This window comes from Sphaeramia orbicularis, chromosome 12, assembly GCF_902148855.1.
Source record: "Sphaeramia orbicularis chromosome 12, fSphaOr1.1, whole genome shotgun sequence".
In the NCBI taxonomy this organism is placed as follows: domain Eukaryota; kingdom Metazoa; phylum Chordata; class Actinopteri; order Kurtiformes; family Apogonidae; genus Sphaeramia; species Sphaeramia orbicularis.
Genome location: NC_043968.1, coordinates 57,477,915 through 57,550,003, shown reverse-complemented (window position 1 = coordinate 57,550,003; position 72,089 = coordinate 57,477,915). Strand labels below are relative to the sequence as shown.

The 72,089-nt window shown below is 36.8% G+C and overlaps 2 protein-coding genes across 2 annotated transcripts; one reads left to right on the top strand and one right to left on the bottom strand.

Moving 5' to 3' along the window:
• Positions 1 to 18,896: 18,896 nt before the first annotated feature.
• Positions 18,897 to 48,149, bottom strand: ajm1 (apical junction component 1 homolog). Its single transcript, XM_030150695.1, has 2 exons — positions 48,045 to 48,149; positions 18,897 to 24,190 (listed from the first exon to the last, which is right to left on the bottom strand). Exon 2 carries the CDS (start codon positions 24,134 to 24,136, stop codon positions 20,858 to 20,860), a length of 3,279 nt encoding a protein of 1,092 aa, XP_030006555.1. The 5' UTR covers positions 24,137 to 24,190; positions 48,045 to 48,149; the 3' UTR covers positions 18,897 to 20,857.
• On the top strand, positions 48,072 to 71,100 carry LOC115430600 (major intrinsically disordered NOTCH2-binding receptor 1-like). Its single transcript, XM_030150697.1, is given in 5 exon segments — positions 48,072 to 48,152; positions 59,863 to 60,096; positions 66,850 to 67,024; positions 67,027 to 67,097; positions 70,359 to 71,100. Coding segments are annotated over 4 exon segments (594 nt in total). The 5' UTR covers positions 48,072 to 48,152; positions 59,863 to 59,949; the 3' UTR covers positions 70,560 to 71,100.
• The last annotated feature ends 989 nt before the right edge of the window (positions 71,101 to 72,089 follow it).

The following is a 72,089-nucleotide window of genomic DNA, read 5'->3' as shown; positions in this document are numbered from 1 at the left end:
AAACTTGAAATATTGTAGATAAATTATGTTTATATTTGGAAAAATCGACTAGGTTTACATAAAACTGAGAAAAAAAACCAAGCAAAACATATTCAAAGTAAGATTAGATATGGCTTTATTTTTCCCACAAGGGGATATGGTTTATTGCACGGTTCGGTTAAATCACTCCATTCATATAAACTGACATTTGCTTGAAAATTTAAGAAGGTCACTTCAGGACTATCTAGGCCTACCTTGAATTGAAAATTGAAAATCATTTCTCCCTCCATGCTTACTTTGTTTTCTTTCTTTACAGCCAAAAGCAATCAACGGGATTCTGCCGCAACCTCACCTTTCTCACTGGGCCGTGGACATCGTGGCCAGAGGACATGGCCGCCGTCTGACCCGGACCACCGGTGTGCAGCTGCTCCCTCCCCCCGTCCAGCAGAACACCCCATGGAGACGGTGCGTCTGCCTTAACCCCATTGCTGGGGAGAAGGTGGCCCCCGTCCCCCCAGAGGGAGGACGCCGCTTCCCTCTCACCATCACTGGGATGAAGGTGGCCCCCGTCCCCCCAGAGGGAGGACACAGCTTCCTTCCCCCCATCGCTGGGGTGAAGGCAGCCCCCGTCCCCCCGGAGGCAGGGCGCAGCTGCCGTATTAAGACTCCTGTCTCCTGGCAGAAACGATGCGGCTGCCTGGACCCCAATGCTGGGGCTCAGGCAGCCCTTGTCACCCCACAGGGAGGGCGGCGCCGCCTGCCCCCCCTCTCTGTGGTGGATGTTGTTTTCCCGGAGACAGTGCGGCCCAGAAAGTGAGGGGCCACCTAGATGCAGCCCCCTGCCCTCCACCTCTGGCAGAGGGCAGGTGATTGCATTCTTGGCCCAGACTGGTCATGGGCCACGTCAGCGCCAGAGGCAGCGGCCCCCTACCCGCCGCCTCTGGCTCTCTGGTAGCCCATGACCATTCAGGCCAAACATGCAGCCCCCTGCCCTCCTCCTCTGGCAGAGGGCAGGTGACTGCGTTCTTGACCCAGACTGGTCATGGGCCACGTCAGAGCCAGAGGCGGCGGCCCCCTACCCGCCACCTCTGGCTCTCTGGTAGCCCATGACCATTCAGGCCCAAGATGGCCCCCCCCTGCCCTCCACCTCTAGCAGAGGGCAAGGGACTGTGTTCTTGACCCAGACTGGTCAGGGGCCACGTCAGAGCCAGAAGCGGCGGGAAGGGGGCCGCCGCCTCCGGCTCTCTGGTAGCCCACGACCATTCGGGCCATAGATGCAGTCCCCTGCCCTCCACCTCTAGCAGAGGGCAGGAGACTGCCTTCTTGGCCAGTCAGGGGCCATGTCAGAGCAAAGGTGGGGTTGTGGCAGATAACAGAAAAGGGAAAAAAAAATAAATAAATAAATTACAAAATAAAAAAATAATAAAAAAAGAACACAAAAAAACACAATAAAAGAAAAAAAAAATTAAAAAGAAAAAACAAAAAAGAAAAAAAATTTTTTTTTTTTTAATTTAAAAAAATACAAAAAAAAAAAAAAAAAAAAAAAAACCAAAAAAAAAAAACCAAACAAAACATTAAACATAAAACAAAAAATTAAAAAAAATAAAAATAAAAAAAAAATAAATAAAAAAAAATTAAATAAAAAAAAGCTCAAAAAAGTAAAAAATAAAAACCTAAAAAAAATTAAAAAAAAACATAAAAAACAAAAAAAAAAATTACACAAAAAACTACAAACAAAAATATTTAAAAAACTAAATTTAAAAAAAAAAAAAAGCAAAAAGAAAACAGAAAAAATTAAAAAATTAAAAAATGAAAAATGAAAATAAATAAATAAATAAATAAATAAAATGAACAAAAAAGTAAAAAAATAAACAAAAATAAAAAAAACCCGAAAAATAAAAAACAAAACAAAAAAAATACAAAAAAACAAAACATACAAATTTTACAAAAAAATTAAAAAACAAAAAACAAACAAAAAAACCTAAACAAGAAATTAAAAAAAAAAAATTATAAAAATAAAAAACAAACTGCTGTAATTAAAAATAAAGTTGTCCTCCAAAGAGAGGAGAAGCACAAAAAGTAAAAAAAGAGCAAAAAAAATTTTACAACCCCCCCCCCCCAAAAAAAAACAAAATACCAAAAAATAAAAAACAAACTAAAAAAAGAAAAAAATTTAACTGAAAAGTAAAGTACTCTAGAAAAGACCTCAATGAACAACTACAGGCCGATATCAAATCTTCCTTTTTTAGGTAAAATCATTGAAAAGGCTGTGTCCCAACAGCTGAATTACTTCTTAACAGTCAACAGCTGCTGTAACGTCTTTCAGTCAGGTTTTAGACCACATCACAGCACTGAGACAGCTCTGCTCAAAGTATTTAATGACATTCGCTTAAACACAGATCATGGCAGATCTTCAGTTTTAGTGTTACTGGACCTTAGTGCTGCATTCGACACAGTCGACCATGATATATTACTTGATCGACTGGAAAATTGGGTGGGACTATCTGGCACAGTTCTTGATTGGTTTGCATCCTACTTAAAGGGCAGGGATTAGTTTGTGTCAATAGGTAACTTTAAATCTGAGCAGACCAAAATTACATGTGGAGTCCCCCAAGGCTCCATCCTGGGGCCCCTTCTGTTCAACATCTACATGCTTCCACTGGCTCAGATCATAGAAAAAAAAAACAAAATAGATTACCATAACTATGCAGATGACACACAGCTCTACATTTCAATGTCCCCAGGTGACCATAGCCCCATACAAGCACTGGGTAAATGCATGGAGCAAATATCTGAATGGATGGGCCATAACTTTCTTCAGTTAAACAGAGAAAAAACTGAGGTAGTCATTTTTGGACCCAAGGAGGAGCGTCTTAAAATCAGCATGCAGCTCCAGTCACTTCAGTTAAAAACCTCAGACCAGGCCAGGAATTTGGGTGTTGTCATGGATTCAGACCTGAATTTTAAAAACCACATACAAACAATTACAAAGTCAGCTTACTATCACCTCAAGAACATTTCTAGGATTAAAGGACTGATGTCGCAGCAAGACCTTGAAAAACTTGTCCATGCCTTCATCTTTAGTCGAGTTGACTACTGTAACAGTATCTTCTGTGGTCTGCCTAAAAAGTCTATTCGACGACTGCAACTGATCCAGAATGCTGCTGCTCGAGTCCTCACTAAGACCAAGAGAGTGGACCACATCAGCCCAGTTCTGAGGTCTCTACACTTGCTCCCTGTCTCTCAGAGAATAGACTTCAAAATTCTCTTACTAGCATATAAAGCACAGAATGGTTTAGGCCCAAAATCCATCAGAGACCTTCTAGTCCAGTATGAACCATCCAGACCACTCAGGTCATCTGGTACAGGTCTGCTCTGTGTTCCCAAAGTCAGAACTAAACATGGAGAATCAGCGTTCAGTTTCTATGCTCCGTATATCTGGAACAAACTACCAGAAAATATCAGGTCTGCTGAGAGTCTGAGTTCTTTTAAGTCAAGGTTAAAGACTCACCTGTTCACTGCTGCCTTTGACTAAAAGGCTTTTGACTTTTTAAATTTTATATTGTCTTTTGAAACTCTGCACTGCAACTTTTACTTTAATGTGCGTGTGTTTTTATTTTTATTTTATTTTATTTTATTTTGATTTTATGTGTTGTTTTCTTACTTGCTGTTTTAATCACCTTTTATATGTTTCTTTATAATGTTTTAAATGTGTTTCTTTTTGTTTCTTTTATTTCAATGTCCTGTGTGAAGCACCTTGAATTGCCTTGTTTCTGAAATGTGCTATACAAATAAACTTGCCTTGCCTTGCCTTGAAAACAAAAAAAAAACAAACAAAACAAAACAAAAAAAATTTTTAAAACGCAAAAAAAATCAAATAAAATTAATAAAAAAACAACAACAACAACAACAAAAAAAAAACAGGGGAAAAAAAACCCAAAACAAAAAAATACAAAAAACAAAAAATACAAATTTTACAAAAAAATTTAAAAAAACAAAAAAGAAAAAAAAAAACAAATAACAAAAAATTAAAAAAAATTTAAAACAAAACAATAAAAAATTATAAAAATAAAAAACAAACTGCTGTAATTAAAAATAAAGTTGTCCTCTGAAGAGGAGGGGTGGTGGCGGGGAAAAGAAAAGCAAAAAAAGTAAAAAACAAAAAAAAATTTAAATTTTTTTTTTAAATTAAAAAAAAAATTAAAATAAAATTACCCAAAAAAATTTTAAAAAACAAAAACAAAAAAAAAACAAAAAATAAAAAATACAAAACAAAAAAATACAAAAAACAAAAAATACAAATTTTACAAAAAAATAAAAAAAAAAAAAGAAAAATAAAGCCAAAACAACTAAAAATTAAAACAAACAAACAAAAAAAAAAATATAAAAATAAAAAACAAACTGCTGTAATTAAAAAGAAAGTTGTCCTCCGAAGAGGGGGGGTAGTGGCAGGGAAAAGAAAAGCAAAAAAAGTAAATAAAGAACAACAAAAATTACAAAACCCCCCCAAAAAATATAAAAAAAAACCCCAAAAATAAAAACACAAACAAAAAAAATACAAACAAAAAACAAACAAAAAATTAAACAAAAAACAAAAAAATTTACAAAAATTTTACAAAAGCAAAAAATAAAAAACAAAAAATTAAAAAAATAAAAAATTAGATAAACAAAAAAATTAAAAAAAAACAAAAACAACAAAAAAAAACCTTGAGAAATAAAAAAAACAAAACAAAAAAATTAAAAAACAAAAAAGGAAAAAACAAAAAAGAAAAAAAATTAAAACAAAAAATTACAAAATTACAAAAACCAAACAACAAAAAATTTTAAAAAATTAAAAAAAACAAAAAATTTAAAAAACAAAAAATTATAAAAATGAAAAACAAACTGCTGTAATTAAAAATAAAGTTGTTGTGGTGGTGGCGGGGAAAAGAAAAGCAAAAAAAGTAAAAAAAAAAAAAAGAACAAAAAAAATTACAAAAAACCCAAAAAAAAATTAAAAAACAAAAAATTTAAAAATTAAAAAAATATATACATATAAAAAAAACACAAAAAAATTAATTAAAAAAGTCAAAAAAAGAAAAAATTGAAAAACCCAAAAATTAAAAAAAAATAAATAAAAATAAACAGAAAACAAAAATAAAAACAAAAAAATTAAAAAAAAAAAAATTAAAATTTAAAATAAAAAAATTAATAAAATTAAAAATAAAATCCAGCAAACACAACAATAAAAAACCCCCAAAATAAAAAAAACCCAAAACAAAAAAATACAAAAAACAAAAAATACATATTTTACAAAAAATTAATTTAAAAAACAAAAAGAAAAAACAGAAAAAGAAAAAAAATTAAACAAAAAAATCCAAACAACAAAACATTAACAAATTAAAATAAAACAAAAAATTGAAAAATTTTTTTTTTATACAAATATAAACAAACTGCTGTAATTAAAAATAAAGTAGTCCTCCGAAGAGGGGTGGTGGTGGTGGGGAAAAGAAAAGCAAAAAAAGTAAAAAAAGAACAAAAAAAAATTACGAAACAATCTACAACAAAATTTAGAAATAAAAAACAAACTGCTGTAATTAAAAATAAAGTTGTCCTCCGAAGAGGGGGGGTGGTGGTGGGGAAAAGAAAAGGAATATTTAAAAAAAAAAAAAAAAAAAAAGTAAAAAAAGAAAAATTTTACAAAAAAAAAAACAAAAAAAAAACAAAGAAGCTTTTTAAAAAATTGAGAAAATAAAAATTAAAAAAACCCAAACTTGTAATTAAAAATAAAGTTTTCCTCTGAAGAGGGGGGGTGGTGGCGTGTAAAAGAAAAAGAATTTATAAAAAAAAAGTAAAAAAAAAAAAAAAAAAAAAAAAAAAAAAAAACGAAAAATTTGATTTAAAAAAAACCCAAACAAACCCAAAAACATAAAAATGTAAAAAAAAAAAAAGAAAAGGAATAAAAAAAAATCACAAAAAAAAAAACAATTTCCAACCCCCCCCCCCAAAAAAAAAAAAATGTAGAAAATAAAAATAAAAAACAAACTGCTATAATTAAAAATAAAGATGTCCTCCGAAGAGGGGTGGTGGTGGCGGGGAAAAGAAAAGGAATAAAAAAAATATATATATAAAAAAAAAAGTAAAAAAAAAAAAAAAAGAAAAATTTTACAAAAAATAAAAACATAAAAAAAACTTTTAAAAAATTTAGAAAATAAAAATAAAAAACAAACTGCTGTAAAAAAAAAAATGAATAAAGTTAAAAAACAAAGATAAAAAAACTAAGAAAAATTTTTAGAAAGTAAAAAAACCAAACAAACTGCTGTAATTAAAAATAAAGTTGTCCTTCGATGAGGGGGTGTGGTGGCGGGTAAAAGAAAAGGAATTTTTAAAAAGCATTACAAAAAAAAATAATAATAATTACCCCCCCCCCCAAAAAAAAAATAAAAATGTAAAAAATAAAAATGAAAAACAGGTAAAAACAGGCGGGTAAAAGAAAAGGATTTATTTTTTTAAATTCCAAAAAAAAAAAAAAAAAATCCTAAAAAAACTAAGAAAAATTTTTAGAAAGTAAAAATAAAAAACAAACTGCTGTAATTAAAAATAAAGTTGTCCTCCGAAGAGGGGGGGTGGTGGTGGGTAAAAGAAAAGGAATTAGAAAAAAAAAGTAAAAAAAAAAGAAAAATTATACAAAAAACAAAAACATAAAAAAAAAAACTTTAAAAAAAATTTAGAAAATAAAAATGAAAAACAAACTGCTGTAATTAAAAACTTTTATTATTTATTATTTTTCTCAGTCTGAACTGGACTGGTGATTGGTTGTTGATGTTAATTCGAGCCAATCAGACTTTAGTGTGTTCTGAGCAGATCTGTAATAATGATGATCTCAATGGGTTTGAAATTCAAAATAAACTTTAACAAACAGAAGAAAAAAAAAATTGTCAGTACAGTATGTGCAATTAATAATTTGAATAAACAAATGAGTATACTGGCAGTGGAAGTGAAAAATAGATGTGCTTTTTCTGAGTGCAGGGTAATAAATTCCCCTGCACTCAAGAATAAAGATAGCAAAAGTTAGTTAATGTTCTACATTTTTTAAATCAAATTGCTCTCAAATAACAGTGCATTAGAAGAATATAAAATAGCTTCTGCAAACCCACCCAAGAAAAAAAAAATCTGCTGAATAAATATATACAATGTGCTCATACGAGTGCAAAGCAGTGAGGTGTGTTTGTTTAGGTATCTCTTTGTAAATGAGGACAGTATCGTATCACACCGAAATAGACTCCTGCATTAACCATAAAACCATGTACTGTATATGGTTTTGACATTTTTCTAGCCTGTTAAGAAAGGACATAAAGTAAACAAGAAAAAATAAAAATTTCAGCAACCTTTAAATATTTTAGGAGTGCTGGGAATCAATTTAGGGGTGTTTCAGCACCCCCAAAAATGGGCTAAAAACGCCCATGTTTTCAATGTATATAAGATGTTATATATATTGGTTTATGTACAGTTATACAACAGATTTATAAATGTTCCAGTATTAAAAACCTGTAAAGTGAATGTATTGTAACGTACAGACAGTGTTTGGAAGTAGATTTTGTTGCTCTGAGACAAATATTCCTGTTGTGTAAAGCCCATTCTATCATTACTTCTCACAATTTTACATTTTGACCCAAGACAGTATCTTGGAAACAACATCCAACCAACATTTTGACCTAATATTTCTGTATTAGTGACTTAAACTTGGTAAAGTTTCACTGTTTACATTGTGGAGGCTTTTTACCCGTAGACCGGTGTTCTTACTGAATCAGTGCAATGCTTTCTAAATCCTCCACTTGTTCCACAGTTATCAGATCATTTGCTGTTGCAGATTAGTCATATATAAATATAATTTCTATAAGACGCGTTGTCCTCAAAGAACTGGCTTCTCACCTCTTTTTCCGCTTCATAGAGTGCAAAGCAGACACTTGAGCAGCAGCAGTCCCAGTACAGTCTGCTGCAGAGCACGCCGACGACCTCCAGAAGATGCCAGAATCCCACAGGCAGCATGTCGCTCTGCAGCCTGTCAGTGCCAGCCATATTGTGTGAACATGTGCTGTTGTGCACCATAAGGCGCAGTGGGATGGCCTCCGTTTGCCCCCAGACATGAGCTCCACTGCCCCTGATCCACGCTCTTCAGATGTGATGCTTCGTCTGTGGAGGAACTGAGGAGCTGCCAAAGAGTTTACCTTTATGAACAAGAAGCTGGAGGAGACACGTTTAACTCATAGAGGCCTGGTGTACTTGTGTGTCAGTTCCCAAATGAATTTTTCTCTCTATTTAAGAATAGAATAGAATAGAATAGAATAGAATAGAATAGAATAGAATAGAATAGAATAGAATAGAATAGAATAGAATAGAATAGAAGGTGTCATTTCTTAAGTGATTTATTACATTTATTGTATTATTCTCTGTATTTGGCATTTTTTTGTGAAAATCATGTATTGTCTAATATTTAATTCACAGATCATGTACATCAGTGGTTCTCAAATCTAGTCCTCGAGGGACTGCATGTTTTAGATAGATCCCTCTTCCAGCACACCTGGAAGCCATGGCATCGTTATCAGGCTTCTGCAGAGCTTGATGATGAGCTGATCATTAATTAAAGAGGGAACTATCTAAAACATGCAGGATACTGGCCCTCGAGGACTGGATTTGAGAACCACTGATGTAGATGTTCATAAAAGCTCAGAGTAAAGTTGAGTGGTTTTATGTCGAAAACAGAGAAAACTGAAGAACAAATGACTTTTTTAGTGAAATCTCTCATTAACTGAACATAAACCAAGTGTGTCCATCCACTGTCACTGATCCAACTCCATGGGTTTTACTGGTGAATCGATGTTGTAGAAGATGACGGTGTTTCCACGTTCACAGCAGAGCCTTTAAACATCCAAATGGGTCATATCTGATGACCATGAAAAGATGAATAACTGCATTTTACCTCAGTTATTTACATGTATTGATAGGATTAGTGGATCAGCAGGTATTAAACATTTTAGATCAGCAGATGAATTTGGTCGTCAGTAGCTGTTTGGGTCCTTATGGGTTCTGTCATATCTGTTTTCTCTGTTCTTTTTCTCTCTCTGGCCCTTTAACCCTGACACACCTCCTCATCAGCCTCATTCCACTCACCTGTGAGCACAGCTGCGACTCATCAGGTGTGCTGTATATATTCACTGCTCTGCTGTTTGTTCTCTGCCAGACTGTCTTCTACCTTGTGTGAAACATTCCAGTGTTGTTCCTGCCTGATTCTCTGTTTCTGATCCTGTTCGTCCCTGACCTGCTCTGCCTACCTGTTGCCTGATTCTGTCTGTTTGTCTGATCCCCAGTAAACCTACCTGCCTTCGTCCATGACTACGTCGCTCAGTCCGCCTCCTGGTACACCGACCTGCCTTCGGTCCCCGACCCAGTCTTCTGCCTCTGTCCCTCTGGCGTCCACTGGCTTCTCTGGTACCGGACCCTCCGCCTGTCCCTGACGTTCCCTTTGCCTTTCCCTTGTCGGCTGCCTTCGACTGTGGAGGATGAGCTCAGTCCCAGGAGGACTCCCTTTGGTGAGCACCTGCCACTCAGCTCCACAGAGACTCTGTCTGAGGCTGTTTTTTGGACTGGCTTACACCTGTTGCTTGTCTGTAGTTTTAATAAAACTACTCGAACTTTTACATCTGTGTTTGGTCTGCATTTGGGTCCTGATTGTATTCGTTACAGGTTAAGACGAGACTAAGGCTTTATTTCTGAACAGACACATGACATGAAGACAGAATGTGTGTTTGGTATAAATGGTGCAAACTCTGAATACATTTTCCAGGATTTCTGCATAATTCTGAATACATTTGAGGTTCAGTGAATGTTAATCTGACCCTGTATGCTCTTTTTACCCTTTTATGGCCAAAACGACACTTGACACAGCTGCACACAGAAACGGGGGGAAAATTATTTTTTTTTTTTTAAATTTCTCATGAATTCGTAAACAGCTGCACTGCTCATTTTCTGGACTGAATATTTTTGTGAAGGCATACATTTTGGAAGTGTTGGGAGGAGTCAAAGCCCATTTCTGCCGCTGTGATCAAAATGAACAATAAATATCTAGAGAAATATCATCATTACTTTGAGATTCTGGCGCTTTGAAATAGTCATTCAATATTTTGACTAACATGACCTATTATTTTCATCACAGTTGCAGAATTTCCTCTGATTTTATGGAAATCAGAAAAAAAACAAAACATGGAAAAACATTAATCCTATTGTAAACCAAACACCCTTTTATGAAGAAAGTCTTAAAGCTGAAGGAGTCAAATTCAGGAAGAAAATGCCACAATTTGAAAATACACCCCTTCCCTCTGCAGTTTTTTCCTGTCAGTCCAAAGATATGAATAATAGTAGTTGAAGTAGACATTGTTTATGTGCTGTTATGAAGAACTAAAGCCACTTGTTTCCATTCTTTTCCAGGTTGAATCTGATCAGTGATTGATTATTACAGCTGTCAGTCATGTATGACTGACAGCTGTATGAAAACACCTTTCTTTAGACAAATTTACATTTATGCTTTTGGCAGATGCTTTTTTCCAAAGCGACTTACAGGGGAAAACCAAAATTTAAAAAATTATTAAATAATTATAAAATAAAATAAAATACAAGAATAGATTAAAGACATAAAGCAGCTGTACAATTAAAAACAGAGTTGTACAGAAGATTAAAAAGCAAAAATTATAGACTAAAAATACAAGAATAAATAAAGAAGACATAAAAACAGCTGTACAATTAAAACAGTGAAATAAAAATACCAAGTAAAACAACAGAATAACCATAATATATTTAAAATGGAATGTTTGAAAGTGCTAGGACAGGAGGTGCTCTTGGAAGAGTTGGGTCTTCAGGAGCTTCTTGAAGATAGGCAGGGATGCCTCTGTTCTGGTGGTGCTTGGTAGACCCATGAAAAGAGCCTGGATTGTCTTGTACAAGGTTTCGGGACCACCAGACAACAAACTGTGCATCACATGGTACTTTTCCTACAGCCCAAAGACATAGGGAACCAGCAGGAGCGGCAGTCTCATGTCCTCTCAGACCACTTGAGTTATATTATGCTGAAAGGTAACTATGGGATTCCTGTCCAGTGATGCTAAAACCTCTGCAGCTTTAATTTATTATAATTTTAAGGTGAGTCTGTTGACCTGGAGGAGCAGCTTGATGCTTAGCCAAGACACTGTGGCCCCGGATACTGGAGCCTTTCTGCTTTCTTTGCCTACACACTGTGTGAACGTGCACACATTCCCATCCTGTGGTGGGTTTTCACAGCACTTGAATCTCCTGGGCCTCCAGTTGAGCTGATCCCTTGAATGAACTTCAGTGCACTAATGTGCTGCTCTTATCTGAGCCTCCACAGTCCGCTGTCGGCCTGCCAGCAGACACAAAAGACGCTGAGCCGAGCGGCTTGATGCCCAGCCACAAGAATGAGCTCTGCTCTATTTTACCCTTCCTGCTTTACATTCTTTCACTGTCATGGCCTACATTCACTATGAACACACATGCACACGCACACAAACACTACACACAGCTGTAACAAAGACCATGCCCCAGGAACTTCAGTCATTTATTGATTCTGAAATCGGAGGTGGAGCAGGAATAAAGGACTGATGGAGGTCAGAGCCACAACTGCAGCTGGGGAGGGGTCGTCTCATTCTGACAGTCCAAGGCTCCATCCAGTCCCACTCAGGTCCCTGTGGACAGAGACAAGACACAACAGACACAACAGAGGGGACGGGGCTTCAGAGGACCACAGAGGAAGAACGAATACTGAGGCCGACTCAAGACCATGGTAAAAACAAAAGTCCTATTTCGAGCCCGGTTCTGTTCTAAGTACTTTACCTGCAGCACTAAGTACAGTTTTGAGGAACTTGTACTTTGTAGGATTTTAATTTTCTGCAGCTTTAAAGTTCTTTTGTGCATTTTAAGCACAGCACATTAAGCCAGTGGTTCCCAAACTTTTTGTCTTCCAGAAGTTTAACATCTCAGATAAGTGGTTGAACAGATATTCTGTTATCGTTGTTTTGAAGAAGAAGAAGAAGAGCCTTTATTAGTAATTCCATGTTTTCACTCTGTTATTATTTTGTACACACAGACAGGACAGAACCTGTCACCAAATAATGAATTTCACTCTGTTTGTCTCATGTCAACAACTCATCCATATGGACAAACTGAAAACAGCTGAGTGCATCAAATGTTTTTTTTTCTTTCTATTTTCATGAACCATATGTTGAGTCCTCCTATTCACTATATGGACAAATATACTGGGACACATCCCACCCCCACCTACAGCTCATTGGACTTCTTCCCATTGACTGATAAAATATCACGATAAAAATCTTCAAGTTGGTTGTTAATATTTATTACAATAAATGTCAAATCAGTATTTCTTCCTGAGTGAGACTTGAAGAAACCAGATGATTTTTGTGGTTTAAAATGATTTTTTACAGTCACAGTTATAAACATAAACAGTTATAATGATAAGTGTAAGATTTTGTAAAAACAAACTCTGAACCCTTTGTAAATGCTGTAGATCAGGGGTGTCAAACTCATTTTGGTTCAGGGGCTATATTTAGCCCAATTTGATCTCAAGCGGGCCAGACCAGTAAAATAATGACTTAATAACCTATAAATAATGACAAATCCAAGTTTTTCTTTTTGTTTTAGTACACCCCCCCCCCCCCCCCCCCCCGCAGTTAAATTATGAAAATATTTACATTTTACAAAAAAGATGAGAATAACCTGAAAAAAATGAAATTTTATTTGAAAAATTATTGCATTTTTAACAATATTATGCCTCTACTTATTATTTATACATCTACATTACACACAGTATTACATAAACATTTGGTAACAGGCAGAATATTGTTAAAATTTTGGAGTTTGGAACCAAAACTTGAACAATTTCTACAATATTACATCTCTTATTATTAACATAACTACAGATCACAGTGGATCCACAAATACACAAAACATTTAGTAACAGGCAGAATATTATTAAGATTGCACATTTGGGGTTGTTCATCTTTGTTTTTATTTATGTTTTTATTGGCATTTTATTGTGAAAGAATAGTTTTGTAAATGTAAATATTTTCACAATGTAATGTTATTTTTTCCACTTAGTTTTTTTCCACATAATTTTTCACAAAGAAAATTTGTAGTTGTCATTATTTATGGGTTATTGTGTTGTTATTTTTACTGGAGATCACATTGGTCTGTATGTGGAACCTGAACCAAAATAATTTTGACAACCTTGACTGTTCAGGTTCATTTTTGCTCTTTCATCCTGTGGGCCAGATTGGAACCTTTGGCAGGCCAGATTTGGCCCCTGGGCCGCATGTTTGACACCTGTGCTGTAGATGATGATAGTTTTAAATATTTTCAACGACATTTATCACTGTATAAAGTGATTCGGTTTGTCTTTATGGTTTTGAAGCCTAGCCCCGTTAACAAAGATACTAAATTCAGTAGGGGAGACTGGGGATGGTTGTAACACTTTTTGTCTCAGCTCCTATAGCTTGCAGAGTGTTTATGGTAGGGCTTTTAAATTTTGACACAAAGTACCTTCATTTGTCTATTACAAATAGAAATGTGTACAACTTCTCCAACTATATCACATAATTAATTATTTAATGTCAAAGGCAAGGAGCACTATTGTTACAACCTACCCCACTACCAGGGTAGGTTGAAACACAACCTGAGGTAAATAGTAACAGTAAGATTAAAAAACTAAAGACTGAGACTACACCACAAAATATGCCTCCATATACATTTATTGTGCATGTGCTAACACTCACATATCTTCCAATGGTTTACTAAGAATGAAAAGAACTTATCATTGATGGGTAAATGAAAAACATTCTCTGTGGCATTGATCCTACGAGTCAAAGAACATTCTTTGAAAAAATATTCAATAATATTTATGAATGGTGTACTCATGAGAACAGAAAACTTCAGTGGGAGGTCAGAGGCAGCTCCCAATTCACAAAAATAATTCAAGGAGGTATTTTCCACTTAAAGAAACCACAACCATGCGCACAAATGATAAAACATGGACGTGAGTGTGTTTATCTGTATGTGTCATCTGTCTAATCAGAATCCGATTCCCAGTGATCACACATATATGTAGGTTTTGCTGGGGTGCAATTTTCATGGATGGAGGACGAGGTGGAGTAGTCTTTAGCAACTGACCGTACTGTCTTTCCCTGCCTCATTTCATCTGATGCAGCTTTAAGTAAATGTGCACACACCCCTGTTTGTTTTCTGCACCCATTGTCTTGATATACTGAAAAGAGGGAGTAGAATAGAGAAAATACATGAGCTGTCATTACAGGATGGTTGTAACATTTTTTTGGAAGGTGCCACAACCCTCCCCACCCCTGTCAGCCACGGTTTAGCTAGCTGTACTAGCATAATAGTTTAAAAAAAAAAAAAAAAGCTGTGGAGTAAAATTGTGGAACAAATTGTGTGTGGAGATAAAACAAATACCACACAAAATTCGGTTTAAAAAAAGAAATAAGAATTGATTCTTGACAGGTACAGTATTTAATAATGACAGTGAGGGCTGTTTGTTTATGGATAATGTTGTATTGATAAATATGCTGTAATTATTGAAGAAAATTGTTGAATTGTTGAGTCTGTTTGTATGACTGTACTGCCATGAACATATTGTTGTGTATAAGTGAATTACTCCATTATGTATTCATTGTGGTTGAATGCTAAAATTAGAAAAAATGTATTGTTTGATTGTTGTATTGAGTTAGTGATAAAGGTGTAAAAGCACTTGAGGGGTAGAATTACATAAGTTTATACTTCTTCCTACTCCTTTTTGACCATGCAAAATTCAGATTTGCATGTACTTGAAGATAGATTCTATTAATTTAAATGTTAATTTGTTTTCGTCTTAATTTGCTTAATTTAGTTTTATTTTGTTTCTTTGCATGTTATAAATAAATAAATAAATAAATAAATAAATAAAATTAGTGTTTCATATTAGTGTTCATATTTTAGCTTAGAACCTACTCTTTAATCTAAGATAAATTTCCTAATTCAAACTTCAACAGTGTCAGTACTAATCAAAATATAAACCTGGTCCAAAAGATTTGTTTCTTGCCTGAAATTTTTTTTTTTATGCTTTTAAACCCACAAACGTCTTTCCACAGGCATGCAAACCCACATGCAAGATCAGGGAGCAAATGGATACACGTGAAATTTCACATGACATTAATGCCATCACTTATTGGTGAAAGTAATGCTGTTACAACCATCCCCTTGTTACAACCATCCCCAGTCTCCCCTGCGTTTGTCCATATATCATATAAATGTGTATACAGTAGTTTGGCTTAGCTCCATCTCCAGCCGCTTCAAGAGTAACATGCTGTGATGCTCAAACTGAGGAACCAAACCAGCAGTTTGAATATAAAAACTATTTTCATGGAGGACCTATATCTACACCAGAACACAGAAGACATCCAGGCCACATGTTGAATTTATAAGTGTATTATAGAGTCCCCATGTAGTAGACCAGCCTTTTTCCCCCAGAGCATCTGCACAAACTTCATGCAGCTTTGATAAATTTTGAAAATTATCTACAGATCCAAATACAGATCAATCTGTGTCAACTCATAAATGAAATCTAAACTTGACCTGAATATTCTGGTTTGTGGAGACCAAGTGGGACACATGATTTATGTGGGACACATGATTTATGTGGGTAACCTGATTTTCCCTCAAAAACATAAACAGCTGCCAGCACAAAAAAAAAAAAAAAAAAAAAATCTAATGATCTAAAATATTTAACAGTTTCAACCAATAATCTTATCAATACATGTAAATAATTCAGGTAAAATGCAGTTTCTCAGCTTTTCCTGTCATCAGATTTGACCCATTTGGACTTTAAAAGGCTCTGCAGTGAACGTGGAAACAACATCACTGATGAAACATGTAGTTTAACAATTGAGTGGCTGTAGACCACAGATGTCAAATATGCGGCCTGGGGGCCAAAACCACCCTGCGAAAGGTTCCAACCTGGCCTGTGGGATGAATTTGCAAAGTGCAAAATATATTAACAGTTAAGGACGTTGAATTAGAAAATAACAGCATAATAACCTAGAAATAATGACTCCAAATGTTCTTCTTGGTTTAATGTGAAAAAAATAATATGACATCATGCCTACGAATAATGGCAACACCTATTTTTTCTCTTTGATTTATTGCAAAGAACATTAAACTCTGATATCCTTTAAAAATGAAACGTCAATAACCTGAACAAATATAAACAACATGAAATGTCTAAAAAAAAAAAGTGCAATTTTTACAATATTCTGCCTCTTTTGTGCCATGGTTGATCTGATCTGTAATGCACATGTAGAAATCAGAAGTTGTTAAGTTATTGATCCAATTTTTCGTCCAATTCTTTCTTCTTATTTTTCTACAGAAATGTAATTTTTTCAGGTTATTCACATCTTTTTTGTTCGGATAGTTTGTAAAATGTAAATGATTTCATAATTCAATGTTACTGTTTGCATATAAAAAATTTGGAGTTGTCATTATTTATAGGCTATTATGCTATTATCTGACTGGTCCAGCCCATTGGAGATCAAATTGGGCTGAATGTGGCCCCTGGAAGAAAATGAGTTTGACACCCCTATTGTAGACGCTTGTTTTACATTCAGTTAATGATATATTTTGTTGAAAAAACTTACTTTTTCTTCACAATAACCACTGAATTTACTCTGAGCTATTGAGAACATCTACATCAGTAAATTAAATATAGAAAAATACCTGATTTTGACTGAAAAATGCATATTTAATAAATGGTGGTAATCTCTTAGGAAAGGTTAATATAGAGAGAAATCCATAATTAATAATTTAATCAACATGCTAAAGAGATTTTAATGAAAATAATCCAAATGAAGTGAATGATTTTCATGTAACAGAGGTGTCCTGGTATTTCATGTGCTGTCGGTGTCACTGCGAAAAATTCAGGAAATTATCAAAATATGGCTTCTGTCCAACAACTTCCTGTTCTTAGATCCAGTTGACGTTATGGGAACAGCAGGCTATGAATCCAAACAACCCCCAGCTTTACTCTGCTGAGGGGGCTTTTGCTGCAAATCTTTCCCCTTCATGCCATCTGTCAGTGCTTGAGACAGCCAAAAATAATCATAATAATTAAAGAAAAGTCGCTCTCGACACATAAAACAGTTCTTGCACTTCAACAAAATACACATAGCAGCATCCAGAGTTCCCATTCCATTTATTAGATATGATTTATAAATAGACACACTCGTACACATATGTTGAAAGTATAAAAAATACAAGATTACAGGATTTTCTAGACATTTTCGTGAGGTCTCTTCTTCATTGTCTTTGACACGTTATTTTAACTTGAATGGCTGACAAAAATGGAAAATGTATTTTTTTTTTCTTACACAGCATATAGTTTTCACTTTCACAAGTCCATTCATCAAGCAAGTTACTATCATCACTGTCATGTTAAAATGAGATCAGAGCATAGACAACAGAATCACATGCAGCCAGCATCTTTTCACTGAATCTGTACAGCACATCCCATCAGCCAGACAAATGTAACTCAGAGAAACAAATTCCAAATATATATGTGCTTCAAGTTTCATCGTAATTCATCTTATAAACTCCATGGAAAGCTAATATGAGGGCAAAGTGTTGGAATGAATGATTACCGAGTGGGAGAAAGTAGCTTATTCGTCTTTTATGGTGCACTGACAGTTGTTTCATCATGCCTTCTGGACGCGTTGAGTCACTCGTCAAACATGAGTCAGACCATTTATAATTGTTTGGACCTTAGCGTTTCAAGCATTCAGTATATTCCACTTACAGCTGATTTACTAAAATTCAACTCAAAAGCTCAAATCTTCATCAGTGTGCTGGCAGGATATTTGGGATTTAGGGTACAATTAAAGAAAATAATATTCAAGAAACATATTCTATCATCAAAAATAAAGTGACAAGGCTAAGTTGCACTGATACATGTTTTTAAACCTGCAACCAGCGACTCATTTTACATGCACATTAATATTCCAAATATGACAGTATTCTGAGTTTCTAACATAGGGCATGTTTGAGTTCAGCCTTATTCTGAAAGTGTTATTTTCCAATCAAGACACATGGTGATTTTAACTGAGCAGTGTTAATTTAAGGGAAATAATTTGCCATATTTCCTCAAATAGTAGCCCTGGTTTTTAATTACTTCAGCTGCTGAAATTACCGAGCCTTTACTTGATAGAGGTTTGTTTTAGAGTCAGGTCTTTATATTTAACTTCTTCTATTTAATAAGTAGAACGAGTCGTATGTAGTACAAACCTTGTTTTAATTTGCACACATTTGCGATCTTAACCCTGTAAAGCCTGAACCATTAAATCACTGACAGAAAATTCCTGTTCTTTGAAACTGGAGCCTTTATTGGTCTTTCTGAACAACCCCCCCCCCCCCCCCCCCCAAAATTTTTCAAATATCAATTTCCATGTATGAGTTTCAATTTTGTATCATATTTGATACGTCAGGTCTCAATGGTCCAATATTGTTATTTTTGAACAAACTAAAACATACTATAACACAAACATGTCTAACAAATTGGTAATTCCTTTTCAAATTGCCAAAGTTCTGCCTCCTTCCTCATTAATTTAATCTTGTAGTGTTACTGGAAAGGCCTCTGGTGAACAAATTCCTCCCCCCTGGTGGATTATCCATGTATTGCATGTATCTAATTGTATAAATCAGGTTTTTCAAGCAAAAAATTTCACACTGATCATGTAGAGGGCTTTAAAACTATGTATCATATATGATACGTTTGGCATTATAGAATTAAAAGTACTATGATGTGCTTTTCCACAAACACCCTCTTTACTCATAAAAGCCTTTGATCGTTTCAGTGGATAGATTCTATTTGTTGCTTAACAAAAGTTTCCATTGTGTGAACATTATCTCCTTTTTGCTCTTGTAAGTTTGACCAATGACAGTTTTGTTGAAACAGTAAGACACACACCTGCAGTGACTGAAATCTGTGACTGAATACCACTTCAGGTGAGAGACGTAGTGCAACAGAATATTGAAAAATGATATATTCTGTTGTTGAATGGATTGAATTAAACTTGTTTACTTGTGTAACATTGTGCTTAACTGGTAGCATATTACATGACAAGCACCAAGTTTTATACCTATTGTTGTTTTATCCAGCCTGTATTCGACAGCTGGCTTGTATTTGTTCATGTCGAGCAGAATTTGGCTTTTAGGAGGATTCCTTGGACGTGTATCAAAAACATTTTATGCATCTCAAATACCTACAGCAGTTTCAAACTAACCAACCAAGCCAAAGTTTGGAAATATGAGTAAATATGCATTGCAGACCATGTTGTAATTATGCTCTTTTGAAAGAATAGCCTTAAGACTGGGGGTGGTGGTGGGTGTGGTAATAAAAATCAGAGTATCCACAGCTCTTTGTAAACTGTAGTATTTGTGGAACATTAATTTCATTAACCACGTGAACAGATTAGATGGAATAGTCTTTTTCAGAATAAGGCCAAGACATAAAAATATGGAATATTTTGTGCATATCAACATAGTCATTGGGCAGTCTAATGTTTCTGATTAGCTAAAACCAAAAGGACAATAGAAATCACACATGTAATAAACCTAGTGCAGCACAAATACACAACTAATGTCTTTTTCAAGCATTAATGTACCATATAGCTACTGTGCCAAATCTGGCTCACCGTGTTCTAAGGACAATAACTCCTGCTGCTAATTCATATAGTTTAATTTGTAAATATATCTAAAAATACAACTCATCAACTTCAGCATTATAGGAAATTGCATGGTTTCTTGGTATTCTGCCAAGTTTTGTTTTTGTAGTAGGTAACTGTAACTATTCACAGTGTTTTAACTGTTCACACCAACACCTGCAGCTGGTAACTGGCACCATTCAGTAGTTGTTATGGAGGTTAAGTTCATGTCCAGTGTTGCTCAAGTTATTCTGGTAAGTACAATTGAAGCAATACTGAATTTAATCAAATTTCTCCTTTTACCTCTCAAAACTATGCAAGTAGATTTAACCATGAAAAAATGTTAACATTAAGTAGAGCACTATAGTCGATGTGTCAAACAACACAAGTGTCTTTTTTCAGTTTTCTTTGTTTCCTTATGTTAAGGATCTATGATGCCACCAACATTTTTAATATTAATATTATCTCAACTTCAGCAAAAACTTTCTTTACAGATATTTGAATAATATAATATAATATGATATGATATGATATAATATAATAATATAATATAACAGAAACAGCTCCTTTTTGCAGGAATGTTATAACTAACTCATTAAGCAACTTTGCATAGAAAGTATTCATGTAGCTAAGAAAATAATGTTTAATATTTTCTGCATGATATACCATTGAAGTCACATATGAAAAATAGTCATGTTGTACTCATGTAAATGGACTGTTTCTCATTTCAAGAAGCTAGGTTTCAAAGACATACCATTTTTACTAAGAATTTCAAAAAATCTAAAACCAGAACGTCAGTACAGGATAATCCTAAAAGGAATGTGTATAAAGACAAATGACTTGTGGTAAATAAAATGTATGTAGTTGTTAAAAAGATTAAAATAAATATTGAACTGTACTCATTCTGCTCCTGACAGATGATATTCTGATAAGAATAATACTGACCAAGCAGACATGAAGATATATTATTTTGATAACAAAATACTTATCTACAAATGTTTGTAATTGGATTGATATATAAATATGTTTCTCAATATATATGTATTTCTATACATATATATTTACAACAGAAGGCGCACTTAAATGATGTCATCGAGAAGATGCGGGGTGCCTACCCAGTCCAATGTCCTGGGCTCGGAGGCTGCCATAATCATGCACATAAACTGTTTACCGGTCCTCTTATCAATAGGATAAATGGTGGTGGGTGTGAACCTTCTGTTACTTTCCACAAACTCACAGAGCTGCTGATAGACTTGTGGGTATTCGTGACGTAAGAAAACGCCTCGAATTCGCAGCTCCCTTTGTATATTAATGAAACAGATTTCCCTGGCCTTCCTGCCTTCCTCTCCCTCTTTGTCAATATCTGCTGTTCCAGGAGGTGGAGTAAGGATCAGCGTTTCCATGTCACTTTCTTTTTTGTGAACCTTTCTCTCAGGACTGAAGGATGCCAAAGCCACCTTTGCATATTTTCTAACAGTTGGAGCCTGATTCCTTGGTGATGGCCCATCAGGCAGCTGGTCACCAACAGCAATGGATACATTCAAAACGAAACATTCGTTAGGGTCGTACTCCTTCCCAGCTTCCTGAAGCTCTTTACAGTATTCCCCGAGGTTGTCCTTGAAGCTTTCCAGCTCTCGAAGGGACAAGTATGTAGGAGACATAAGAAGACTATCGAGGCCATACTGCAGGAAGTTACTGGATGAAGCTGGGTTTGGGAAACCAAGGAAGAGAACTCCTCTCCCTCGAGACAGGTAGCCTACCTTGGCAATGCGGGAGAAGGCTTTATGGACATCAACAGTTTCCCGACAGTGTTTGATGATGTGGCGACATGTGCTGCCAATTCTTCCATACAGGCAGCTTTCTTTATGAATGTCCCAATCTTCTCTACGACAGTTCCTGGAACAGTAGTAGGTGTAGCAGCTGTGGCAGGATTTAAAGTAAAGGCAGGCATTGAACAAGGTCTCTGTCCTCCGGCATTTGTTGTTTGAGCACATCATTGTATCGTCCTCATCTGGGCTCTGATCTGGGGAGCACTCATCTGCACTCTTCATGGCATCACTAGCCCCATCCATATCTCGAAAAGAGTCAGGATTCATTCGTATTGACGTTGGCTGTTTGTCAAGAGGAGCTGGCTCCTCTGTACCTGCCTTCGAGCTTTTCCTGGATAGAGATACTGCCTCTTCCTCATCAATTAACTTCTTTAGTTGATCCAGAATATCTTCACTTGCCCTTCTACTAGGAGGCTTGTAGTCGGTCACAAGATCTGCCAGAAGCTCATCAAGTTGTTCAAGGCTTTGTTGTAGAGAAGCATTGTCATGCGTCTTTTCTTTGGTTGAGCTTTCAAAGTCACGCTGAGACAGCTCAGGACCCTCAGTGCTTCTGGAGTCAAGAACATCCCAACTGGCAGATCGTCCTTCAGCCTTGTTAAGGTTTCCTGTTCGGATGTCGTTGTCAGTAATTGTTATCTCAGGAGTGACAAACCAGAGTTTACTGGTAGTGCTCTTTGACGTTTCTGTTGGGCTTTTGTCAATCAGTGAGTTATCAGACATTGATAGGGCTGCATAGCGTCTTGGTGAACTGGAGAGGTTGACTACCACTGGTTGTGGTTTGTCACTAGTGGCTGCTGCTGGCTTCCTGGAGTCAAGAAGATCATCATAGCTCTGACCCCGGTGAACAGGCAGAGGTTGTTCCCTCTCTACACGAGAGTTGAGAATGTTGTCCCAGGACCTTGAGTAAGATTTGGATTCTGTGCCAATTCTTTGAGGTTCAACACATGGGTTGGTATACCACGGTGTTAGAACAGGCTCCTGTTGCACTCTGGTTGGTGTGACTTGTGACACATAAGAAGCAGGATTGGTTGAATATCCAGATGCATCTGAGCCGTACCAGTCATCTGTTTGTGCCTGAACTACTCTAGCATGTCTTCGGCCTTCTGTGTAATATGCCCTTGCTGGTATATGATGCTCTGGTGGCATTGCATACATGTCACTGGGATAATAAAACCTTGGCGGAGCAGTCTGAATCTGGTAAGATCTTGGATCATCCCCATAAAATATTCTTGTTGGAGGTGTTTGTATGATGTATGGCCCAGGCTCATTTGCTGCATAGGGTTTAGGATACCCTGTCTGCATAGAGTATGGGTAGGCCTCCATCTCAGAATAATAGGGTCTTGTAGCTACAGCATGCACCATTCGAGTCCTTGGATCTTGGACATATTGCACCTTTGGAGTGTATGTTTGTCCTGGTGTGTAACGATCATCATGAAAGTAAGTACTTGGCTGAGGTGGAGCAGTAGTAACATATCTCCCTGGATCATCTGCATAAAAAAATTTGGTTGGCACATTAGGACTGGAATGAGCTCTACGTTCTCTACCATAGTAGTCACTAGAGGAAGGCATTCTTTGCAAAGGAATCTCCATGGGTTGTATGTAACTATTGGGCATGCTGCGGGAATATTGATAAGCATGCCTACTTTCTGTTCCTAACGAGTCAGTGGGGGTTGGTGTTCTAGAATACGAGAAATGGCGTGGTACAGTCAGGCTCCTACTACCTGCACTGTGGTGCCTCTGCCATGGTATGTCCATCTGAGGAGTAGCCTGTTTCCGTCCAGAATGTTGTAATGCTGCATCATCAGGTTTGATGTCCACCCGACACCTGACATGAGGACTAGTTGCTGGCTTATCCAGCCCTCCATCCTCTGAAGTATCTGCAGCATAGTGAGGAGAATATCTACTGCTGTCTCCCATTTGAGGCTGCAGCTTAATGGGATGTACTTCATGCATGTGAGCCTTAGTAGCTGCATGGGATGACTCCCTACGTGGCGATACTTCTGGTTTCCAGCGAGCTTCTCTAGGGGTCCTTTGTGACTCCCTGCCCTTCCTCCCTGAAGAAGAGGACCCTTCAAAAGACATAGGAGTGAAACCAGTTTGGACCCGAGGGGCACTTTTTGACCTGGTCCTTCTTTTTTGTTCAGGGACAACTACTTCACTGACCACCTCTGCAGCCATTGGCTGAGGGGTAAGCCTATGACTAAAAATGTCCGGAGCAGAAAAGCGGTATCTCTGCTGGCGGCCCAAGGCATTCCAGGCCACTTCTGGGTTGGCTGCATGCCTGTCAGCCTTCCTGTATGGGGACTCCATTGAGTATTTATGTGATTTTGGGTACTCCAATGACTTATAGTCAAAGGTACGGCAGCGCCTCTTATTGACTTTGCTCTTACTGTCCTCCAGTGTGCTGTAATTTATAGAATCACATTGTTTGGAGGGTTGCAAGGACTTGTAGTGTGAAGAAATGGGAATCACTTTTATATCTCGATGCACAGTTGATACTAGTATGTCAGGCGGGTCTGTGCGTGTCATCTTAAAGGGACTCCTCTAGTTTTCTCCATTAAGTTGCTTTAATGTTGATGTCTCCTAAAAAGTAAAGAAAGAAGTACAGTCAGTTATATTTTCCCAGATAGATTAAATGTGTTACATCTATTTTACATACAAAACAAATTTTTCACTTGTGTCTTTGCTCCAGTTATTCTCATAATTATTAATCTCCTGAACTGAACCAACCTGGATGTTACTGGCTCCATATGGCGGCCAATCTGACCTCATCTGACCTTCTCATATCATGACTTGCAGATGACCAATAATCTCTTCAGCTTGCCTTTTTTTTTTTTTTTTTTTTAATTATCTAATAAATCTAGGTATTATTCATTATTTTAATGCATGGCTAATGGTGATCATTTGAGGTAGAACACAATTTTGTAGGTGATTTCCAACCAGACTATAAGTTTTCCACTAGTTTTCTCTGGTTTCTGGAGGCTTCAGATCTGTGTGATGACTGTTTATTGTAATCTGATTATAAAATCTGCATTTTTGCATAACTTTGGGTCTGACATCATTACAATATTGACAATATCAAAATGAAGTAAACATTTTCCTTTACGTACTGCTGTAGTGTTTCCATTAATTACCTATTCTGTCTAAAAATATCAAAAGTTCAGCCATCAGACCATCAGATGTTGGTCTTAATCCTTCACCATTAGAGCCTGGCCGATATGGGATTTTTGGGTCCGGTGCCGATACCAATACTGGGTGCTAAAAAAAAGCCGATATCTGATATATTGGCCGATATATGAAATAAGAACATTGATATAGTGGATATAACTGTCTTATATCAGATAATGGTGGACACATGAATTAACAGTTGCGTCTTAGTTTATCTCAAATCTAAGTGTTACACAGACTCTCCAAGGTAAAGATGGACGTTAATATAATGTTTAATTGTGAAATTGCTGTTTGTAGTCTGTGTGCACTACAATGCACTTAAAAAATGAGAAGACAGAGATAAAAACAATGACGTGTTGGCCAGATCCATCCACACCACAACAAGATAAATCTAACAATAAACAGCAAACACTTATTCCTCTTTATGTCACCTTGAATGTGATATTGTAGGTCAAATTATTTTTCATTTGTGGGTAACATCAGAATTTACATCAGAAAAATCTTGATCAACACAAATATAAAGAACAGATTTCAGAACAGATTTCACCTCAAACTGAACCTCAGTGATGGCATCCATAGCCTCACATCTGTAACAAATCCAAAACACTCAAATACTCCTGGGCATTTCTACTGTACTTCTTTGAAGCCTTTGACAGAAACTATTCTGAGATCCATCGTATTATATGACATCATTTGTATCTTTGTCACAAGACGTCCAACTGAAGGCAAAAATAAGTTCCGGAATGTCTTTATTGAATCAAAAGTATGCAAATAGAAACACTCAGGTCTGTGGAGAGGCATCCAGCACTGCTTTGTGCAGTGGTTGTATTATAGAATAGAATAGAATAGAATAGAATAGAATAGAACTTTATTGCCACTGTCACAGGAGTAATGAAAATTTGTTCAGCAGCAAAAACAATTAGTGCAAAAAAGGACTGTATACAAAATATCACACAAAATACTGAAAAATGTAAGAAATATACGACAGCTACAAGATAAAATAATAAATGTACATATATTACTAAAGTACTACAAAAACTACTGATATATACAGACTGTATATATATATATATATATATATATATATATATATATATATATATATATATATATATATATATATATATATATATATATATATATATATATATATATATATATATATAAATATATAAAAGGTGCATGTGTTTATTACCTCCGCCAAGGAGATTATGTTTTTGTCAGCATTGGTTTGTCTGTCTGTCTGTGTGCAAGATAACTCAAAAAGTTATGGATGGATTTGGATGAAAATTTCAGGAAATGTTGATACTGGCACAAGGAACAAAAGATTATATGTTGGTGGTGATCGGGGGTGGGGGTGGGGGGCCACTGATCTGCCTTGGCGGAGGTCTGCGCTCTACAAGTGCTTTTCTAGAAAAGACAGCGCAGACCTCCGCCAAGGCAGATCAGTGCCCCCCACCCCCACCCCTGATCACCACCAAAATTTAATCATTTGTTCCTTGTGCCAGTATCAACATTTCCTGAAATTTTCATCCAAATCCGGGGCACTGATCTGCCTTGGCAGAGGTCTGCACTCTCCAAGTGCTTCTAGTTATTAAAGTATTATTAAAATTAAAGTACTTTTACTGCATCATTATTTGTTTAGCCACTTGTCAATCACTTTATTCCCCAAACATGACACTGAAAATCAATTACAAGTTAGTGATCTTCTAGATGTTGCTTGACCCTGAACAATCCCTCATTTGTACAAAACCCATAAATATGATCTTGAATAGATCTTCCAACGAGTACGCCCAGTCCACTTCATATGTTTCTTTAGTGAATGAACTGCTCGTGTGCTTTGTCAAACATATGTTGATACTGTAACTGTGGTTATCTGATGTAAGAACTCTGCGTTGGTGAATTATTAATGTAGAAACCCTGTTGAGCATCACTTTGTGTTTAATGGACATACTCTAACGCTGAGGATGATGGACTGGAATACAACAGCAAATGACTTCACAGCATCAAATGTAATTTTAAAACAATAGCACAAGATCACTGAGGTTATTATACTGATGTATTTATTAGGACATACCTGTAAAGAAAAGTTTTTTCATCCTTCATTTTTCACAAGATGCCAGAGGCAGGAAATATCATAGAACAAGTTTTCAGGTATATTTGTTTTTCTTATAGTTTTTAACAACTTTTACTCTCTATGTTTTAGCACAAATGTCTGCTCTTCGTACTCATTACACTTTTCAAACAGACATTTTACTTTTATGAATCATTGGTTATTTCTTGTTGAGCATCATTTTGCTTTATTCCAACATGAAGACCAGTTTCAGTGTAAAAACATGAAACAATAACAGAAAAAATGATCACAACAAAAGATGAAAATGATGTAAGAGACATACAAAGACGCTGAGCTGGTGAATGTAATGTTTTGTTGTTGACGCTGTTTTACACTTTGGGCAATGATAACACATATTACACCATTTTCATTTAAAGTATGAATGATTTATATTCTTTATTATCTGAATCTGATGTCAGGTTCAGTTCATTTTGCACAGACACATCTCATATAAGTGTCCTTTAAAACTCCTATTTAGTTTTATACGCTGAGTACATTTCAGTCTGTATTTTTTTAACTTTGCTACAGTAGTCTTTTGTACACAAATACCAAGTACTTTGATAGGATTAAAGAATGTGTGGACTTCTATCACCTCTGTGAAGAACACTTCCAATATAAATAATTGAAATTAATTAATTAATTCTGTGTAGTTTATTCACAATCTTTACACAGAGAAAAAAAAACCCTTTTGGCTAAAGAAATTGTGCATTTAAATTGTACATTTTAACTGCAGACTCATAGTCATGATTGACAGACTATTTATGTTGAACAAGCAAAATCGCCCTCGAAAAAGAGATTTTATCTCAAGGGACTTCCTGGTTAAATAAAGGTTAAATAATAACTACAAAAAAAAAATAGAAAAAAAGGCAAGAATAAAAAAAAGCAAGAAAAGAACAACAACAAAAGAACATATTAACCGTATAATATTTACAAGTGAAAATAGAGAGAAAAACTGTAATATTAATAGTACATGAATGTACATAGATGTACACGATTACACACATGGAAATATATTTATGTATAAATATATATAATCAATCATATGCATACCGAATCCTACATATATACATCTGATTTGTTTTGTATATTATGTTCCTGAAAAGGAGTTGGAAAAAGTTGAATCTTAAAACAATTACACAACCTGCAGCTGCACATATTTGTAAAATGAATGATGCAATAGTAAATACAAAATAATCCAGCAGTAATTTTATGTCTTAATATAATAATACCTTTAATTATTTATTATTTATTTAATTCAGAACTTTTTTTTTAGGAATATATACATCTATTTATGACATTTACTGAAGTTGGATTATTTTTCTGTTTTATATTGTATTTATATTTGTATGATTCATTTTCTACTGTTCTTGGAGTATCTGCAATATTACACATTTCTCTCTGAAATTACTAAATATTCTGATTCGGATCAAAGACAATCAGCTAACTAATGTGCGTACTACTGACATCATATAATTCATACAATGTTTAAAATGTTAAAAATATATAAATATCTTATTTAACTTGCGTACTATTAGAAAGTGTTGAGCTATACAGACTTAAAGCTTACCTCATCCTTATCTGACAATGATTAATGTGCTCTTACTGTAAAGACTGACCATTTACTGACATTGTCCATATTAAGCAAATCTTTTGAAATATTTAGATAAAAATAAATGCTTTAGTTAGGATCGGTAAAAGAAAACAGCAATGAAAAAAGCCTTTAATTGAGTGGCGTTCAGTCATGACTTGATGCTTGATGAATAATAAATAACACCATGTGGCGCTTCTAATCACACTGAATGCATCTGCATGACTTTAACATATGATTTCAAAGGCAGCGAATGGAGACAAGCAGATGGAGAGTGGGGAGATTTGTCTACAATCAGCAACATGACAAAAGAAAAAAAGAAATCAGCCATGCCAAGACCGAAAAACATATAAATAAAGGATGATATTTCAAGATGTTTAGTGAAGCTGTGATAATTCATCTAAAATGATATTCTTGCCTGTTGTTCATACAGTCATCATCTGTGTTTTCCAGAAATAAAATGAAAATAAAGATGCTAAGCAAATGTTACTATCAAAAATATTGTTAAAAAATACAAATACAAGCTGGTGCAACCTGTGTGAGACCACTGTAGAAGAAGCTGACCCACATAGAGCAACTGGTTGAGCAGACTCTCAGACCAGAACAGATGGAGGATCATTATGGTGCTGACATGGCTGATGTCTCCCGAAAAATCCTGGGGCAACTGCAGCCAGGCACACATTTGTAAACGGCCTTTAAAAAGAATGTAACTGTCATAGTGGGAACAGGTCTGTGAGGGTCATGCACAGCTTTAAAAAGCACAAAAACTACAAGAATGGCTCCAGTCCTGCATGTTAGACTGTGAAAATGTCAGCATGCATGTGCAGTGTTTAGTGGAGTGGATGTAAGTCATATCTGGCCTTCAGCCTCTGACCCCGCAGGTGGGATGAAGGCTCAATCAGCTTCACTGATCTGCTCCTGAACTGCAGTCCTTCAAATATGCATTTCAGATTATATGCACGACGCTGATCCTCAGATTACAGGCGAACTGTTCCAGGCAGGTGCAATTACAAAATGAAATGTCTCCAGGTGCACACAATCCACACACGCAACTTATCTTCAGATTAAAACCAACCTTTTAGATGCCTATGAATCAGACAGGTTCATTATGACCATGTGCTCATTGTGGATACACACTGGTATTAGAGCACAAGTCAGGCCACCAGTCAGGACAAATCAGCCAGTTTAATACCAGATGTTTAAGCCAAAGAACTCCTGGGACAATCTGCTTCAACCCAAAGCACATCTTCAAACACACACACCTCTATTAACCTTCAGATGTAAAGACTGTGTCGAGGTAAATCCCACAGTGGGTGTGATTTCAGCCACGCCCCCCGGCATCTCAGAGCTCTGAATACTGATCACTTTTGGAAACCTCATTTTCTTCATATACTGTTCATTTTAATTATTAAATTGTGGCTGTTTGCTAATAACACATCACTCTGTAACAAGCTGAAAACGTATTTCAGCTTCACATAGACTTGATATAATAGATTTTATGTGATTAAATTAAGTGTTTTGTCATATAAATCATACATAGGGGTGCTGCTATATCCTCCTGACACCCAGGAAAGTAAACGTTTTGGCTTTTTTTATATTAATTAATTTTATTTTCTTTTTTTATGATTGGACAGTGATTTTATTTATTTATTTTTAAGTAACGCTGTGAAACTCTTGTCCCTTACAGAGGACAAAAATGCATTGCAGGGTCTCCCGAGGATGTAAGTGATGTCAAACTGTGCATTTACGTAACTGCAAAACGTAACTTTAATTAATAAAATAATAAAACGTGCAGCATGCATGTGTGAACATGCAAGCCTGCTGTCTTACTGTGGCCCATAAAAAAATACACATTAAAGACAACAATGAGTCTGTCATTTGCACACTTCATCACACAATTTATTTATAGGGACCTAAGCAGAACTGGAGCCCCCACCACCTCACTGCAACCACTGCACCTGACTTACTGTGACTTCTATTTGTGACTTTTTGCATTTTTTGTACATTAATGAACTTGAGAAAACAGTACGCTAATGTTAGTATAATTCCTCAAAATGCAGTCAATGTCCAGTAGATGCACACCCTGAAATACAGGACTGGTACTGAGAATGGATTAAACCAGTAGCATTAGCTTGTCAGCCTATTATATAAAGTTACAGTTTTGTATAATTAGAGTCAACATAAGATATAACAAAAACGTCAAGCTCTTCTAAGGGAAATTTGGAAGACTTATGGTTCACAGGGTGCTAACCCCTTAGCGTCTGAATTTATATCCAATTATATTGAAAAATACATTTGTTTTTGCTTTCAAGCAGATGCTAAATTAAAATTGTTAATTTAACTATAGCACATACACTAGACATAAACCTAGGTATCATTCAACAAGCACCATGGTCAAAAATAATGAAAAAGTAATGAAACAGATTTTTCGTCTCAGGATGGAGATGGTTTTATTGATGCCACAAAATTATTTTCAGTGTCCTGACTAGGTATGTATCGAATATGCCCGAACAGGAATTAGGGGAACACATACACTATCTCAGCTGATTCCGTAATGGAAATGGTTTGATGCAAATTTGCAACAGTCAACGTTAAGGGGCTTAAGAGGCACTTAGTTCCCTTTGTCTTCCATACACACTGTGACTACATATTCTGGGTTAAAAATACACTGTTTAAAACAAAACTGCCACTAGAGCATGTCAACAGTGACAGCCTACATTGCTGTCACTAGCATTTCAGTGATAATCTTGATTTTGTTTTTCACACAATTTTCACATTATTCAAAGACAAAAAGTCAATTTAATCAAATTGATTCAATTTACAGCTCGACCTGAACTACAACAACGTCAGCCTTCTTGTTGGTGAAAGCTATGTAAAAACACATACCAGTTTCTCAATTTATTCTAAAATTACTGCAATTACAGGAAAATTCATTGTGAGTATGCTGACAGCCTCTAAATAAGGAGGGTGGAAACCATTGAAACCCCCAAGGTTCAAAGGGTTAAAAATAACATGGGTTTTTGTGTGATGCTGCTCTGTGATTGGCTGCAGCCTGTCACAGATGTCTGCATGCTGTGAGCGTTACTCTGCCTTCACACTCTGTCTGTCGGCTCCTCTTGGAAATGAGGCTATGAGACTAGGGTGTGAGGTTGCATTTTAACTTGTATAATCTCTAATCTGCATGATTTTATGGAGCGCTAATGTGACACTGGTGTGAAGTGAGACCTGGAAGACCCAGAATGGGGACCCCAGGAAGAACTGGCTTATGTTTAAAACTAGTTCCTGTTCAGAGAGAAGGAGATGAAATGGATGTCACTTTTGCAGCAGCGTTACTTCCGGTCAATGAGCATGTTGAGTGAAAATGCTCCATGGTTTTGGGTTGCTGGTGCATTGTGGGTATTCTCTAAGAAGCTAAACTTCCAATGCACTGCAGTGATGCACCACTGGCACTGAACACCCTAGAAAATGTCTGACTCCCCGGGCAGAACTAATGCATCCTCTGTAGATTTACCCTCCCCCAACACCAAGAGTCACCGCTACACACTGACCCACACATTCAGTACACAATGTTACAAAGACTCACATCATCCTGTCATGACTGCAGACTCCTACACACTGTCAGATTTCAGCATGTTATGAGTCTATTGCCTGACACATTGAACTTAAAAATGATGTGTATGTGTGTGTGTGTGTGTGTGTGTGTGTTTCTCTACTGTGCAACAATAAAATCTGCTGAATCTCAGATCATGATGCAAGTCCAAGTAGAAGCATTAAACATCAGCTCAGTTCACTGACCTCTGCATCATAGTTGTGAGTAATGATGCAAAGTTAACAACAAAGTATTTATACATAAAGTTGAATTTATGCAGAATGTGAATCAGACTGAGACTTTGGTAAAAAAAAAATAAAATAAAATAAAATAAAATAAAATAATAATAATAATAAAGATACAATTTTTGCAACAAAAGCCTGAGGTTGGTAGTTTTAGCTACATAAACATACCTGCCACCAACTGATGTGTTATTTTATTGCATTCCTGTTAGTTTTTAAGTAGTCACATTGTGAGATGGTTATGCTAAATTTCTGACACTTTTAGAATTTTGTTCAACATTTTGGTCATGACACAATGATACTTGCCATCTTTGAAACTCATCCTCTGTGCGACAACCAAGGTAGACAAAACCAACAATACCACTTCCATCTGGTAACACAGCCTGTGGATAATTAGAGTCTGAGGTCACCCACTAGTTTTTGAAGTGCCATTTTGAAGCCAGTAGTTTGTGATTTAGCTGTCCCCATGTTGGCATTTTGGAGCCAGAAGTGACTATATATGAACAAAAGGGGTTGAGCTACAGGAGTGCAAGGGGTGATGGATGAGTTTAAGGTCACAGAACAGAGTGTATGGAGGTCACGCTCAACATCTGCCTAAAAAAGCCAGTTAGTCTGGTTGTAAAACTAATTTGATGGTCTAAAGTGACCATTTTGGAGCACATAGTGTTTTATTATAGTTGGCCACTGGACGGAACAATGACCATTGGAATAAACTACCAAAAAACCCTGAAATACTTTTGGCAACATCAGTTACACCAAAGGGCACTGACGACCATTGAAATACATTTTAGGAACATCCTGAAATACGTTGCAAAGAGTTCTTAAATAATCTAAAATACTTTTTAAGTAAATTTGATGGCACATCTAAAATGAGCACTTATGGACCACGTAGTATAGCCTTACTACTCGGCCACTCATGACCATTGGAGTAAATGAATAATAACTTGCTGCACCCTTTTAATCCCCCTCGGCCAAATATAGTGTGAGATTCTATTGAAAGTTACTGCCCTATAATTTAGACTAGATTGTCTTTGTGTAAAACTTATTACATAACAGCAACACAACGGCACAAGGCCATCTGACCTTGAAAAAGTAGGTCAAGGTCACCTATTTTTAATAGGCTTCTGCTCCATGCCAAGATGCACCCACAGTGTAAATTTGGTGCAAATATCTAAATGCATTTGTCAAATAATGCGATTATGTCGTTGAATGGACAGACAGACAGACAACAAAACAATTACAATACAATGGTTTAACAGACATTTAGAACACTTAATGATGTGAGGACATTTTTTGTATTTTGCTGAAAAAGACTTGATGCTCAATGCAACCCAGCAAAGACAAAGCTGAAGGTGGTCTAAGACATGCGTATGGCATTGTTTTAGAAAACAAAACAAAACAAAAAAAATCAACAGTGATATGATGAAATATTACTATGATTCAAAGACTTACACAGACTTACAGTACAGTAAGGACAACACCAGAGATTAGTGACAGGACAATGAAAGTGCCAAAGTGTTGAACCTAAATTTACCATAAATAAAATGTCTACATTTGGAGTAAATTCTACCAACAGTAGGTTCCAGTTTCATGCAGACTAAACTAAATGTTGTTGACTCTGGACTCTGTGTGAGTAGATCTGAGAGGCCTGCTCCAGTGAAGTTCTTTAATTAAACATTACTGCATTTGTATTCTGGGCCTAAACCATTTAGTGATTTATTGACCAGTAGCAGCCCTTTAAATTCTATCCTGTAACTAAGTCGAAGTCAGGACACAGATTTTAGTGCTCCAGTAATGTGCTCTGGTATCTTTAACCTCGTGGTTACAGCTCTCCTTCTGAATCAGCTACAATTTAATGCTTTTTGGGAAGTCCACATAGAACAGCAGCTGACTCTGCAGGAGATCCAGGCTTGGATGAGAGACTCTTGGTCTTTTAGGGCCATGAAAACTTTGATTCATATTATGTTTTTAAGTTAACTGACAGGTGATTGTTTTGATATGACTAAAGAAGGTCAGATCTGTCTTCGGTTCTTTCAGGCCGTGCATACAGATAATTCTATTTTCTCAGCTGTTAAACACAATAATCTTTGTTGTGTTCGTTCATCTAATTATTTATTTGCTCTCATCATTTACCCAGTGAGTCTCTTAGGCTGCAGTCACCTGATGAAAGAGCCACATATATCTGCACATCAACTGCATAACTATGGAAATCAGTTTTGTCCTGTAGAAGTTCACACAAAGGCATCAGGTAGACATCAAAATACTGTTTATGCTTGACAACAGCCTACTACAGCTTCCTATTTTTGGTTCAAAACAAGCATGAGCAAGTGTTTTCACATTAGAATCAACTTCACCAACCTACTTCAGATTATGGTACAGTTCTTTGTCCAGACTAGGGGTGTGTGATATGATGATATTAGATCGTGAAGGATTAGAACGTATTGACGATCCGACAAAGCAAAGAGATCGTGGAATTGAGGGAGTTTACACGGGGTGCGTTCGATGCTGCTCGTACCCCACAACGAGAAAGCACAGTAAAAGTGAAACTTAAAATAGCAGGGCAAGTCAATCATAACTTAAGACTTGGCCCCCACACAGTCGGACGTACTTGACTTTGTGTACGTCTGCGCACATCCACCTGTTTTTGAATGTGAAATTGGTACGCTCCACTATGAAACCTCAAACGTCTGCTCACAGTACGCACACATGCACAGTATGCCCGATGTGAGTCCTCCACATATTTGTCTGTGGCGTTACTCATAGAATAATGTATGTTTACACTACGAACCTGTTCAATCAGCTGAAGAGACAACATCCCAAACAGTATGACTCAAACTGAACTAGAAGACCAGCCACACCACAGCCAGAGGCAACAGATATAATTAAACTAAAGCAAACAACTGTAATGCGAGCATTTAGTAAAGGCACTCTATGAGAAGAGGAGCAAGTACGTCCACACTGATCCTTTTTTGGAGCGCCTGAATTCTTCTTCTTCTCATTTTGGACTTCTTCCTCCATCCAAGCCCACCCAATACACTGATTACCAGTTGAAAAACCAGAGCTACAGCCACTTGTTCTGGAAGTCTGGAGGATGATTGGAAACAGGCATTTCTTCATTGATATTTTGTTTGGTACTTTTTCTTTTTTTTTTACTTTTCATGTTTATTGAAAGCTACCTCAAAAATAGGATCAATGGCCCTGTAGCTTAGCGGCCAAATTAAAAGCTTTGGGAAATGTATCCAGATGCCATTTATTATCACCCGGTTCTGTGTATTTATTATATTACAGAAATGGTCCATGTTTTGGTCATATTCCAATCAGATCTGTAAAAAAATTCAAATTCCAACTTGATATCAGTGATACTTACTGATTTATTGGATCAATCCACTTCCTATCTCTTATAATGGGAAAATTTTTCAAAGTGGCACCAAATCCAGAATCAGATTCGGATCCAAATAATTTCAATACCTTGTGTTGACATCATCATACAGAAGCTGTATACCAAGTTTGAAGTCAATCAGAACTGTAGTTTGGGAAAAGAAGACGATTGAAATTTTGTCCCCTTAAGAGCCCATGTTAAATTTTCCATACGCTCCCGGATCCAGAAGAAGATCCTGATCAGCATGTGGCCATTATGTTTTGGTCATCTCCCCATCAGGGCTGGACTGTAGAAATTTACACTGGATATCATTTATATTTACTGAGTTATTGCATTGATCCACTTCCTATCTCTTATAATGGGGAAATTTTTCAAAGTCGCACCAAATCCAGAATCAGATCCGGATCCAAATAATTTCACTAACTTTTGTTGACATTATCATAAAGAAGCTGTATACCAAGTCTGAAATCAATCGAATAGTAGTTTTGGAGAAGATGATTGATAGTTTTGTAATGGATAACAGACGACGACACATGACGACAATAGCTTACAGCCTGTCAGCCAGTAAGCTAATAAAAACAAGTACAGTTTAATTTTTATGTTCAAGAGTGCACTTAATCAGAGTGTTGTTTACATTTCAGTATGTTTATGTTCTTGGAAAAATTGCAAAAACTAAGTTAAAAATGTTCTGGAAGGTTCTGTAGGATAAATTATATTTTTCTTTTAGGGCTGTCTTTTACATAGGGAAACTGTTTGGTTGCACTGTTCAGAAACTTGCAAATTAGTCTCAAAGATCAGAGGGAAGAATTGTGATTTGATTTTTTAAAAATCATGACATGATATTTTTGCCATATCACCCACCCATAGTCCAGACCATGATGTAGAGAAGCTGTCACACCTGCAGTTTCAGTTACGCTCAAATTTTAAGTCCAGACAAAATACCATGAAGCAAGAACCATACCATGAAGACATCTATATCAAATAGGGAGCTTATTATTATTGCGTTAGTATTACCTTCAACAGTGATAAATAGTCACTTGCTTTTTCAGTGTTAAATTGTGACCTGCTGTTCAGAAATAATTAACTAACTGCTTTTATTCAGATGAAGATGACAGCAAAGTCTATTACCTCTTTACACTATTAGACTGCTTGACCAAGCACAGCATAGGTAAAATGAGGACACAAATAACCCTGTCCTGTTTATTCATCAGGTACAGTTATGATTTCACAGCATAATAGAGCTCAACATGGCCTGTAGTTTGGTTGTGATTTCGTACTTGGTGATTAGGTCAAATATTCCGATCTTGTGTGTTAAAATGATGTAATGTTTTCAGTGAGGTGTATCAAAACAGCACCATGTTTGCAGTGACATTTCAAGAAAAGAAAAAAAGTAGCCAAACAATACTATACTGCCAGCTCAGAGAAGAGGAAAGAAATCTTATCTTCCACTATGATGATAGGAGTGAAATTAGGTTACGTGTCACTCTGCATCCCCTCGGCTTATACAGCTGGCAAGATGACTCAGGCGAGGAGCTACACACTTTACACCGACACTCCACAACATGCTAAGAATGGGTAGCAAAATCCGTTCTAATTCCATCATGAAGATATGCTTTGTTAGTGCTCTGTGACCCGCAGGACTGCAAATAAAGGAAGTGTTAGTTAAGGGTCAGATAACTAGAACTTTCAAGCCCCGGAAATCGTGGCATTCAGGTCACTTAAATATCGTATCCGTACAGGGAAGGCCTCCTTCAGCGTTAGCCTCCGATCCTGAACTTTGGAGTATTAATATTTATGACCAGTTGTAGTGGAACTTACAGATGGGCGATGAAAGGGAAAACCTAATGGGAATGTCTGAACCAGGCTGACAGTGCCTCCATCCACAGAGCACAAGGGCTTATTTAATGGGGTGATAATTGCGAAAATTATCTGAGCCATATGTTCTGGTCTTTGGAGTCACCAACTCTCTTCTCAGCTGAACACCCATCAGAGATTTTTGAGTAAAGTGTCGACAGCAGCCTCTACCTCCATCATCAAAACACCAAATAAGCGGATAGCTTTTGTTCGAACGGTGCACATTGAGTTCACAGACTGTAGAATCAATGCAGAATCAGGGCACTAAAGCTGTCCTGGAGGCACATAGTGGACGCTACATTGTACTAAGACATTTGATATTATTTTATTTTCCCACAGGCTTCTTAGGCCGACACTACTAATGTTCCAGATGTGTGCACTGGACCGATTAGCGGCCTCACTGATACTAAAAGCAACTGTAATATTCCAAACATAGAGTATATCAGCCTAACCTCGCTTCACCTCAAAATAGCCGATGGTTATGTAACCGTTTGTAACCTAAATCTTTATGTGTGACAAACCAGAGTGAGTTGGTTCAGTGATCCTGTTAATTAGCGATGAAGAAGGAGGTAAGGATCGTTCTATATGAATAAGAATAAGAAACCCTGTACATAGGAGATCACTGTTCATGTCTGCTTTTTGAAACCAAAGGTAAACGTTCCTGTATTCTTACTGTAACCTTTACCATAATCTTTTCTTATCCCAAACCAAGCGCTAACTGAAAGTCAAGGACCTCAACAACAAAATGCAGTCAATTCATGCGTATCTTTAAGTGTATTAGTGCTGACTGCTCCTGGACTGGATCCAAAAAGCCATGGTTTTCATAGTCATTGAACATCTCTTTAAAAATATTTAGTCAATAATATTTTCCAGGAATCATTCTGGTAAGACTCCTGGATTAAGATCTCAAGTCAAACAGAGGGTTTGACACCCACTATGTCAGGCTTTGATTGACTGGTGTTTATGACATTTCATTCGCCTGCCTAGTCGGACTTTCAGAGCTTCTGTTTATTGAATACAACATATTTTTCCTGACAGATCAACAGCTGTGGTTGATCACTTACATTAACATGACACTTGAATGTCTTTGGTCTGCACATACTTTAACCCTATAATGCCAAACATATCATATTTGACACATGAGTTTTAAACCCCTCTTCATGATCAGTATGATATTTTTTTGCTTGAAAAACCTGATGTATACAATTAGATACATGCAATACACAGATAATCCACCAGGGGGAGGAATTTGCTCACCAGAGGCCTTTCCAGTGACACTACAAGATTATCATTAATGAGGAAGGAGGAAGAACTTTGCCAGTTTTGAAAAGGAATTACCAATTTGTTAGACATGTTTGTGTTATGTTATGGTTTTGTTTGTTCAAAAATAATAATACTTGAGTACTGAGACCTGATTTATCAAATATGATACAAAATTGAAACTCATTCACGGAAATTGCTATTTGAAAAATTTTTTGGAGGGGGGTTGTAAAGAAGGACCAATAAAGGCTCTAGTTTCAAAGAACAGAAATTTTCTGTCAGTGATTTAATGGTTCAGGCTTTACATGGCTAAGTTAAATATTCTACTAAGTCAGGAAGTTAGCATTTAGCAGCTCCGCCCCTTTTACCCAACTATGGTCCAAGAGCCAAACCGCTGTCTTCACAACAGCAGTCCAAAAAGCAATGGGTGACATCATGGTACTAAAGTGGTATTGGAACAGTCTAGATCCAACAGCCAATCAGCATTTAAACTAGAGTTGAGCAAAAAATCTTATCTTCAATTGCAACTGCAAAATAAATATGTGCAATAAAGGCATCATAAAAGTCCACTGGGTATAAAAATGAAAAAAAAAAAAGAATGTTTGTCTGTTTCATTTTTTCATACTCAACATGCTAACATCTGGCCAATCAGAAGGAGCCCCAGGCAACTGTCAGATACTCTCAGATTAATTGGTGTCAACAAGTGTAGTTTATTTATCTAACACGAGTCATATTTCCAATACAACGCTGAACAGTATTGCAGATTTTCCTCATATCATTCAGGTCTCATTTGAACATGATCAGTGGTATTTTGTTCTACTTTCCTGCTGCCTGTAGGGATGTTAAACTGTCCAACAGAAGCACTAGATGGAAAAACCTCCAAACACTCATATATGTAATTTTGGAGGTCATCAGCAATCAGCCTGTTCTGTCATGTTGGTATGAAAGTCGCTTAGGTATAGGGACACCTTTTGCAACACTACAGTCATTAAAAAAGCACATATTTTTACTGACTGTACAGAGGCAGTCCTGGGGCTCATTTCTGGGTTAAATAGTGAACCCTTCATCGCAAATGGCGAGCTAATGATGGGTCTGCAAATGCAGATGCTTAACGAATGCAAAATCTGTTTCTGGGCTCATTGTGTTTGCTAAACCATCGGTACCTTACCATTTACGTTGAGGGGTGTTTGCTAACGGGTGCGTTCACTATTAAACCCAGAACAAAGTCTCTGCTCCTGCTGTTTCCGGTCATCTGACAGCATTATGGTTAGAATGAAGAATTAATATAGGCTATTTGAGACCCCGGACCTCCTCCCTTACCCTCACCTGTCTGGATGGACCCCCTCAGATGTCTGCATGTACCCCCACCCTACTGAAGTGAATTGAATTATTTACACACACATATATCGTGCGTCCAGCTGGACGTCTAAGGATGACCCCAGTTATTCCACAGGCGACTTTGACAGAACTCTAAATGTTTACTATTGGTTGTAACCACGCTGAACAACAGGACAAACAGATTGTATAGAAAAACTGAACTCTGCTCTGTTCCTCATCCATTCACTCATACCTCATTACACACACACACACACACACACACACCCCCAGGTGTGTGTGGCACTGGTTCACTAGCTCCGCCTCCATACTGCTCTCGTTAATTTATTCATATCTCAAAGCCACACATACTTTGTCCTGAAGTAATCTATATCTATCCATAAATGCAGAGAATACAATTCAGCGAGCGGATCAATCCTCACACGGTAAATTCATTTTTGTCGGTGCAAAATGTCCTTGGGAAAAATCTGATATGCTCAAAGATATTGTCAAACTTCTGTTAAAAATCTTCTTTTTGAAATGTATATAATATTTCAAAGGGAAAACATGACAGAAATACAGTGAAATGAAGTTACAAGAATAGATCCTCATTCTAAGTTAAAATCAGCCCTGAAACATGGACCTGAGCGCAGACTTAACAAACTAGCCCAGAAACGGGATAACGCAAAATGCGTGAAATTGATGCATTTTGCGTTGTGCTGGGCTTAACGATTTAATGAGCCAATGCAGAAACGAGCCCCTGGTTCCCAAAGGAGCCTCTTGTGGTTTTAGGTGGTAGAACATGGACACTCTGCACAGGTGCAAGTGCTCCATGTCTTTGCATTGGGTTCATGGTTGTTCTAATCCACTGGACTATCCTCCACTGTCACGTGTCTCAGCCTCTTCACTGAAGTACGCCATTACATACGAGTGGGCTTGGTGTCTCTTCAACTGTGGAAATGCTGCTTCCTGCTCTGTTTGCCACATCCATTTGCACAATTGCCTCCTAAGTCTCCTCAAACATGTTGTTGCCACATTGGTTATAAATCTGCCGTAGCGGTTCACTCGCCCCGAGACGTTTCAATCTTCAGCTGTTTTTCTATGGCGGGGTGTGTTCTCTATTGCCTCGGCTTCTGCCTGCCTCGCTTTGCTCTAAAGTAACATTAGACTAGGATCAATAAGCACCAGGTCTGTCCTACAGTTTTTGTTTGAGCTCCTATGTGATATTTGGACCTGAATCCTGCTGTGGTTCTTATAATTTTGACTTTTTACCAGATTCTTAACACAAAATTACAGCTGAACGTGTACACCATTATTGCTTTATGTCAAACTACAGAGTATAGTATGATTTCCCCCAGATTCACTTTGCTAATTTAAAGCACCTGGCTAAAAAAAAAAAAGAAAAGAAAAAAGAAAATCAACTCTTGGATTTAACTAAGCAAATAAGAAAGATCCTCCTATTGGATAATTACTCCAGGGATTAATATTAAGTTCTTCAGCTTTAACTGATTCAGTCATTATCTTCTCATTTCTTAAATAACCATCAGTTTGATAAAGAGCATACAGACTGGACTGTGTTTCAATGGAAAAAGGTCATGTGGTCGGATGAGTCCAGACTGACCCTGTTCTACAGTGATGTGCACATCAGGATGAGAAGAGAGGTGGATGAAATGATTACCCATCATGCCTAGTGCCTACAGTACAAGCCTGTGATGGCAGTGTTATGATCTGGGACTGATTCAGTTGGTCAGGTCTAAATTAAAGCAACATCATGTGACTAAAATGGTGATGGAAATAAATGTTGTGATGCTGCATAGGTGAATATGTGTCATAATCATAAGACAGCTGTGACAAAAGAGACAAGGGCTGTGTATTGGCAAGAATCTGGTGATATGATACAAATCACAATACTTGGATCACGATACGATATATCATGATACTGTTAAAAAGGCCATTTTTTGTTTGTTTCTTTTTTAAAATGATTATTTCCTTGAAGAATTGAATTACACCAGAAATATGCACAAATACTAAACACATTTTTATTTGATCAGAACAGAATCTAATGCTATATCACAACATTTTCCTGTGTTAAAACTTCAATTATGTTTCACAGACATTACAGTTTAAGATCCTGTTCAAATGTGCATATTCTATTAGTTCATAACTAACATCATAACATTATTTTTACGCAATCCCAACAAAGAAACTAAAATTATTCAGTAAAAGAATGTTAAGTAATAATAAATAAAAATAAACAAAAAAGAAAAACAAAAAAGAACCTCTACAATATCTGCATTTGAATAAATACCTAAAAATATCGATACAGTACTTTTTAATATCTGTACAATATTGTGAAATGAAATATCATGATATATTGCAGAACTGATATTTTCTTACACCCCTAAAAGAGACATGTCTGTTCTTACTTGGAACAGACTATCTATCTATCTATCTATCTATCTATCTATCTATCTATCTATCTATCTATCTATCTATCTATCTATCTATCTATCTATCTATCTATCTGTCTGTCTGTCTGTCTGTCTGTCTGTCTGTCTATCTGTCTATCTATCTATCTATCTATCTACATTCACAACAACGCTAACATCACATGCCCCACACACATGTAAACATATCACTGGTGTGGAAGATCTTCACAGTGAGCACAGAAGACACAAGGATTACATTTATCAGAGGTGACTTATCCAGTGAAATGAACATGCCATGACTCTGTGGTTGTGGGGGAAGGATGTTCAAGTTAGTGAATAATCATTCAGCTGCAGTCATTTACACAGCAGCGTAGGAACGTCATATGTAAAAAGCAGCAGCTCAGACTCGAACATTGTAAAACCGTAAATGTGTATGTCTACATAGTTTGGTATTTGGACATATCACATTTCTCATCCACTGCTATAACGTCTGCATCCCACATATCTAACCGCATCCAATCACACTGGACATAAAATACACACACAATTAAACTCGTATTGGCAAGAACCAGGTGATACGATGCATGTCATGACACAGGGTTTACAGTTCAGTCAGGCCCAGTAAGTAAACATTTTCACCATTTTACATTAAGTAATTGCCTTCATTGGAAACAACATGATGCAACATTTTTTTCAGATACATTTTTTTATTTATTTATTTTTTTATACAATGTCCTTTTCAGTGGACTTTTTTTTTTAAGTAAAGCTGTGAAACTGTTGTCCACTACAGAGGACAAAAAGGCATTGCTGGGTCTCAGGAGGATTTTGTGTTTTTTTTTGTTTTTTTTATTATCAAATGTTAGGTGAGAACACATCACCTCGTGCATAAATGTGTGTTTCCATTGTTATATTGGAGCAGATTAGTTAAATGTCTGAGTAACAGATTTAAGCACTAGGATTAAAAAAACTAAATTAACCACTGTTTGCTGTGAATATTTGCATGTACACTATTAATTATCAACATGTTTTGGAAAATCAACACAGTATCACAAAGTATAAAATCACAATAATCTTAGGTGTCTGGGGTTTTTTTTTCTCTTAAATGCAGACTTTAGAATATATAAAAAATGATCTGACCAAATGAGAACCACAAATATTTACAGTATCAATATCTTTTTAATAATTCATATGAAGAACCAATTTACATACCTATACAAAAGCTCTCAGTCTCAGAGTTTTGACATTTGAAACATTGACTGCAGCTTCTATATACCTGCAGTAAAAATGAATGCTATGAATAATATCTGTACCCTATATAAACTGCCAGTCCACTTTGCTTCCATAGAAACAGGTGCTTCTTCGATGGAAGCAGCAATAACCATCTTCCATCCATCATTTTCATCATGTGTACTATCCTGAGCTGCTGTTATTTTATGTTTCCCTTCGAGCACAATCACAGTGATGAGCAATAAAACTCATAGGAGTCTGTTAGGGCCCTAATCATGACTATTTATGAGCAAAATGTGTCCCAAAAAAAGCGACTACAGACAGAACGATGCATGTGTTGGTAAAGTCTGACTGTGTCAAAATTGGAGGATATATTTTATTTTCCATTGCCGTTGGGATGATGGAGCCCAAACTCAGAGAACAGCTTTAAACACAGTGGTGTTAAGACAGCTAGAAGCCAAAGTGCTTTAATCCTGAGCTCCTGAAACGACTGCAAATGACTGAGACTGGCATAAGTGTAGGAGTCATGGGCTTCAGGGATCAAAGACCTGAAAATATTAAATCAGTGCTTACAGAACGATGCGGTTACTCTGTGTTCTCTGTTAATGTCCCAAATTTGTTTTTCACAGAAGATGACTTTGATGCCCCTCATGTTTCATCTAATAGGTCAAACTCTGCATCAAACCACAGAAGGATAATCTGCAGACAAACTACACCTTTACATTCATGTTCCTCACATGATGAATCCTAGGACTTTTTCTACTAGGTTAACATTTCTCTGACATTTTATTCTTTCCTGAAAATAAACGTAGACAGTTTAGGTTATCCCTAGATGCTCCCTTAACCCTACCATCAGTTTCATAATAAAACTCTTCCTGGTTTATCAGACAGCTTTAAATGTATAATTTTACAATATGAATGTGCTTCAAAAGACAATCATAAAAGCTTATGACAGACAGTGTTTGTTATTGTTTGACAGTTGTTCAACATGTTGGATTCGTGTGTGTTCAGATGCTTATGTAAAGTTTGCGTTGGAGTCTGTGTTGTGCTGCAGGCTTGTCATTGGTTGACATTTGCAGACTCCATTTCTGACCAAGCAGATGGAGGAAACTGTCAGCTATCCTCAGATTAATTGGCATCAGTTTGGTGGCATATCGAATAATGTTCTTGCACAATGGAGATTTTCCTTAGACTGTGCAGACCCCATTGAGAGAAGTGTTGTTATAATGTGTTCAGACCATAAGTGACAGTTTCACAATGGTGTGATTATACACAAAGTCAATGTAAAGACATGACTAGACTCTAAGACCTGGTGTTACTATGACATTAGTCACTTTTCCTTTGGACATCTGCGCAAAACTTTACCGATATTTACTAAATGTCGAAAAAACAGAAGTGCGTAACGTCAGTTTTGCCATTAAATCACAAATGCGATGATTTGTTTATTTATTATCGCGAGATGACACAAGAGTGATTCCATAAACATGGCGACGAACGTACATATGGTGTTGATTTACAGATATATTCATTATTATTATATATTACCCCTCTATCTCATACTAAATTAAAAAATGATTGGGTTTCCTAGTGTGTCCACACATACTGTGACATGTTTTTTCTTCTTCTTCGCTTGTGTAACGTACGTCAACATCCAGTTTTTTAATTCACCTGACTCTAGTTGCGAAAAAGGTCTTTCCATTGCAGTTTTGTGTGATATACCATTTGTGCTACGCCCGAAAAACCACCTCTTGCCAGCGCAAATCTTTTACTCAAAAAATGAGACTTTTGGCAAAATTATCATTTTTCCATTAGGTAAACGTTTAATGCACAAGTAATATTTGCGCAATTTGAGGGTCAATGGAAAAGCGACTATTGACTCTCAAAAACATTTATCCAGGGATTTTCTGCATAGCATATTATGAACTGGCCACATCTGTTGTGTTTCAAACTCTCAACAAAACACTGATAGGGTCTTTATGGAAAACACTGATTTCTTAGCATACATTGAGTGATATTTCCTGTTACTTCTTTTATTACCATTATTATTATTAGTAGTAGTAGTAGTAGTAGCAGTAATGTTTGTATGAAACAATAGTAAAAGCAGTGGTTTATCTTATAAATTGGCATTATCTTTAATCATATAATTACTAGATCTCCTAAAATACACTTTACGCTGGTTAAAGGCATGTTACATATAATATGGATGGCACCACCTCTGCTTCATTTCGATCTAGGAAAAAAGCATAATTTATCTCACTAAGTTTGCAAGTACAACCTGACATTTTGCCAAATGTACCCACTCAGGGACTGTCTATTAACGTCAAATCTCTACTTCAGAGAATGCCAGGTCTGTGATGTGATTTAACATTGTTCAGTACTACCACGTTAATGATATAAAAACAGACTAACTTGACAGTTCCCTCTTCCACTTAAACCTGACAGTAGACGGCAGCTTTCTGGGGTTTCATCTGATGGGTCAAATAGAGTGAATGCATTTTGCTTTGAGTTCTGGAAAAACCAATTAGAAACACCAATTCAACATTCTTAGCAACAAAAATATATGAGTTACAGATAAGAATCAAATAGTGCTGTGTGCACGACTAATTTAATGACACAAAAAGACAGATGTGCTTCTTAACTGTACATAGAGCTTTCACTGCTATCATTACACACAGCTGTACTCTTGGATGAAGTTCATCCTAGAGTTGGAAATCCCTCAGTGGGTTTTCCAGTTGAGATTTCCAACTGGGAACATCATTACACAGAAAAGTGGCAGAAAATTAGGCAACACTGGGCACGTGAGAAGCCAATGTTTGTCCTTTTAACTGCACTGAAAATGATAAACTCACAGTTGCCAATTACTACTGCAACTAAATGATTCGTTTTTTTGGCTCCAGATAAGAATCAGCTTTCTCTGACTGCTACGACTCAAATGATCTTCAAGTATTATTTCAAGTATAGCTACGAGGAGTATCTTCAAGTCACCCAGTGGTACGCTCGGTTACCTCCCAAATAATACAAATCCTGCGTTTAGCATTTAACTGTGACTAAACGCAACCTGACAGACCTGCCAACACGTCTCCTTTACAACATGTCTGAGAACCCAACCTGTACGAGGCAGATTAGCATTAATGTTGAAGTAAAATGAGACTCCCTGAGGTGTTAAGAGGTCCATTCATACGTGATGGGTTCCTCTGCTGCAGTTTCCCTCTCCATCACTATCTGTATTCAGAGACGTGCCCATATGTGGCCACCTGAGTGCTGCAGGCTGACGGGGAGCTCCCTCCATCCTCCACTGTACTCAAGGAATATTACACACAATGTGGCAATAAAACAACACATGCATTGAACCGGTTCCTAATTGGACACCAAAGTATTTCTGACTAATGTGGTTGTTTTACAAATGAGAGATCACTGCTTGTATTTCATGGATCATTTTTTGCATCTTCATTAATGTGCACAGACCATTCACATCAGGAGGGTTGAGCATGTTCTTCCACTGGTACATTCATACACATATAGGCTATTCTCAAAGATGCTGACTTTGTATGTTGGGCGTGTAAGACTGAAACAGACTGCATGCCTGTTTAATCTGTATGTGCATCTGAACACACAGTTTCCTCTACACATTTGCCAACTCTGCTAACATCTGGCTCAGCTCCTCTACCTGGTCCAAAACCAGGACCAGCACATGCAAACCCGTGTTCCACTGCACCAGACCAGCGCTCAGGGCCTGTCTGACACGGAATGGAATGAACTTAGGTCGCAGAGCAATGCATCAAGTCCGCGCAAACGTCGCATTGATGCACTGAGCTAGCAAACACTGCGTAGCAGACTCCAGTCCAGCTGCAGGAGGAGGAAGGAGCTGGAGCCGCGAGCCGGAGGAGGAGGATGATGTCAGTGCTCGAGGACGGGAACACATAAGACCAACATCAGCCGGTGGGGGACACGACTGTGGACCTCTGCAGCCCCTCCGTGCACCGACTGCAGCACACACACGCACACACATACACACACACACACGCCACCAAACCGACATTACAATCTGCAACCTCAAGATGGTTTACATGCAATCTCACGAACGCACATCCACGAAAACAGGACGCACGAGCCGCGCCGTGCTCCCTCTGTGTGACCGTCGCAGTCGAGTCAAATTAAGCCCAAATTACGTGGACAGTGAAGCCTACACAACGTGCTACACATAGTGGAGATTGTCTGCGTGTAATCCGTGTGCGCACAGTCTACAGCCGCAAATCAAAAGCCCCATGTCTTACCGCATCCGTCCGCGCGCCCAGCCTGTGCTTATCCATTTTTCGCCAGGGAGGCGAAACGAGGCAGCGCGAGAGTGGTTTCCCAATGACGACATCGGACATGTGCACGAGGTAAAGCTGCAATATCCGCCTTATTGGTCACACTCCCAGGATTCTCTCTCCTCCTCCTTTAACCTCCTCCTCCTCCTCCTGAACGCTTACATCGTTGGTGGATTGGTGCGCAACCCTGCTGCACCATCCACATCAATCTGACCGCAACGCAACCACAAACCTCCTCCTACACTCTCTCTCTCTCTCTCTCTCTCTCTCTCTCTCTCTCTCTCTCTCTCTCTCTCTCTCTCACCCTCCCGGTTAAAGGTCTCCATCTCCTCCATCCACCCGGTGTGCGTATTTTCCTCCCTGCTCCATCTGTTTACCTGTGCCTAACATTCCCTAAAAGCACATTTGTTCCTGCTCACATTAGTGCTCTCAGCAGGGTGACATCTACTGATTCGGGTGACTCACATGACCTTTACTTTAGCGCCATCATCAGGCTCCTTCCGGTCATTAAAAAAGGGTTTTCGCCCTTTTTCTGCCAAAGCTGGAGCAGACTTTTGTAGGTTCCTTATAATGAATCAGCAGCAGGATGTGTTTTCTCTGGTTTTCAAAGCTCTAAACCAGGGGTGTCAAACTCTGTATCAGTAGTAAGTAACATTTAACCCTTTCATGCATACTGGTCACTACAGTGGACAGTCATTTTCCAGCTCTTCTCGTATATATTCATGGGTTTTGTTGTTTTAGTTCCATATCAGCCGACACAGTGTGGACGCTTATGCATCATCCCATAATACATTGTAATTCATACCATTACTGTAACTTTGCAGATCAGGGTGATAAACCTGATCTGCAGTAACATGTGTTAAATCAATTGCTAATTGTTATTAGACTGTAATCAACAGTTTTCTTAATCAAAAAGTTTTTTTTTTTTTTTTTTTTTTGCATATTGTCTGCATGAAGTTAGTAATAACTAGTATTAGAGTATGTTAAAATGTGAGAAAACATCAGATTAGCTGCATGAAAAATGTTTTTATTTCATAGTTTTCACGCAGTTTTTCACTTTCTGATGATGGGTTTTAAATACAGGGTGGGGAAGCAAAATTTACAATATTTTGAGGCAGGGATTGAAGACAGTGTATGACCAATTAGTTTATTGAAAGTCATGAGAATTTATTTGCCACAAGAAAATTTACATAATAGAAAATGTTTTTATTCTATGTGTCCTCCTTCTTTCTCAATAACTGCCTTCACACGCTTCCTGAAACTTGTGCAAGTGTTCCTCAAATATTCAGGTGACAACTTCTCCCATTCTTCTTTAATAGTATCTTCCAGACTTTCTCGTAATAGTTTTGCTCATAGTCATTCTCTTCTTTACATTATAAACAGTCTTTATGGACACTCCAACTATTTTTGAAATCTCCTTTGGTGTGACGAGTGCATTCCGCAAATCACACACTCTTTGACGTTTGCTTTCCTGATTACTCATATGGGCAAAAGTTTCTGAAAAGGTATGGATAGTAGTGTTAGGTATGATTATGACATCAATATATGTTTGGTTTCAAAACAATTGACGTAGTGCCTGCTGAGAAAAAACAACTAAATGTTCATTGTAAATTTTGCTTCCCCACCCTGTACATGTTTTTTTGCTTCAAAAATTGGTGTCCAGCTGAGTGGACATTTTTGTAATTCCATGAAAAATAGGTTCATAAAAAAATTTCAGTCGCATTGATTTTTTCATGCCGAAAGAGGAATAAAAACACTCAGGAATAAAACTCAACTAAGGTTCTCATAATTCATGCGTGAAAGGGTTAAGAAGAGGGAGAAACAGGACTTCATTCATGCTGTTGCTGTCCAGTAGATGCTAAATGAAGAGGAGATGGTGCATTTTAGTGACATTAGGCATAATTACTATAATAGTAATTAAACATATTTTCTAGTCTCAGGTATGTAGATTGTTTTATTGATGCTGATATTGATCAGTTCCTCTTGTCAACGATCCAAACAAAACATAAATGACCCAAAAATCAGTAGAATGACATGGAGTTAATTACACAGTGACTGAAACAGGCCATTGAAACTGATCCATGAACGTCAGGGATCATAAATAACCAGGTAACACTTGTACATTCACAAACAGTGTTGAACAGCACCTCATTACATAAACCAGGGGTCTCAAACTCATTTTCCTTCAGGGGCCATATTCAGCAAAATTTGATCTGAAGTGGGCCGGACCAGAAAAATAATAACATAATAACCTATAAATAATGACAACTCCACATTTTTGTCTTTGTTTTAGTGTAAAAAAAAAAAAATAATAATAATAATTATGAAAATACTTACTTTTATAAACTATCCCAAAAAAAAACCAAACAAACAAAAAAAAAAACTGAAATTTAAATTAAAAAATGTAAGAAAATTTAGTGCAATTTTAACAATATTATTCCTCAACTTATCATTTCTCCATGTGCATTATGGATCAGATCTACAAAGACACTAAACACTGAGGAACAGGCAGAAAAATAGTTAAAATTGTGCTTAATTTTCTTTAGACATTTCAGGCTGTTCATATGTGTTCAGGGTATTCACATTTTAGTGTTATAGGATGGTTTGTAAATGTAAATATTTTCATAATTTAATGTTATTTTTTTGCACTAAAAGAAAAAAAATAAGTTGTTAATTCTAGATTTTTTTTTTTTTTTTTGGCTTAATTCAGGATTTTTTTTTACTTAATTTATTTTTATTTTTTTATTTTTTTGGCTTAATTCCAGTTTTTTTTTTTACTTAATTGAAGTTTGTTTTTTTTTTTTTTGGCTTAATTGAAGATTTTTTTTAAAAACTTAATTGAAGATTTTTTTTTCTGCTTAATTCAAGATTTTTTTTACTTAATTGAAGATTTTTTTTGGCTTAATTCAAGATTTTTTTGCTAAATTTTAGATTTTTTTGGCTTAAGTGAAGATTTTTTTTACTTAATTGAAGATTTTAATTTTTTTTTTTGCTTAATTGAAGATTTTTTTTACTTAATTGAATTTTTTTATTTTTTTATTTTTTTTTTTGGCTTAATTCAAGATTGTTTCCTTAATTCAAGTGATTTTTTTTTTTTGCTTAATTCAATTCAAGACTGTGGAATTTTTGCACTTGGCAAAAACATCCCAGGGGCCGAGCTGGACCCTTTGGCGGGCCGCATTTGGCCCCAGGCCGCATGTTTGACACCCCTGCTCTAAACAAAGCCTTTTGATAATGCATGTATGACCGCCCCTCAGCATCAGGACCAGTTTCTGAGTCTGGAATGATGCTGTGATGATGCGTGGGGTGGAACTCCTCCAGTAGGTGCAGCTTCTGTTTGACAGGTGGGTCCACTTTAACCCTTTCATGCATAGTGGTCACTACAGTGGACAGCTGTTCTCTTGTATATTCTTCTATTCTATTCTATTCTATTCTATTCTATTCTATTCTATTCTATTCTATGACTGATGTAAAACCAAAAATAAATTCATTCATTCATTCATTCATTCATATCAGCCAACACAGTGGACACTCACACTGCAAAAATCTAACTCTGACCAAGTGTATTTTTCTCATTTCTAGTCAAAATATTTCATCACGCTTAAAATAAGACAGAATCATCTAAAGAGGAACTTTTCAGCAAGATATGAGAACTGATTTTTAGACAATAGATCTTCAAAATCTGATCTCAAGAAATCTTACCAAGATAATTTTCACTTGTTCCATTGGCAGATTTTTTTGCTTGAATTAAACAAAAAATGTTACTCTTTAGGGGATTATGTCTTAATTTGAGTGTGATGAGATATTTTGACAAGAAATGAGAAAAATATACTTGGTAAGATTCAGATTTTTGCAGTGCATGCACCATCCCATACACTGACATTCAGACCATTATTGTAACTTTACTGTTCTTGATAAAACCTGATCTGCACAAACATGTTTGAGTGTAAATCAGTTGCTTGTTATTGTTATTAAACTGTAATTAACAGGTTTTTGTGTTTTGTTTTTTTTTTGTTTTTTTTTTGCATATTATCTCCATGAAGTGAATAATGACTAGTTTTTGTGTTTGTTAAAATGTGAGAAAACTCAGAAAAAAATCAGATTATCTGCTTTAAAAATGTTTTCATTTCATAGTTTTCACACAGTTTATCAGTAAATATGTTTCTTTGCTTCAAAAATTAAATCTATGGTATCCAGCTGAGTGGACATTTTTGCAACTCCATGAAAAATGGGTTTATAAAAACTATTTCAAATGCATTGATTTTTTAATGCCTCAAGGAGTAAAAACACTCAGGAAAAATATCTTGACTAAGGTCCTCATAATTCATGCATGAAAGGGTTAATATGCCTATATGTGAGTCTGTGCGTCTGCTGTGGGTGGCTGGTTCATACCGTTGAGTTTTTCTCCTGTGGTGGGTTCACTGACTGAGCTGGTGTATAGTCTATGGAGAAAAAATGCACACATCTGTCTGTCTGTCTGTCTGCCTTTGTGTGCTCTTTACATATACAGATGAACAATCATTCAACAGGTGAGTAAATAACCTGCTCAGGACCATGTCTTTGGACTGTGGGAAAGAGGTGGAGAACATACGTAGACAACGGTAGAACATGCAAACTCCTCATAGAAAAGCGAACCACTGCATCATCACCGCTTTAAAATGTCATGTTAACCATCAAGTGATTTTGTTACACAGTTTGCTCTTTTAACAAATCTGCCCAAATGTGGTCACTTTTGGCTCTGAACAAACAAGAAGCGAGGTCCAAAATGTAAACTTTGGGCCTCTAAAAGGTAGGTCATTCACATACGGTTGAAGATGTATGGCACCAAACACTACATTTAATAGTCTATGGTTCCATTTAGTAGTTGTGAATTACAGCTGGAGTGAGATGTATGACATGAACAGACCCTGGACTTGTATTCGAAGAACTTACAATTTGTTTATGGGTTGTTGTTTTGTTTTGTTTTTTTGCAGAATAGTCAGTTATCTATAGTAAAATTATATGTTTAGTGCTGCCAAAATGAATGTATATATCAGTCATTAAATAGAGCTTTTATTTTTTATCTAATTCCCTTTTACGTGATAAGATAAGACAGTTTTTCAGGGTAAGAATTGACTGAAAAATTAGGAACAAAGAAAAGAGTCCAGCCATTATTAGTATATATTATTATTATTATTATTATTATTATTATTATTATTATTATTATTATTATTATTATTATTATTTAATGCCTTTGCTTTTTCTACTCTGATATGTGTCTGTAAAGTCATTTGGATGTTTGTGCATTGTTTTTGTATTTACACCTGGTTTTGCATTACGACTTTAACAGACGTTTCCATGGGAATCTCACTATACCAGTCAGTTATACACAGCAGATGGACTTATTAATATGTATGGTGAAACCATCAAGGCCTTTAGTCCCCTGAAAGACTTCACATTGAACAGGGCTTCACCCCAGTGTCTAAAAAGACTTTTCACGTACATAATCAGTATTTAAGAGGATAGAGAATACATCAAGAACCAAATCTATTTTAGGGGAAAAAAGGAAAGTCTTGCAGAACTGCATCATTCAGTCTCATCTGTTGAAGTCAGCTGCTCAGCTTCATAGAAATAATAATAATAATAATAATAATAATAATAATAATAATAATAATGATAATAATAATGATAATAATAATAATAATAAAAGTTTATTTATATATCACTTTTCACACAGAATTCACAAAGTGCTTTACAATAAAATCAGAAGTAAAATACATGGGCAAAAAACACACATCTACATAGACACACACATAAAAACATACAGCTACAAACACAGGCATTAAAATATAAATACAAATTGTGATAAAACCCACACCTAACTAAAAGCCTGTCTAAATAGGAAGGCCTTCAGCTGCTTTTTAAAAGACTCAAGAGCATTTAAAGTGCAAAGTGTCAGTGTCAGTCCATTCCACAGCATGGGGGCCACTGTTTGAAGCATTAAGTCAGTATTTTTCAATCTTGGGGTCGGGACCCCATGTGGGGTTGCCTGAAATTCAAATGGGGTCACCTGAAATTTCTAGCAATTGATTAAAAAAAAAAAAAAACACGTATTAATAAAAAATATATGGTGAGTTGACAGAGACAATCACAGTAAATAAAAGACATGACAAACTGTGAAGCTGAAACTGAAGCACTGTGGTACTGTTTATCTGTCAAATGTTCATTGTGGTCGGTTTCAGATGCTGCAGCTCTTTCATAATTCATAGTTTGAGTTCTTTGTTTGTTCAGTATTAATTGTCAGCCTTGAAAATCCAAGCTGGACTGACTGTACATATCCTGACCAAGGAAAATAAAATTCTCACTTTGTGCAGTAATCTACACCTGGCTTTTCTGCCTCCATCCATAATAATATACATTATATAGACTAAATGTCATCTAAAATTAATGTTTATTTGCAACACAGTATAGCAAACTATTACATGATCAAAAACAAATTAATTTAGCAAAAAAAAAAGTATCTGTTTTGAATGTCTTGGGTCGCCAGAATTTTGTGATGTTAAAATGGGGTCACGAACCAAAAACAGTTGGGAACCACTGCATTAAGTCATTCCATACATTGTGACCTGATGAACAAAAACATAAAACCTTGAACGTCTTTCACAGTGTAAATGTTATCCAAGTGCTCCGTCTAGTTTTCCTTGGTGCATGTAAACCAGTACTGTGTTGTTCAAGGTGAGAGGGTCATGTGGCAGATGGAGACAGCACTAGGCGTCTTTCTGCTTACTCAGCTAAACACCCTACGGTCACATGACACACATCTTGTACATCATGGTGGTCGCTCTAGTCGAGTCATGCAGCCGTCTGAAGAGGATGAACTCAGAGCTTTACAAAGAAGGGAGAGGTGGAGTTAGTCCACTTGTCATCTTATGTGGTACATCTGAATCTCAAAGCTAATATTTAACACTAACCACAGTTTTGATGATCAAGTCAAAGATGTTATAAAATTAGGCCATTTTTAAAAAAAAAATCATTTTCTCATGTACAAAAAGCTCATGTTTGATCTATTCTCTGCTTCAGTACTGTAATGGACTTCAATATCAGCCAGGGTTCCTTTCACCATCTATACTTTGTACAAAATGCTGGTTCTCGACCCACACTAGATACAGGTCCTCAGATCACCTCTGTGCTGATTTATCTGCCTTGGCTTATTGTAAGATTTCTAATTGATTTTTACATGTTATTGCTGACTTTTAAATCCATAAATGGCCTGATTTATTGACTCCATATGCTCCGCCTTGACCATTAAAATCTGCGTCTGGAGCCCTGCTGCTTATTCCTAGGTCACAGAGACACATGGGGATCAGGTTTTGACAAACATGTGAGAACCCACTTAATGGTTCTCATGCTTCTTTAAACTCTACCCTCAGTGATTGAGTGTATAAAATTTCATCAACTCTAACTGCAGAAATGGAATAGAATATTCATAATTATGTTTTCATTTGTGTTAAATAGCCTGAAAATACAAAACATCCTCATCAATAAACAAGATTTACAGTCACTGCTAAAATGACATAAGACATGAATTTGCAGACACTAAAAACACAAAATACTACATACGTGTTATTTTAAGATATTGTAATAACATGGTTAAGGCTTGATTAAGTTTAGGTGGTAAAACAACTTGAATAGAAACAGACTGTAATGAGGGCTCAAATGAAAAAGTTACATGACAAATGATATTATAGGTTTTAACACTGGTTTGAAAAGGATCAAAAACACTGGTCTCTTGTGTTTAAGTCCAAAGAGTGATGTCATAGGACATCATGACAGTATGGAATTAATGTCAAACCTGGAAAACACATGCATAGACCCTCCTTTCTGCATAACTTTGGGACTCATTCATTCATTCATTCATTCATCCATCCATTCATTCATTCATTTATTTTCTGAACCCACTTGGTCCTCACTGAGGTCGTGGGGAATTTTCTAGTAATTGCTTAAAAAAATTACTAATAAAACATATTTTTAATTATTCAATATTTATTTCATTATAATTAAAACACCCCACACTTTTCCTAATAAGATTCAAGTTCAAATAAAATGCAGGATATATTATCTGAGAGAGCACATCTTGATTAACCTGATCATGTGACTGCATGCGTCTTTCAAATGTTCATTGTGGTCAGTTTCAGATGCTGCAGCTCTTTCATAATTCATAGTTTGAGTTCTTGTTTGTTCAGTATTAATTGTCAGCCTTGTAAATCCAAGCTGGACTGACTGTACATATCCTGACCAAGGAAAATAAAATTCTCACTTTGTGCAGTAATCTACACCTGGCTTTTCTGCCTCCGTCCATAATAATATACATTATATAGACTAAATGTCATCTAAAATTAATGTTTATTTGCAACACAGTATAGTAAACTATTACATGATCAAAAACAAATTAATTCTAGCCAAAAAATTTCTCAGTTTTGAATGTCTGGGGTTGCCAGAAATTCTGATGTGAAAATGGGGTCACGAGCCTAAAAAGGTTGGGAACCACTGGGTTAACCTATCAGTGCATGTCTTAGGATGGTGGGAGGAAGCCAGAGCACCCATAAAGAATCCACACAGACACAGGGAGAAGATACAAACTCCACACAGAAAGGTCCCACCCCCAGCGACTGGTGTTGGAATCAAACCCAAGACCTTCTTGCTATGTGGCCTGAGTGCTATCCACTGTACCACTGTGTCGCCTACTTTGGAACTCAAAGTTTTTAATTTTGGTGATATTTCATAGGTGAAAGAAGGCAGTTTTAGTGTGCTTTATATGGGACTTAAATGATAATTCATTTAACTTATAAAAGTAATGAATTGTAGACTCATTCTGAGGTTGGATAGTGAGATACTGAAGTCAGAATGTAGAAGAATTACAGGTTATTCAAACCTTTATGCCTTTAGGACATGCTAGTACTTTCCTTGACTTTATTTCATAGCTTGGTTTCATCTGCATAACAATATAAATGTGTGCTAATAATATAGGCTATGGCAGTGGTTCCCAACCTTTTTTGTCTGTGACCCCATTTTAACACCACAAATTTCTGGTGACCCCAGACATTCAAAACTGAGACATTTTTTTGCTAAAATTAATGCATTGTTTTTGATCATGTAATAGTTTGTTGCAAATAAACATTAATTTTTGACAAAATTTAGTCTATATAATGTATATTATTATGGACGGAGGCAGAAAAGCCAGGTGTAGATTACTGCACAAAGTGAGAATTTTATTTTCCTTGGTCAATTCAATTCAATTCAATTCAACTTTATTTGTATAGCCCAATATCACAACAAGGTTATCTCAAAGGGCTTTACAGAGTCAGTTAGAGTAAACAACAGTCAAATGAACAGCAAGAAAATGAGTAGTGTCCAGGGCATCCCCCGTCCTTAGACCCTCCTTCTCGGCAAGGAAAAACTCAAAACCCAGTGGGAAAAGGGAGAAACCTCGGGGAGAACCACAGTGAAGGAGAGATCCACTCCCATGGACGGACAGGCTATAGATGCACCAGGACTGATGGACGTCCATTTGCAGATGTAGTTCTAGTCTACAAGGATGCAGTAGGGTGGACACATGGGGGGTCCATCCCGCTGGATGAGACAGGCAGGGGCGAGGAGGCCCATCCACAGTGGTGAGGCCGAGGACGTCCATCCAGACAGGTGGGGGAGGGGGTCAGGACACAGGACAGGGCAGGACACAGATGGGTCAGCGCAGATCCTGCCATCATTGGCTCCCAAGTGGTTACAACTGAAAAAGTAGCCACTCCCCCGGAGGGGAGTGGGGAAAGGGGACATCGGGTGAATAGCACTGCACAAACTAAGTTGGCTAAATATTAAAAATATAAGTGCAGACCAGAATGGTACGTAGAACCAGGTCAGGATATGTACAGTCAGTCCAGCTTGGATTTACAAGGCTGACAATTAATACTGAACAAACAATAAAACTATGAATTATGAAAGAGCTGCAGCATCTGAAACCAACCACAATGAACATTTGACAGATTAACAGAACCACAGTGCTGCAGTTTCAGCTTCACAGTTTGTCATGTCTTTTATGTATTGGGATTGCCTCTGTCAACTCCCCATATATTTTTTATTAGTAAGTTTTTTTTTTGTTTTTTTTTTAATCAATTGCTAGAAATTTCAGGTGACCCCATTTGAATTCTGGGTGACCCCACGTGGGGTCCCGACCCCAAGGTTGAAAAACACTGGGCTAAGGGAAACCCGTAAAACGTAAGGGTCCTAGCACAGACCCCTGTGGAACTCCATGACTGTGCTGAAATATATCACATCACACACTGATTTCAGTGACTCATATGCTGTCATATGCATATGCATATAGTTTGTGGCAGCTGGAATTACTGTGCAGGCAAATAAATTACATAACAGAAATGCAAACAAGGCAGCAGGGATGAAAGCACCTGTGATGTAGATACAGAGTTTGTTTTTTCAGTAATCCAAACATTAAATATGCCCAGCAGATTTGATGGACAAAGTTGACCATTTTAGGTCCACTGTAAACCAAACAAGTGCATGTTAGTTTAACAACACAAACCATGCATAAACTCAGGTCATGGTGGAAAACACAACAGAAAAATCACTATGTGGATAAACATTAAAGCCAGTCATTGAATGCATCATGATGACCCTCTGACATTAGTCACAGCTGCAGATCTTCTCCATCCTTCTCATCCTATGTGGTGACAGTGACAGAATAACATGTGGAGAATGTTTAACAGTTGATTTCATCTCCCACTGCTGCAATAGATGAACAGTGGTAAGACAAATTCACAACACGATGTTGGCATTTAATAGTGCTGAGTGTACTAAAAACTAAACTGGCTTCATTTTCTAAAGCCACAGTAACTTTGAAGTCAGGCAGCAGCTCCCGAGATGTCAGAATAAATTAACATGTTATGTTTTAAACATTGCAGGCTCCTGCACAAACAGCAGCAAGGAATGAGTAACAAGGACACTAATATCTGACATGAGTATCCAGGTTTCTCTGTGTTACATGTAATCACCATTCGACCAAACCTGGACAGGCCTCATTAGTGGTTTACTGGAGTACAGATAAACCCAGTCCACGTTGAACACCATGTGAGCAAAAGATTGATAATTAAAATAAAAAAATGGGATCTAATTGAATATTTAATCTTAAAGCCATATACTATGGTTCTTTTGATCCCACTGAAACGATCCTGATGATGAAACAATGATCCTGATGAAGTGATCGGTTGTATCTTGAGTCCACCTGAGGTAAACACTGTCTGTTTTAATAGCCTTCAATAGCTGGTATTGTTTTACTGATGACCTTACATGAGTATTGGGATGCCTATTGCCAGATTCTTGCCAATATGAAGCCTACAGTAAGTTGTGACCTGTTAGTAAAAAGGTCAAAGGTCACTGGAGGTCTCCCACATTTCAGAGTATCTGTAGAGACATTTTTCTGCACACTTAATAACCTCACATCAGCTCCAGTCCAGGGCTAACCGAGGCTTGGTCTTATATCATCCATAGCCCAGAGACGAGTGATTCTTCGATATAACGTCAGGTTTTACATAACACACTACTCAGGTGGCTTTGGCATGGATGGATCTTATGTAAACTAAGGCATCAGGGCTTCACCTCTTTCCCTCTGTGTGTCTCTGTCCTATCTCTCTAACGCTGCTGCCCATCGTCCGTCTCTTAATGGTCAGGTTGGGTTACACACACCTGCAAGTGATCCATGCTCATAAATATCTTGCTCTTCATGAATTATTAGTGAGCGTGCCGGTTGTAGTGAGCGTGTGCATGGAGCCAAAGTGCCGGCAGCTGAACCAGTCAGTGTGGATGGAGTCGCACAGCAGCCATGGACATCTCTGCTCTGCCCAACAATAACCACCCGGAGAAGTTCCTCCAGCTGGACGTGGGGATGCTGCCGGTCACCCACGGGATGTTCCAGGTCGGAGCTGTCATGTCCAGTCACAAACACTGGCACAACAGGGTCTACTTCCAGGTAACGGCCGGGTCACACCTCTCATACTGTACGTCCATCTGCGTTAACCTCCTGAGACCCAGTAATGCATTATTGTCCTCTGTAGGGGACAGTTTCATAGCTTTACTTAAAAAAAAAAAAAACACTGTTCACTGCAAAGGACATTCCAAACAAAAAACAAATAGATAAAAAAAAAAGCTATCAGAATTTCTTTTTTTTTTTTTTTTTGCATTGTGATGTTTCCAATCAAGACAATTATTTAATGTAAAAAAGCCAAAACTTGTACTTTCCTGGGTCTCAGGAGGTTAACCCCTTGTAGACTATTGTCGTAAATTTGCCTCAATATTCCACTGTTTATGTAATGAGGTGCTGTTCAGTACTGTTTGTGAATGTACAAGTGTTACCTGGTTATTGAGGATCTCTGATGTTCGTGGATCAGTTTCAATGGCCTGTTTCAGTCACTGTGTAATTAACTCCATGTCATTCTACTGATTTTTGGGTCATTTGTGTTTTGTTTGGATAGTTGACTAGAGGAACTGATCAATATCAGCATCAATAAAATAATCTACATACCTGAGACTAGAAAATATGTTTAATTACTATTATAGTAATTAGGCCTAATGTCACTAAATTGCACCATCTCCTCTTCATTTAGCATCTACTGGACAGCAGCAGCATGAATGAAGTCCTGTTTCTCCCTCCTCTTAAATGTTACTCCACATTACATGAATATATTATTCATGGTATACATTTAGGGTACATCAATAATCTTCTGACAGAGATCATAGTCACAATCTAGCCGTGGGTGAAGATAGTGGAGTGAAACAGGAGAGCAGCAGCATTCAGTATTTATCAGACAGAATAGCCACAGGGCAGGAGGTAATATTTAAAACAGAGAAGAGCTGACCTCACAGCTGTTAGCTGATGTTATTCCCTCTGCTGAAAATGAACAAACATGAGTGGAATCCAGTGGAAGGACCTCAGCTCCAAAATGAAACCACTGTGGAAGCATTTTAAATGTGTAATACTCCTGATGGCCACTGGGGTTGGCAAGACAATATATATACAGGGTATCCCAAAAAAATGTATACACACTTTAAATAATTGTGAAGTAGGTGTTTATTAAAATTCATTTAATTTTCAAAATGTAATAGAATTTACAAACATCATTTTATTGTTTTTTCACTGCCTGTTCTCAAATGGACATCCAGACACTGCTGACAACCAGTGTTGGGCAAATTACTTTAAAAAAAAGTAATTAGTTATAGTTTCTAGTTACGTTCCCAAAAAACTAATTGAATTAGTAATGGAATTACTCCTTCATAAATGTAATTAGTTACCAGGGAAAGTAATTATTGTGTTACTTTTTTGAAAAACCTTCAAATATGTAAAAGGAAACTGATTTCTGAGCGTGTTTCACGGGTCAGCTTCATAGAGTAGAACAGAAGACAGGTACTGAATACCATAACTGTGGTGAGGCTGGGGTCCACCAGGGCCTGGCTTTTCCACCACATAAGGGGATCTGCATTTATAGGAAGAACTTGCACCTCCACTTTTGTGAAATGTCTCCAGTCCAGTCAGTCAGACTCTCACTGATAACTCCTCCCCTAAGTTAAACTGCGCACGTAGCTGTGTTCAAGTGAATGGGGTGTGCTGCGGACAACTCAAACTCGCAGATGTCATTAGTCGTTCAGGTGAAGGCAGCGTGGACAGCTCAGACTCATGTGGCATGCAGGTGAAGCATCAAGGCAGTGTGGGCAATTTGAATATAAGAACGGCTCATAAAGAACGGTTTCGCAACAAATCGGTTCTTATCATTCACTGAAAAGAGCCATTCAAATGACTCGACTTGTCCGCGAACGTCACACCTCTCGTGCCTGGCTGAGCGAACCAGGACGGATAACAGCTGTTAGAGATCAGTGCAAAGTAACGCACCACATTTCACTGCCGGTAACGGCATAACGTTTCAAATAGTAATTCATTAGATTACCCGTTACTGGAAAACAATAACACTGTTATTCCCAACACTGCTGACAATGCCAAGCAATGGAATCACACACATCACCAAACAATTCCCTTGGTATTTATGTGCATTCACGTTCAATGGCTGCTCTCAATTCAGTGACTGTTGCAGGTCTCATAGTGTAGACTTTGTCTTTTAGGTATTCACATTAAAAAAAGTCTAGTGGTGTGAGGACTAGTGACAGAGGGTATTAAACAAAACCCCTCTGTCCAATCCACCTGTCTGGCAATTCACCAGTCCTCACACCACTAGACTTTTTTTTATGGGGATACCTAAAAGACAAAGTCTACACTATGAGACCTGCAACAGTCACTGAATTGAGAGCAGCCATTGAACATGAATGCATACAAATACCAAGGAAATTGTTTAGTGATGTGTGTGATTCCATTGCTTGGCGTTGTCAGCAGTGTCTGGACCAGAACGGACATCAGTTTGAGAACAGGTGAGAACAGGCAGTGACAAAACAATAAAATGATGTTTGTAAATTCTATTACAGTTTGAAAATTCAAGGAATTTTAATAAACACCGACTTTACAATTATTTAAAGTGTGTATACATTTTTTCTGGAACACCCTGAATTTATTTATTTATTTATTTATTTATTTATTTATTCATTCCCCCCAGGAGTTATTGGTGGTAAACAGAGGCTTTGATTGGCAGGTCTATATGACAGTTCGTTCGTCTGTTGAGTCAGACCTCCAGAGTTTATCTTTACTTTAATAAAACATAGTTTCCCTTACAGCTCCACTGTGTTTGTGGTTGATAGGTTACACTAACAAGAATATAAAATGGCTTTGTCGGATAGTGCCTGATAAATTAGGGCTTTGTAAGAGTGGAAGGAGGCATATACTAAAGCACAATCAAGAACTACCAATACCCGCCTGAAATTACTGCAGTATCACTGGTTGATGCAAACATATGTAACTCCAGAAAAACTCAACAGATACAGTGGAGCTGTACCTGATATCTGTACCAAATGTGAGAAGGTAAAAGGCACACTTTTCCATTGTATCTGATGAACCAATGTATCCAAGATATTCTACAGATTCAAGTACCTTTAGTACCACAGATGTTTATAGTGGGTTTATATTCTGGTGACTCAAAGATTAAAAAAAAAAAAAAAAAAAAAAAAAAAAGAACAAATATTTGTAGACTTAAGCATATTACTGGCAAAAAGAGTAATAGCCCTCTCATGGAGAAACATCGAAAGACCAAGATTAAGTAGATGGCTATCTGTGCTAACTACAACTCTCCCTTTATTAATAATAAAATAATAATAATAATAATAATAATAATAATATATAATAATAATAATAATAATAATAATAATTAATAATAATAATAAAATTACATATATAATAAAAAATCAACAATATAATTTTCATCAGATCTGGGACCCTTTCATCGCGTATGTAGCTGCTCCTAAACTTTTTTCTTCTGGCTAGAGAAGAGAACCACGCTCCGACTGATGGTTGGTTTATTTTCTCTTATTTCAAACACCAAACCACTGTGAACAACTGAAATAACATAAACCATAACATGTAATATCAAAATGTTGGCATCAAGAATAATTAACACAATATTTAACATAAATGTCACATACAAATCAATATAAATAATAATTAGAAGTACTCCATACCGTATGCACCCTCCAACCAAAATAAGGAGTAGCTCTTCTTAAAAGGTGTGTTTTCCTTAGAATTTCCAAAACAGAACTAAACTCTTTGTCCCTGCTATGTAACATCACATGACTGACTGATGCATCATATGACTAACCAAATGCATCACATGGCTACCTTGACATGTACCTTTTCTCCATCAGCAGGGGTAATTAATTACCAAACAAACAAAAATACATACAGATCAAATATCTAAACAAAGACACATATCTCAGTGACAGCTACAGCGTGCATAGCAAGAACAGACATGACACATATGATGGACACATGACATGTGAACAGTAGCCCTCTGCAGTGTTCAGTTCAACAGAAATGTCCCTTTTAAATGTATTTATTTATCCTACATAAAATAGAATGTGATTTACTGACCTGATCCCCAACCAAGAAATGAAGCAAATACAGGTGAGGGGTGGGGGTGGAAGTGGGATTGTTTTGATTTGTTTGTTCAACACATGTAATTGTGATTTCTTGTTCTGTGTGAAATAATAAAAAGAACGCTGGTAAAATTAGCGCTTAGCATTATCTGACCTCTGACCCCTTGGGCTCCCATCATTCTGCCCCATTTGTCCAAATATGGTAACTTTTGGCTCCAAATAGCCACCACGTAATGACCAAATCACTACTGACTTCAAAATGGCATTTCAGAAACTAATGAGTGATCTCTGTATAGTCTATGGATGACTCTTATTTGCTTATTTGTCATCAGTGTCCTAAAATAACTGCATTTTTTTTTTTAGAATTTTCTTTTTTTTTCTTTTTTTTGTCCAGAAACACAAAAACTTTGAGAAATTAAAATTGAGCATTTGATGATTAAGGCACATAAGTCATTTTTGACCAAAAAGGCAGTTATTACCTCCACCAAGGAGGTTATGTTTTTGTTGGCAGTGGTTTGTCTGTTTGTCTGTCTGTGTGCTAGATAACTCTAAAAGTTATGGACGGATTTGGATGAAAATTTCAGAAAATGTTGATACTGGCACAAGGAACAAATGATTAAATTTTGGTGGTGATCAGGGGTGGGGGGGCTACTGATCTGCCTTGGTGGATACGAGTGCTTTTCTAGAAAACACAAAATGTAATCATTTGTTCCTTGTGCCAGTATCAACATTTCCTGAAACTTTCATCCAAATCCGGGGCACTGATCTGCCTTGGCGGAGGTCTGCGCTCTCCAAGTGCTTCTAGTTTTTAGGAAGGTCACATATGTGACATACAGTATACCTTTGTGTTAACTTTGTGGTACATGCTGGTGCTTTTATGTGAAGTCTGTGTTGTGCTGTGAGCTGTCAGTCATTTGTTGACAGTATCTGGGTCAGTTTCTGAGCTAAAGGTAGAGAGGCCGAAGAAAGAAAATGAAGAACTCAGTAGCAAGAGTAAGAATTTTTTGGAAAAATCATATCTAAGTCCTCTGTGTAGAAACCAGTCTACAGGCTGGTAGGAAGCTGAGACGGACATTAACTCAGAAACGGAGCTGAATAATGTCAACAAACAACTGACAACAGCACAAACTGGACATGAGCACAAATGTTTCATCTGTTTTATGTAAATATGTGCAAAGTACAGCACTTAAATGTTTTAGATCACCTTCCCCTATTTGTCCCAGACCATCCAGCATCACAAAGAGCTTTAATCTGACTGTTTCATTTTCAGTGAGCGCTCGATGTTTTACCATTTTGAAAAGGAACGAGGAATTTGACCTGAAATCACCCGTTTATTCCCAAATTTGCTCTCTGGACTTCTCTAAGAATCACTTATTTAAAAACTAAAACTGTTTTTTCTGCACAGGAAAGCAAGTAAATGACTATCAATTGGCATGTGCTTTAGTATTTTTCTTTTTTTCTTTTTTTTTTGTAAAACAATGCATTTCAAAATCATGGATAGCAATAATAATTATTTTTTACCATTTAAAATTATTATTTTGGTTAAAGAGCTCCTATATGCTGGTGTATTAACCATTACAGAAACATAAATGATTTGGGTAATTACCAGTGCTGTTAATTCAGGGCGGCTGTGGGATAAACCTTACATTTGGTGGACGTCTAATACATTTGTTAAGCAGTGTATGTATAAGTCTACTAAGCTGAAACAGTTTCATATAATGCATCTATATCTATTTCCAAACAAAATCTGTAGTAAAGGTGAAAAAGAACAGGTTCTGAAATGTACTCCCAAGTAAATAAAAAAGCAGATCAGCTTTTAAAGGGTATTTCTACTGAAAATGAACCTCATATGTGAAGACTATTAACTCTTTCATGTATGAATTATTATGAAACTGAGTGGAATCATTACTCCCAAACTATTTTTAGAGCGACATACATAGGCTATATTTAGTGTTTACTTGAACACAACTTTAATGAGAAATATATTTTTAGTATAGTGTCCAAAAGCCATATCATCCATCAAGATAATATGCATTTTATTAGGAAAACTTAACCTAAAATGTAACTGAAGTGGATGTTACACATAAGTGGTAACAGTAAATATCTGATAACATAAGAAAAAATATCAAGCAATCAAACAATATATGTATGTATGTATGTATGTATGTAGTTATTTGTTTATTTATTACCTCCGCCGAGGAGGTTATGTTTTGCAGGTGTTGGTTTGTCTGTCTGTCCGTGTGCAAGATAACTTGAAAAGTTATGGAAGGATTTGGATGAAATATCAGGAAATGCTGATACTGGCACAAGGAACAAATGATTAAATTTTGGTGGTGATCGGGGGGGCACTGATCTGCCTTGGCGGAGGTCTGTGCTCTCTGAGTGCTTTTCTAGTTTATTTATTTATTACTTTGGAGCAGTTATTTTAAAGTATTTATTGCAAATATTGGTTTTAACTGAAGCTTCAATAACACGATATATGAAAGGGTTGAATTATTCCCTCTTGAAATAAAAACAAAACAAAACAAAACAAAGAAAAACAAAACACAGTCAGCCATTAATCTCAAATTAATGGTTGTGCAGTGAATATCTGTTAGTCTACTTTAATCACAGTAAATGGATGTGAGTGTGTGAAGTCATCTGCCATCTAAAAATGTCCATAAATTTGATAAAGTCAGTTTTCATCTTATTTCCTCAGAGGGAACAGAGGATCAGAGCTGACACCAGGTCACCTCCGTCTCCAGAGGGTTCTCCTGTGGTGTTCGTGGACAGATATCTGGAGAAGCACATCACTCCTGTCACTTTTAAGTCCAACATTAAGACCAACCCTCTGTACATGGACATTAGAGCGATGGACGCCGTGGACAACGAGAAATTCAACCATCGTGGACTGTACAGGAGTACGACACGCAAACCATCCACGGGAACCTCGCTGACTATTTAAAGGTAATTTAGGAGAGATGGAGATGTTACTGACAGCTCATCTGAGGGAAAAACACCAACATATTATATCAAACAATGATGCAGCCTCTTAAACCCAGTTGCCCCCTGAAGCCACAGTTTTATTTGTGTTGCCATAGTAATGCCATTCAATGCTTGTTGCTCCATATACATACAAATCCATGTAATTAGAGGAACATCAACTAAAGATCAACAAAACCAATTTTCAGAAAACAGAACCAAGGTTATAATAGTTTTGGATTTTTAATTATAGTTTAGTTTTAATTAGTTTTTAGAGCAGGTTTGTTAGTTTTTATTAGTTATCGTTTTTTTCTGAATGCTTAGTTTTAGTTTAGTTTAGTTTAGTTTTAGTATTAGTTTTAGTTATTTCATATATTTTATCTTCCTCATCATCCTATTCAAAGAAATTAGTGAGGCGTGGATATGGGCTACCCTGGACACTTTATTTGGGGGTCGGGTTAGGGCGGCTCATGGACTGAGCAGAGACACAATGTACCGTACAATGTATAAATTCCCTATAGCAGGTTGAGGTGGGGTGCAATCCATACACAACGTCACTTACGTGAAACAATGCGAAGATGTGCAAAGCATGAGAGGAGATGCACAAAGCAGCCAGCAGTTAAAGCAGATAGAAACATATATAACCAGCTAACCAGCAGTTAAAGCAGATAGAAACATATATAACCAGCTAACCAGCAGTTAAAGCAGATAGAAACATATATAAACCAGCTAACCAGCAGTTAAAGCAGACAGAAACATATATAACCAGCTAACCAGCAGTTAAAGCAGATAGGAACATATTATAAACCAGCTAACCAGCAGTTTAAAGCAGACAGAAACATTATAAACCAGCTAACCAGCAGTTAAAGCAGATAGGAACATATTATAAACCAGCAGTTAAACCAGATAGGAACCTATTATAAACCAGCTAACCAGCAGTTAAAGCAGACAGAAACATATACAAACCATTTATAAACATATATAACCCAGTTCCTCATCAGTAAACCACACCTTAGCAGATATCTCATCTCTTAATCATCTCCAGTTCCATTATTAGCTAACTTTGCTTCAGTTCAGTTCAGCTAGCTGTAGCTAGTAACATCAAACGTTTTTACGACATTGACAGAAACGAAAACGAAGGGAATTGTATCCATAATTTTTATACGTTTTAGTTAGTTTTGTAAGCTCACAATACAGTTTCAGTTAGTTATCGTTTTTTTCTTTTAATTAGAGTTTTTATTTATTTCAGTTAACGAAAATGTTTTTTCAATTTTTAGTTTTCGTCATTTCGTCGTTTTCGTTAACTATAATAACCTTGAACAGAACACAACCCAAACAACAAGCGCTTACATGGACAAATATTTAAACAAAGTTAACGGTCTGAGACCAGCGTATGAATAATTAAATAAAACAGAATGAGACACCAATGAGACCACCTTTGCAGTGCTAAGCTAACACTAAGAACATAACGTGGTATGCACTTTTAATCCCCCTCGGCCAAATATGGTGTAAGATTCTGTGGAAAGTTACTGCCCTATTATTTAGACTAGATTGTTTTTGTGTAAAACTTATTACATGTATATTTATATGTGAAATTACTCAGATATTATAACTGCACAAGGCCATTTGACCTTGAAAAAGTAGGTCAAGGTCACCTATTTTTAAAAGGCTTCTGCTCCATGCCAAAATCCATCCACAGTATTAATGTGGCGCAAACATCTCAATGCATTCTTCAGATAATGCGATTATGTCGTTGAATGGACAGAGGGGTAAAAACCCAACAGTACTACTCTTATTTCTCTACAGATAAAACTCACTGAATGAGACAAAGAGCAAAAATAAAGTTCACATTATGAAGTGATGATCATGAATGTTGTCTTACTTTTATGATTTTCTAATCATAACTTGGTTCAAATGAATGAACCTTCGGCTATTGGCTAATCCATTATTTTGTGTTACATTAAAGTGATTCCCACTGGAAACGAAGGGTTTTTAAATCTAAAAGTTAAAATGTTCCCCAGCTCTGTCCTCTCGTCTATTTATGGTCACTCAGAAAACTCAGCATGGTGCCACCACTCACAACTCCTGAGTAACAGTTCACAGGTCAATGAATAACGTCATGGTGATTATTTCTGTTGTATAATTTATGGACAGGGCGTCCTCTGATGAACTGTATCTGTTTCACTGACTGTGTGTCATTGACACGCAAGCTGGTTAAGAGCAGCCGTTAACTTAATATCCACACAGGTCACATCTTTTGATGATGAAATTGGTAAATTTACATTCAGAGTTTTCTATATGTTTAGTCATGTATGTCCGTTTCTACCACTGTGATGAAAAACAGATCCTTTAAGTCAAATAAAGACAGAAATCTAGAAAAACAAAAAAACTAAACGATTTCCTGAAATTATAAGAAATAATCAGTCAAATGTTGAAGTAGACTAATCAAATTTCTTCTTCAGTTTCTTATAAGTTCCATATAAGTCCTTATAAGTTCCATCCATTTGTCCAACAGCAACAAATATATGTAAAGTGATATTCAACACCATTACATGTATTTTGAGCTGTAAACAGAGTAATACAACTCTGTTGTAATTGAATGCATCGGTGCTGGTGATAATGCACATAAATACTTTAAAAACAAGTTGAAAACCATGCATTTTGTATCTGAAAACAGGTCAAGGAGGTTCTTTAAGGAGGTCTTTCCACCTCCATGCTGGTGCAGTCCTACTTTTATTCATTTCCTGATGGCTCAAAATGAAGCTTTTTATTCAGAAACATTGGGCTCATATGAGCACAATGACTTTTCCTTGTTAAACAACTGTCCTGATTGGTTTGTTTGCATTTTTATGTGCACTTCAGGGCTTCAGTTCACCATTGGAAAAGACTATGACAGGAAGAAAAAGTGGCAGAAGAAGTGGCAGACATATGTAAAGTGTACATGTAAATGGATATTAATTTTAGTCACCCCTTAATTAGGTTCAAACCAGGACAAAAACCCAAACAAACCCTTTCAGTGCCTCATGTTGATCTGCATAAGCATCCTGTGATTCTCTGTCAAACAGACGTCCCTGAACTATCCACGTCTCACATCCTCACCTTTACATTCAGACCTCTATCCCAGCCTGTTTCTGACGGTTTTCAGAATCACACAGTGGGTGGAGTTAAACTTAGAACGCAGATAAAGTCACATTGTAATGACAGGAAGGTGCTGACGTTTGATCAGTGTTATCTATTTGTTTTCAGGAGGGGGAGAAGACTCCAAAAGACTTGGACTTCTGGCTGGAGGACCTCTACACACCTGGATTTGACTCTTTACTGAGGAAGAAAGAAGCAGAAGAGAGAAGGAAAAGACTTTGTAAAATATTCTCTTTGGCTGTTTTGTCCATTTGTGTAATACTTATTGTGATCATAGTGCCAGTTGTGGTTCTAAAAAAGAAAAACTGACATTGAAAATTAGCACATAGTGAAGCAGTGGTTATATACATATAATTCTGTTCTTATTTACAATGACAGAGAAATGGAGGTAGAACTAACTGTCATATTGCACTTTAGATTCTGTTAGTTGTTCACGTGTTTGTGGTGGAACAGGTCAGTGTCCTGTCTGTGGTTAAACAGGTCATGGTGAGTCCTCTGTTAGGATGACTCAGCCTTTGGAGCATGAAATACTGCACAGACAGTTGAACCGATGCACAACGCATGACTTTAATCCTCTCCTCTTGCACAGGATGAAGAAAATCAGGTAGTTGAGGACAATTTAGATCTTAAAGGACTTCAGATTTCAGTCCCAGTGATATTTGGACTGAATAAAACATGGACATGGCATCTAGGAGGTCATAAGGAGATTTCAGAGGGATGCTTTAAACCCATGGTTCTCAACGTGAGGTCTGCTGGCCCCTCAAGGGCCACGCCACAGAGCCCACTGGCCGGGCTCTGTACTGGTTCTGGTTCCTGAACCGGCCACCGCATTCCACTGATAAAAAAAAAGTTTTTTGACCAGAAAGTCAGTTCTTAGCTAGAACCTAAAAAGGTGGTTCTTCCTCGTGAACTGTGACATCATCAGTGGGTGTGTCCTATTCTAGTTTGTGAAGTCAGGCAGGAAGGTCAGGTTTATTTCTATACATAGGGCATTTAAAGCAAAGCAAGCTGTTCACAGTGTTGTACAAAGACATAAAAAGTAATAAAAACAGATACAAAATAAAACATAAAAATATAAAGTAAATAAAAGTCAGACATTTGTATTAAAAGCCAGTGCAAATAAGAACGTCTTTAAAACAGATTTTTTTGTGCTCAACAGACATATAATTTGTCAGGGCAGAGTGTTCCAGAGTGCAGGTGTCAAACATGCGGCCCGGGGGCCAAATCTGGCCCGCCAAAGGGTCCAATCCGGCCGTAGGATGAATTTGTAAAATGCAAAAATTACATTGAATTCAGGTTCTACATACAGACCAATTAAATCTCAACTGGGCCAGACCAGTAAAATAGTATCATAATAACCTGTAAATAATGGCAACTGCAGATTTTATCTTTGTTTTTGTGTAAAAAAGTTCAATTACATGAAAATGTGAATATTAACAAACTATCCTTGAACAAAAAAAAACATGAATAACCTGAACAGTTTTACCAATTTTCTGCCTGTTTTATTATTTTTTTTATTAAATGTTTTATGTATGTGTAATTGTACTATAAGTTGTAATGCACATGTGTAAATGATAAACTGATAAACTGAGGCAGAATATTGTTTTTGTTAAAATTGCTCTTGTTTTTCTTGACGTTTCAAGTTCAAGTTTCAAGTTCATGTTATTCATTTTGAAGGAAACACTGTAGATGTAAATATTATCATAATGCAATTTTATTTTTTCACTGTTATTTACTGGTCTGGCCCACTTCAGATCATTGTGGGGTGAATGTGGCCCCTGAACTAAAATGAGTTTGACACCCCTGTTCTAGAGCCTCGGATCTGCCACAGAAAAGGTT

Excerpts from the sequence above, each read along its gene's own strand:
- ajm1 (XM_030150695.1), bottom strand. The coding sequence starts at position 24,136 with ATGACACGCACAGACCCGCCTGACATACTAGTATCAACTGTGCATCGA.